This window comes from Sturnira hondurensis, unplaced genomic scaffold, assembly GCF_014824575.4.
Source record: "Sturnira hondurensis isolate 20B ecotype Veracruz unplaced genomic scaffold, ASM1482457v3 Scaffold0004786, whole genome shotgun sequence".
Taxonomy (NCBI): Eukaryota; Metazoa; Chordata; class Mammalia; order Chiroptera; family Phyllostomidae; genus Sturnira; species Sturnira hondurensis.
Genome location: NW_028077417.1, coordinates 2,572,126 through 2,644,214, shown reverse-complemented (window position 1 = coordinate 2,644,214; position 72,089 = coordinate 2,572,126). Strand labels below are relative to the sequence as shown.

Sequence of the window (72,089 nt, the reverse complement as noted above, 5' to 3'; positions counted from 1 at the left end):
TGACATCGATTGATGAACCATGCATGTATGCTGTGTACACCTACACATACCATTCCCAATAAAAGCCATTTGGAAGAAGGGCTCAGGGAGTTCTCCACTAGCGGGAATTGCCACCCCTCTTCCCGTTGGAACAGCAAGATTGTGTCTGGGATGACTTATGTCTCATCCATGGCAGACGGAAGGATTCTGCAGGCTAGAGTTCCTCCCACAGGGGGCTGGTGGTAAAATGCTCTAGTTTCCTGTTCTTCACTGGCCAATTTTATGTGGCCTCTGAATGATTCTAAGGAGGACCAGGTTTCCCACAGGAGTAACCTCAATAATACAATTTTATATTGGCTCTTTTCCCTTGTGTCACTCTCAGCCCCCTCACTCCAAATTCCCAGGATCTAGTCCCAAATAAACTACTGGCTCTCAAGTCCTTTTCTCAGTTTCTACAGTTGAGGGAACCAAAATTAAGATATTCTCCATGAGGGGAGACCATAATGAAATGTCTGTGTCCTGTGCCAATCATTCTAGATTGAGCAGTGCACAGGCCCCACCCATGCCACAGAGCTTCCAGTTGCATTTTTAAAACACTTTTTAAAGATTTTATTTATTTATCTTTAGAGGGGAAGGGAAAGAGAGAGGGAGAAAAACACCAATGCATGGTTGCCTCTGGTGCATCCCCCACCGGGGAGTGGCCTGCAACCCAGGCATGTGCCCTGACTGGGAATCGAACCGCGATTGTCTGGTCCGCAGGCCCACACTCAGTCCACTGAGCCACACCAGCCAGGGCCCAGTTGCATTTTATTGTCTCAGCCCTAAATATGGATCAATATTCAGAACTAGGACTAGAGTGAGGCAAATGTAGAGTGCCCTACATTAGGGCACTAGGACTATCATGAGGTGGTCAGGGAGCAAAATTCAAGGACACACTCACTCTCAGGTGCTGAACCTGTACCTGCATCAGCCTGAAAACTGAGTGCCGCCTTGGGGGTCCTGTTTGCCTCACCCTAGCATTGGCTTTGGCCAAGACATTAGTAAAAAGCCTTTAAGGATAAAGCAGACAAAAAAGAAACTCAAATGAAAAGGAAGTAATGCACACAGAAGAAAACAACTTTAAAAGACCAACAGTACTCTCAAAGACTGAAGATACTTTATGTATTCATCAAGAAGGGGAAAAGGGGAACATTTAGCCCTCCCTGGCTGGTGTAGAACAGTGCCATATCTGAATCCCCATCAACGTGGCTATCACTATTCACCCTGCCCTGGTGAATCCCTCAGACCCAGCCCCACAAAATTTTGGTCCCACCCAAGCTGTTTCCAGTGGTTTTTACATGTGAATGACCTTCGTGGTACACCCTTCTGCCTTTCCTAAAATTTCTCAAACAATCAGCATCTGGTCTCAGTGTGCCCTGTAACTACTTTTAAATGGCCCCAGGCTCAGCACTAGAGGCAGCTGGCCTTGGTTTGCAGCTTGGCCTCTCCTGGGTACTTCCTAGCCCAGCACAAGTAATAGGCAGCTGCAGATTGTTTTGTAGCTCATGCTTGCTGGCCCCCTGGCAGAACACAGGTGGTAGCTGACCTTGGTGTGCACCTTCTGAGAGGCCCCAGAGCCACTTCACCCAGTAGACAGGTTCACACCATGTTGAAGCACCACCACCCAACCACCTCCACAAGCAAGAAACTCAAGGGGCAGATTCAGCAGACACGAGAGTCCTGCTGAAATAAGCGATGCTCCACAAGGCGGGCCCCTGCACAGCTAATCATCCACAGTGGTCACAGCCAGTCCTTGGAGCTAATTGTCCTGGGGGCCAATACCTCCCATTGACATACCAACAGCAATCAAGGCTCAACTGCAACAGGAGGGTGTAAAGAGCCAATGTAGTGCGGTATGGTAGGGCATACCTGGAGTTCCCAGCTTAGATGAATGGGGAGACTATGCCACTGGACCCTGAAGGACACCTGCTACATTAGGGCACCCTACCAAACCCGGGATATATAGCAGCTCTACTTCACACATAGAAACAAACACAGGGAAGCAGCGAAAATGAAAAGATAAAAAAACTCCCAAATGAAAGAAGAGATTAAAACTCCATTAAAAGAACTAAACAAAATGGAGGCAAGCCATCCACTAGATACAGAGTTCAAAACACTGGTTATAAAGGTGTTCAATAACCTTAGGGGAAGAGTTGATGAACTTACTGAGAACTTCAGCAAAAAGATGAGAGACATAAAAATAGCCCTGGCTGGTGTAGCTCAGTAGATTGAGCATGGGCCTGGGAACCAAAGGGTAGCCAGTTCGGTTCCCCGTCAGGGCACATGGCCTGCCCTGTGGGCCAGGTCCCCAGAAGGGGGCTTGTGAGAGGCAACCACACATTGATGTTTCTCTCCCTCTCTTTCTCCTTCCCTTCCCCTCTCTCTGAAACAAACAAACAAACAAACAAATAAATAAATAAAACCTTAAGGAAAGATCTTGTGCTGGCGGTTTGGTAAAGGAGGTGGCTGGAACAAGAACAACCACTACGGTCAGGGGAGGAGAAGGCAGCTTAGGCAGCAGTGATCTCAGCAGCCCAGACAGCGGGGAGGAGGAAAAGAAGGAGAGCAGTGGCCAAGCTTAGCTTCAGCTCCTAGAAGAGTTGGCGGTGGCATGACCCAGGGAACCAGCATTGTTCATGTTATCCATATCATACAGAGTCTGTCATATGATTGTAGCTCTAATATTATTGTAAATAATAGCTGTTCTATACAACTGTAAATACTTCACAACACATCTCCCGGATCTTAGCGCACTTTACAGTTTCCTGAACTCTATTACCGTAGTGGTTAACTCTATTCTCTCTCACACTACACTTTTGTACTATCCCTTATTCTCACCTTACCTCAGAATCTGACTGCCCGCTACCCCACTGCCTTCTAGATCCAACTCACAAGACTTCCCTCCCCAACAAGAGACTTATTTTTGTCCATCCTTTCTTAAAAGTTGGGTTGAAGATTATGGTTAACACTATATATAGCATAAAGATCTTCTATCTCTTCTCTACTGGCTGTGACTGTAAATAGCATAAAATGCTCTCCTGCTGTCATAAACCACTTTGCCTCCCCCTCCAACTGATCACACACACACACACACACACACACAAAGGAGTAGGTGGAAGCGGAGAACATCAGGATACCTGAAGGAAATTGCACCACTGAATTTCACAGGTATTCTACCACAGAAGTTCACACCATAAACCCAGGGAATCAGAATAGATCAATTTAAGAAGCTGAGGCTAACAAGAAGACTCTCATAAACAATGGGAGGACAAAGAAACAATGCCCAAATGAAAGAAAAGGTGGAAGCCTCAGAAAGAATGTTAGATGAAATAGAGGCAAGTCAACTATCACATATTGAATTCAAAGCACTGGTTATCAGGAAACTCAAAGAGCTTACAATGAGCTACTAGAAACAATAGGGGAGCTACAATGAACTCACCACAAACAATGTCAACATGAAAACAGAAATAGAAACTATCAGCAAAGACCAAGAGAAAATTAAGAATACAATTTCGGAACTGAAGAACACAGTAGAAGGAATGAAAAGCAGGATCAATGAGGCAGAAGATCGGATCAGCAAGTTGGAGGACACAGTAGACAAAAAAAACTCCCAGAAAGAGCAAGAAAAGAAAAAGAGGCTCAGAAAGAATGATGAGGGATTATGAGAACTGCAAGAAAATATGAAACATAATAATATCTGTACAATAGGGATACCAGAAGGAGAAGAAGGGCAAGGGGTAAAAAACCTATCTGAAAAAGTAATGAGGGAAAACTTCCTGAATTTGATGAGACAAAAAGTCACACAAACCCAGGAATCACACAGTCCCAATCAAGAGGAACTCAAAGAGGCCCACTTCAAGACACATCACCATTAAAATGGCAAAATTCCAGGATAAAGGGAGAATCTTCAAGGCAACAAGGGAGAAACAGGAAGTAACATACAAGGGAGCCCCAATAAGGTTAGCTACTGACTTCTCAATGTAAACATTCCAAGCAAGAAGAGAATGGCAAGAAATATTCCAAGTAATGAGAACCAGAGGCCTGCAACTAAGGCTACTTTAACCAGCAAGGCTCTCAATCAAGATAGAAGGCCAAATAAAGAGATTCCAAGACAAAAGAAGTCTAAAAGAATATGCCTCCACAAAACCAGCTCTGCAAGAGATGCTAAAAGGACTGCTTTCAGGAAGGTAAAGATAGACAGAGAGGAACACAGGTACAAAAAAGGCAATGAATAAGTACCTATCAATAATAACATGAAACGTAAATGGATTAAATATTCCAATCAGAACACACAGAATAGCTGAATGGATAAGAAAGCATGACCCACACATATGCTGCCTACAGGAGACACACCTCAGGACAAAAGACCATCACAGACTAAAAGTGAAGGGCTGGAAACAAATTTTCCAAGCAAAGGAACAAGAACAAAAAGCTGGGATAGCAATACTCATATCAGACAAAATAGACTTCAAAAAAATGACCATAAAAAGAGACCCAGACTTCTCCAAGATGGAGGCATAGGTGGAAACACTGTGCCTTCTCCCACAGACAAGTTTGAATACAACAAACGTTTGGAGAACAAAGACACAGCCAAAGACCAGAAAACTGAATTATACGGAAGTCTGACAACTACGAACCGTTCAATGAGGATGGTAAGAGGGACGGAGCCAGCAGCGGAGCTGGGTCGGACAGGACAGATCCCCCAACCTAGGCGCACGGGCAGCCCGGAACCAGTCGGGGTGTGGGGCAGACTGACTGCGGTCGCACATTCACGCACAGAGAGACGGACCGCGCAGGCCCCAGGGGGCGAACCCAGTGGTGGAGGGCTGACGGCGGTGGCACACTCGCGTGCAGTGGAAAGAAACGCCTGGGCCTGGTGACGGTGGCGGCTGCCGCGGCAGGCGGCAGACAGGACACAATTGTTCCTCTTTGACCCCGCCCCCACATACAGCGTCACAACCCAGCAACTTAGTTGACCTGCTCTAGTGAACACTTTAGGGCTCCGATCCTGCTACTTAACAGGCACGAACAGCCCAAAAGAGGGCGCAAGAAGAACTCAAAGTCCCAGAGCAGATAACTCTCAGCAAGCGAGAAATTGCCAGCCTCTCAGAAGCACAATTCAAGACAGTATTTATCAGGATGCTCACGGAAATGGTAGATTATAGGCACAAATTAGAGGAACATATGAAGGCTAAACTAATTGAAATGAAGGGAGATGTCCAAGAAACCAATAGTGATGGAAAGGAAATGGGGACTCAAATCAATGGAATGGACCAGAAGGAAGAACAAAACATCCAACCAGAAAGGAATGAAGAAATGAGAATTCAAAAAAATGAGGAGAGGCTTAGGAACCTCCAGGACATCTTTAAACGTTCCATCATCCGGATTATAGGGGTACCAGAAAGGGGAAAGAAACAGCCACGACTGGAAAACGTATTTGAACAAATAATAAAGGAGAACTTCCCCAGTCTGGCAAAGGAAATAGACTTCCAGGAAATCCAGGAAGCTCAGAGAGTGCCAAAGAAGTTGGACCAGAGAAGGAACACACCAAGGCACATCATAATTACATTAGCCAAGACTAAAATGAAGGAGAGAATCCTAGAAGCAGCAAGAGATAAGGGGACAGTCACCTACAAAGGAGTACCCATCAGACTGTCAGCGGATTTCTCAAAAGAGACCTTACAGGCAAGAAGGGGCTGCAAAGAAGTATTCCAAGTCATGAAATCCAAAGACCTACAGCCAAGATTGCTTTACCCAGCAAAACTTTCATTTAGAATGGAAGGACAGATAAAGTGCTTCTCAGATAAGGTCAAGTTCAAGGAGTTCATCAGTACCAAGCCCTTATTATATGAAATGCTAAAGGGACTTATCTAAGAAAAAGAAGATGAAAAATATGAACAGTGAAAGGACAGGAAACACACAGTTATTAACAACCACACCTAAAACAAAAGCAAACCAAGAGGACAGCTAGATTAGGAGTGGAACCATAGAAATGAAGAACACATGGAGGGTTAGCAACAGGGGAGTAGGAGGAGGAGAAGAGGGGAGAAGGCACAGACAATAGCATAGAGGGTAGGTAGAAAATAGATAGGGGAGAGGGCCAGAATAGTGGGGGAAATATAGAATCTAAAGAACTTGAGACACGTGGTTATAAACTAAGGGGGGGAGAATGGTGGGGGAGGGAGTGTGCGGGTGGAGGGGAATGAAGGGGGGGAATAGAACAACTGTAATGGTATAATCAATAAAATATATTTTTTAAAAAAGAGAGAGACCCAGAAGGTCACGTCATAATACTCAAGGGAGGAATCCACCAAGAAGACATTAACATCGTAAATATATATGCGCCCAACATAGGAGCACCCAAATATATAAAGAAAATCTTAGAGGACTTCTAGAAAGATATTGAAGCAACACAATTATAGTACAGAATTTTAACACCCAACGGTCAAATGGACAGATCTTCTTAACAAAATACCAACAAAGATATTGTGGCATTGAACAACACCCTATATGAAATGGACTTAACTGATATATATATATAGAGCCCTCCATCCCAAAGAAGCTAAATACACATTCTTTTCAAATGCACATGGAACATTTTCAAAGATAGACCACATGATAGGACACAAAACGAGGCTTAACAGATTCAAGAAAATTGAAATCATACCAAGCATTTTCTCCGACCACAAAAGACTGAAACTGAAAACCAACGCCAAAAGAAAAAACCCCGAACACCCAAAATCATGGAGATTGAGTGGCATGCTATTAAACAATGAATGGGTCAAGAATGAAATTAGGGAAGAAATCAGAAAGTTTCGGGAAACAAATGAAAATGAACTCACAACAACCCAAAACTTATGGGACACAGGGAAAGGCAGTCCTGAGAGGGAAGTTCATAGCAATACAGGCCTACCTAAAGAAGATAGAAATATTTCAAACAAACAACCTAACCCGATGCCTGCAAGAACTCGAGGAACAACAACAAAGATAGCCCAGAGCAAGTAGAAGGAAGGAAATAAGCCAAGATCAGAGCAGAATTAAATGACATCGGGACTAAAAGCACAATTCTAAGGATCCATGAATCCAGGAGTTGGTTTTTTGAAAAGATAAACAAAATAGACAAGCCTTTAAGTAGGCTCATCAAGAAAAGAAGAGAGAGGACACAAATAAACACAATCAGAAAGGAAAGAGGAGAGATTACAACTGATACCACAGAAATAGAAGAGATTGTAAGAAATTACTATGAAGAACTGTATGCCAAGAAATTTGAAAACCTACCTGAAATGGACAAATTTCTAGAAAAATATAATCTTCCAAAACTCAACGAGGAAGAAGCAGAAAGCCTGAACAGACGAATAACAGCAGATGAAATTGAAGCAGTAATCAAAAAACTCCCAATACACAAAAGTCCTGGAACAGATGGTTTCACAGGATAATTCTACAAAGCATTTAAGGAAGAGCTAACCCCTATCCTTCACAGATTATTCAAAAAAATCCAAAATGGTGGAAGACAACCAAACTCTTTTTATGAAGCCAACATCATCCTAGTCCCAAAACCAAATAAAGACACAACAAAGAAAAAAAATTCAGGCCAATATCACTGATGAACCTAGATGCTAAAATCCTCAACAAAATATTGGCAAACCGCATGCAACAATACATTACAAAGATCGTACACCATGAACAAGTGGGATTCATCCCAGGGATGCAAGGATGGTTCAATATTGATAAATCAGTAAATGTAATACACCACATAAACAAAACCAAAGACAAAAATCACATGATCAATCAATAGATGCCAAAAAAGCACTTCATAAGGCACAGCACCCATTTATGATAAAAAACACTCAGCTAAGTGGGAATAAAGAAAGCATTCCTCAACATAATAAAGGCCATATATGAGAGACCTACAGCCAACATCATACTCAATGGACAAAAACTAAAAGCTTTTCCACTAAGATCAGGAACAAGACAAGGTTGTCCACTTTCACCACTTCCATTCAATATAGTATTGGAAGTTTTAGCCACAGAGATCAGACAAGAAAAGGAAATAAAAGGTATCCAAATCGGAAAGGAGGAAACAAAACTGTGCAGATGATATGATAGCGTACATGGAAAATCCTATAGACTCTAGCCAAAAACTGCTCAACCTAATAAATGAATTTGGCAAAACAGTGGAATGCAAAGTCAATATCCAGAAATCAAAGGCATTTTTGTATACTAACAATGAAACAGCAGAAGCAGAAATCAAGAAAAAACTCCCATTTGATATAGCAAAAACAAAAATAAAATATCTGGGAATAAACTTTACCAAGGAGGTAAAAGACCTGCATGCAGAAAACTACACAACATTGAAGAAAGAAACCAAGGAAGACACAAACAAATGGAAACGTATACCATGCTCATGGATTGGAAGAATTAACATCATCAAAATGTCCATACTACCCAAAGCAATTTACAGATTCAATGCAATACCTATTAAAGTACCAGTGGCCTATTTCACAGACATAAAACAAGCACTTCAAAAATTTATATGGAACTACAAACAACCCTGAATAGCAGCTGCAATTTTGAGAAATAAGAACAAAGTAGGAGGGATCACAATACCTGATATCAAACTATATTACAAGGTCACTGTCATCAAAACAGCCTGGTACTGGCATAAAAACAGGCACATAGACCAATGGAACAGAACAGAGAGCCCAGAAATAAACCCAAGTCTCTATGGGCAACTAATATTCGACAAAGGGAGCAGTACCTAAAATGGAGTAAAAAATAGCCTCTTCAACAAACGGTGTTGGGAGAACTGGACAGCTACATGCAAAAAAATGAAACTTGAGCACCAACTTACACCATACACCAAAATAAACTCAAGGTGGATAAAAGACTTAAATATAAGCTGTGAAACCATTAAAGCCCTAGAGGAGAGCATTGGCAGAAAAATCTCAGATATTTCATGCAGCAACATTTTTACTGATATGTCCCCTAGAGTAAGGGACATAAAGGAAAGAATAAACAAATGGGATCTCATCAAAATTAAAAGCTTCTGCATGGCTAAGGAAAACAATATCAAGATAAAAAAGAAGCAACTGTATGGGAAAATATATTTGCCAATGACACCTCAGACAAAGGTTTAATCTCCAAAATATACAAAGAACTTACATGACTCCACTCTAAGAAGACAAGCAACCCAACTAAAAAATGGGCAAAGGACTTGGACAGACACTTCTCCAAGGAGGACATACAGAGGATCCAGAGACACATGAAAAGATGCTCAATATTGCTAGCTATCAGAGAGATGCAAATTAAAACCACAATGAGGTAACACTTTATATGGGTGAGAATAGCCATCATAAACAAAGCAACAAACAACAAATGTTGGAGAGGTTGTGGGGAAAAGGGGACCCTAGTTCACTGTTGGTGGGATTGCAGACTGGTACAACCATTATGAAAAACATTATGGAATTTTCTCAGAAAACTAAAAATGAATATGCCTTTTGACCCAGCAATTCCACTGTTAGGAGTATATCCTAAGAACCCTGAAACACCAACCCAAAAGAATCTATGCACCCCGATGTTCATAGCAGCACAATTTATGATAGCCAAGAGTTGGAAGCAACCTAGTTGCCCATCAGTAAACGAATGGATCCAAAACTATGGTACATTTACACAATGGAATTCTATGCAGCAGAAAGAAAGAAGGCACTCCTACCCTTTGCAACAGCATGGATGGAACTGGAAAGCATTTTGTTGAGTGAAATAAGCCAGGCGATGAAAGACAAATACCATATGATATCACGGTTAACAGGAATCTAAACAACAAAACAAACAAGCAAGAAAAATATAACCAAAGACACTGAAATAGAGAACAGGCTGACAGGGACCAGAGGGGAGAGGGGAGAAAATTTCAGGGGAAAGAAGGAAGGATTCACAGGGACAAGTATAAGGGACAAATGGACAAAAACTAAGGTGGCGGGGAATGGGAGGGAGGTGGGGAGCACTGGGGGCAGGTGGGCTGGGATGGGAGTAAAAGACAGAAAACTGTACTTGAACAATAATTTTTAAAAAATAGTAAAAAAATTTTTAAAATTATTTACCTGAAAAACATAAAAACCAACCATCTTTTAAAAAAGACAGCATAAGCCCTCGCTGGTGTAGCTCAGTGGATTGAATGCGGGCCTGCGAACCATACAATCGCAGTTCAATTCCCAGTCAGGGCACATGCCTGGGTTGCAGGCCAGTTCCTGGTTCCTGGCAGGGGACCCGCGAGAGGCAACCATATATTGATATTTCTCTCCCTCTCTCCTTCCCTTCCCCTCTAAAGATAAATAAATAAAATGTTTTAAAAAAATAAAATAAAAGTTAAAAAATTAAAAAGACAACATAAAAACAAACCACTTAGACATGAAGAATACAATAAATGAAATAAGAACACATTAAAGGGGAGTGGGAAGAAAATACAGACAACTTTAACTGAACAACAATAAAATAATTTAAATAAAAAATAATTTTAAAAAAGAACACATCACAGGGAATGAACAGTAGATTACATGAATTAGAGAAGCAAATCAACAATTTGGAAGACAAGGTACCGGAAAACATCCAAGTGGAAAAGCAAAAAGAAAATGTAACTTTAAAATATGAGAATAGCTTAAGGGACCTCTGAGATAAGATCACGTTTAACAACATCTGCATCATAGGAATACCAGAAGGAAAAGAGAGAGAGCAAGTGATTGAAAACCTATATCAAGAAATACTGACTCAAGCCCTGGCTGGTGTGGCTCAGTGGATTGAGCACGGGCCTGTGAACCAGAGTATCATGGTTCGGTTCCCAGTCAGGGCACATGCCTGGGTTGCAGGCCAGTTCCCAGCAGGGGACACATGAGAGCAACCAACCATACATTGATATTTTTCTCCCTCTCTCCTTCCCTTCCCCTCTAAAGATAAATTTAAAAAAAAGAAATACTGACTCAAAACTTCCCTGTCCTGGTAAAGAAAATAGACATAGAAGTCCAGGAAGTGCAGAAAGTCCCAAAAAAGATGAACCCAAAGAGGCCCACACCAAGAGCCATGATAATTAAATGCAAAAGGTTAAGGACAAAGAGAGATTCTTAAAAGCAGCAAGAAAAAAATCAGTTAATTACCTACAGGGGATTTCCCAAAAGACTGTCAGCTGATTTCTCAAAAGAAAGTTTGCACACTAGAAGGTACTGGCAAGAAATATTCAAAGTGATGAAAAGCAAGGACCTACAACCTAGGTTACTCTACCCAGCAAAGCTATCATTTAGACTGGAAGGGCACATAAAAAGAATCCCAGAGAAGAAAAGGCCAAAGGGGGTCATCACCACCAAACTAGTAATACATTAAATATTAAAGGGTCTTCTTGAAGAAGAAGAACGGAGGAGGAGGAGAAATAAAAAATATTAACAATAGCCCTGGCTGGTGTGGCTCCGTGGATTGAGCACTGGCCTGCAAACCAAAGGGTCGCAGGTTTGATTCCCAAATCGAGGCACATGCCTGGGTTGCAGGCCAGGTTCCCAAGAGAGGGTACATGAAAGGCAACCACACATTGATGTTTCCCTCTCTCTTTCTCCCTCCTTTCCCCTTTGTCTAAAAATAAATAAAATATTTTTTTAAAATATGAACAATAAAGTGGCAATAAATATATATTTATCAACAACTGAATCTAAAAAACAAAATAAATGAACAAGCAGAACAGAAACAGACACATAGATACAGAGATCATTTTGATGGTTGCCAGCTGGGAGGGAGGTTGGAGAAATGGGTAAAAAAGTGAAGGGATTAAGAAGTACCAATTGGTAGTAACAGAACACTGATAGGGATGTAAAGTGCAGCATAGGGAATATAGTCAACAACATTGTAATTATGTATGACATCAGATGGGTATGAGATTTATCAGGATGATTACTTAGTAATGTTATATAATGTCTATTCACTGGGGTGCACACCTGAAACTAATATTATATTGTATGTCAATTGTAATAGAAAAATTTAAAAAATAATTTCAAAAAAAGAACAGGAAAAATCTACTGGAAATAAAAAGATTAGGACATCTCTCACAGAGGAAAACAAAAAGGCAAAATGAAGGAAAATAGGGTAAAAAAGGAAAAAGGATCTTGGTAAAATTGCTAAGATAATATTAGAGGATTGTTCCAGGAGAAAAATAATAGGTGCTCTAGAAAGAAAATAAATGTGGAGAGAATATTATCAAAGAAATAATACTTGAAAATGTCCAAAGCTAATGGACATGAATTTCCAGTTTAGAAGAATAAACTGAGTGCCCAGCATAGTGAATGAAAAAAGCCCACAAAAAGGTACCTCATAATGAAAAATTCACACACCAGCATAAAGAGAATAAAGAGAAGATTCTATGAGCTTCCAGGACAAAAAAAAATCTGATTACATACACAGAAATCAGAATGGATTTTTTATGAGAAATACTGACAGCTAGATGACAAGAAAAAAATCCCTTCAATATTCTGAAAGAAATTAATATTCAAACTCAAATTCTATTGCATATCCAGTCAAAACAACAATAAAGTGTGAGGATAGAATGTAAACATTTCAGACATACAAGGTCTCAAAAAAATCACTTACTATGAACACTTTCTCAGGAAGCTACTAGAGAATGTGCGCCACCAAAATAAGAAAGAGATTTTAGCTTCTGTAAATGGCAGACTAGGTCATTTTGTTTTGTTTGGTTTGGTTTTAAGATTTTATTTATCTATTTTTACAGAGAGGGGAAGGGAAGGAGAAAGAGAGGGAGAGAAACATTAGTGTATGGTTGCCTCTCACACGCCCCCTACTGGTACCAGGCACACAACCCAGGCAAGTGCCCTGATGGGTAGTCCAACCATCAACCCTTTGGTTTGCAGGCCCACACTCAATCCACTGAGCTACACCAGCCAGGGCAAACTAGGTCATTTTGATCAACACCCCTGCTGAAGACATCAAAGAAGGTGGGCAGAATGATTTTAAAATATCGTTCAAAGCATAAAATACTTAAGAAGACAATGAGAAAATAGTGGGCCAAGATCCAGGAGAGGACAAAAACCCAGAGAGATGTGTCCAGGTATTCAGGTCTCGTTAGCTCAGTAAGATTTTTCCAATCAGGGAGCAGAAGTAGAGAGATCCAATGCTTCTACTGGCCTCCCAGTGACAAAGGGCAAAAGTCAGAGTCCAGAGTCAGCTCAAAACAAAGACTCTGGTAAACCATTGCTTTTCTTGGGCTGTTATCCCGAAAGGCTGTACCCTAGAAGAAACGATGACTAGGAAATAATCCAGCTCTCACACACATTGCAGCCTGCTTTCCATTCATCTGAGTAACTTAGAAAATGTCATACCCTAAAATTGTATTAAGTTTCTTTCAGATAGCTAATAGGCACAGGCATCTGGGGAAAATAAACCAAAATCTTGTTTGGAAGAATATAACAATATCCCAGCCTTCAATTATTTATTTAAATTAAAATCTACTATGCAATACATAATCAAAGATAATCAAATGCATAAAGATTTAAGACATAATGAGCAAGAAAGACTAGAAACAACAGCCCATAGAAATAAGTACAGGGCTCCAAATATCAGAATTTTCCAGCATGGCTGTGAAACAGTATTGTTTATTTTTTTCAAGTAGAAAAACGTCAAGTTTTACAATTGTGACAGGAAGCAGAAAACTATAAAATAAGACACAAGATTTGGGGGTGGAAAGAAACCAAAATGTTACAGTAAACCAATTAAGAGAAAGATATGGGATCCATCAAATAGGGAGTACAACACAGGAAATATACAAAGGGAATTCCCAAGATGATAGTGAAAGGAAGATGCCAGGATGAAACTAGTGCCCTAGACCTCGAGAGCTACCAGGACAGATTAGAGCAGGGGATGGAAGGCCTCAAAAAGGCTGTTTTCCAGAAGGGGAAAAAAGTGAAACTGATAAACTAATGTGTTGCCCATATGAAAAGTTGGGTTAACCCTGGCTGGTGTGGCTCAGCAGATTGAGCACCGGCCTGCAAATCAAAGGGTCACCAGTTCAATTCCCAGTCAGGGCACATGCCTGGGTTGTGAGCCAGGTCCCCTGTAGGGGATGCACGAGAGGCAACCGCACATTAATGTTTCTCTCCCTCTCTTTCTTCCTCCCTACCCTTCTCTGAAAATAAATTTAAAATCTTTAAAAAATGGGTGAAAAGTTGTGTTACAAAGTTATTAGACATTGTGAATAAACTTAGGCAAGGATTTCAAGAAACTCAAGAAGGGGGAAAGGCAGGGGGAAACAAAGTATTTTGCATAACAGATATGTAATCACTCAGTAGTAAACAATATTTACATAGTCATAATAATTAAAACAACAAATATGAATTAATCAAAATTTGTCCACAGGTCACTGACAGGATAGAGGGAGCTTAAATGTAATCCGCATCTTTAACAGTAGTCGATGGAAAATATTTAAAATTGTAAAATCAGGAAAGAACAGCATAAGCACAGCATTTTATTATTTACAAATCTAATTTCCCACATAATGTCTCCTTTGATACATGGTTTATTTAAAAGTGTGTTAATTTATTAACATTTGGGAATGTCCTCCCTTCTTTAAGGTTAATACGATATTTTTAGTGAGACATGTTATTTCTTCTATTGTCTTCTTAGTTATACCTTTTTATTATTTTTTTTAGCAGTTGCTCTAGGGTTAACAATGTGCATCCTAAACTATTATAGAGTCTATTTAGAGTCCACATTGTATCTCTCACACTTCGTGCCTGAAGCATCAAACTTCCATTTATTGACTACCTGCCCCATGTAGGAAATGGACTCACAGCAGAAACTGGGTTCAGAGAGGTTAAGAGCCTTCCTCAATCTCCATGGGCAGGAAGGAAGTGAAGGTGAGTACAGGAATCCATTTCTGTCAGTAGATACATGTTGGCTTCTTGGGCAACAGCCTGGAAATGTGGGTAACATACAAAGCTAAGCAGAAAAAAATTTGCAATCATACATAAATAATGACTACAATTAGGGTAAGAAACACTGTACTTATGATTGTGTTTGGGTAACTTATTTCCTAGCTTTCTGTATTTTCCAGACTTTTAGAAATCAGAGAGCATTAAAAATCATAGGAGCACGAATTGGGAATTTCTTCTTGGTGCAGTCAGAATGATTGAAAAAGAATTAATTAAAAAGAGAAAAGAGTCGGAGAGTATTAGCTTCATTTTAAAATTACTTTCTTCTTGCCCTGGCTGGCATAGCTCAGTGGATTGAGCGCGGGCCTGCGAACCACACGATCGCGGTTCGATTCCCAGTCAGGGCACATGCCTGGGTTGCAGGCCAGTTCCCAGCAGGGGACTCATGAGAGGCAACCATACATTGATATTTCTCTCCCTCTCTCCTTCCCTTCCCCTCTAAAGATAAATAAATAAAATCTTTAAAATAAATAAATAAATAGATAAATAAAATTACTTTCTTCTTTCTCTGTTTTCACTATAATAAAGTTTCATTTTTTTCTGAATATGTGTGTGTTTGTTCAAGAACCAATCAACCTTATTTACAAATGGACTAATGACTTGAATAGACATTTCTCTAGAGAAGATATACAAATAGCCACTAATCACATGGAAAGTTGCTCAACATCGCTAATCATTAAGGAAATATGAATTAAAGCCACAGTGAGATACCAAGAAAACAGACAATAACAAGTGTTGGTGGGGATGTAGAAATATTGGAACCCTTGTGCACTGCTACTGGGAACATAAAATGGTGCGTTCAGGGTGGAAAACAGTATGACAATACCTCAAAATATTAAACTTAGAATTATCATATGTGTCAGCATTTTCACCGATGAATATATACCCAAAAGAATCAAAAGCAGGGATTCGAATAGATATTTGTATATCTACGTCCATAGAAGCATCATTCACAATAGCCAAATGTGGAAGGAAGTAAACCAAGTGTTGTATGATTCAAGGTGCCCTAACAAAATACTGCACACTAGGTGGCTTAAATAACAAAATTTTTTCTCACAGTTCTGGAGGCTAGAAGTCCAAGGTCAAGGTGTCAGCATGGTTGGTTTCTCCTGAGACCTCTCTTGGCTTGTAGATGGCCGCTTTTCTTGCTGTGTCCTGATTAGGCCTTTTCATACATCCTTGGTGTGTCCTCCTTTTCTTATAAGGATACCAGTCCTGTTGGAGTAGGGCCCCATCCTTATGACTTCATTTAAACTGAATTAACTCTTCAAAGGTCCTGTCTCCAAATATAGTCCCATTGGGGGTTAGGGTTTCACATATGAATTTGGGGGAGGACACGGTTCACTCCATAACACCAAATATCCATCGATGGATAAATGACTAAACAAAATGTGGCATATCCATAGAATGGAATATTATTCAGTCTGAAAAAGGACAGAGATTCTGACACATGCTATATAAGGATGACTCTTGGAGACATTATGCTAAGTGAAAGAAGCCAGTCACAGAAGGACAAATTTTGTATGATTCAACTTATATGAGGTGACTGGGGTAGTGAGATTTATAGAGACAGAAAGTAGACTGGTGATTGCCAGGGGATGGAGTGAAGGGTTACTGGGAAATTAGTTTTAATGGCTTCGGAGTTTCAGTTTTGGAAGATGAAAAAGTTCTAGAGACCGATAGTGCCAATGGTTGTACAACAGGGTGAATGTAATTAATGCACTTGAATTGTATATTGGAAAATGGTTAAATAGTAACTTTTATATATGTTACTACAATAAAAAAGTACAAGCACCTCCCTGAAATAATAATCATTAAAATTTTAAGGACTCATCTCATTTGTCTACATTTAGGTATACACATTTTATGTTTTTCCTTTTTGTCCTAGTAGAAGTCCAGTTCATTATTTTTAAAATATTTTTATTATATGATACTTCAAACAAAATACAGAGAGTCACAATGCAGGTGCCTGTGTAATCAGCATGCACCTCTAACAAAATTTTAACATTTTGCTATGCTTGCTTGAGCTCTTCTATAAAAGTTGCTTTTATTTATCTTTTTGTTTTTTTTTAAAGATTTTATTTATTTATCTTTAGAGGGGAAGGGAAGGAGAGAAGGAAAGAAATATCAATGTACGGTTGCCTCTCGCGAGTCCCCTGCTGGGAACTGGCCTGCAACCCAGGCATGTGCCCTGACTGGGAATCGAACCGCGATTATGTGGTTCGCAGGCCCGCACTCAATCCACTGAGCTACACCAGCCAGGGAAATTTTCTTATTTATTTACCTTTAGAGGGGAAGGGAAGGAGAGAGGGAGAGAAATATCAATGTATGGTTGCCTCTTGTGTGTCCCCTGCTGGGAACTGGCCTGCAACCCAGGCATGTGCCCTGACTGGGAATCAAACTGCAAACCTCTGGTTCGCAGGCCTGTGCTCAATTCACTGAGCTACACCAGCCAGGGAAAAGTTGCTTTTATTATATAATATTCAGCTCCTATAATAGAGTATAATGAATGTGGATTTTTAATTTTAATAAAATATAATGCATACTTGAATTATATACTTCAATGTTATATAATATTCAGCTCCTATAATAGTATATCATGAATGTGGAATGCTTAATTTTTTAAAATATATTTTATGTATTTATTTTTAGAGAGAGGGGAAAGGACGGAGAAAGAGTGGGAGAGAAACATCACTGCGCCTACTGGAGACCTGGCCCACAACCCAGGCATGTGCCCCGACTGGGAATCGAACCAGCAACCCTTTGCTTCACAGGCCCATGCTCAATCTACTGAGCTACACCAGCCAGGGCTGGAATGCTTAATTTTAAAAAATTAAAATGCATACTTGAAAACCTACCACAATACCCAAGATCCGAACTAGGTCATTATGGATACCTTTGACTCTACCTGTTTCTTTCCCATCTCATTCCCCTACCTGTACCTCCCTCTCCCCCCAAACACTATCCTGACTTTTGTGTTTGCTTAAAACAACAAGTTCTCACATATGTATGTATACCTCTGTTCTTGCTGGCTGAAACACTACCTCAAAAGTTAGTGACTTAAAGCATCAACCATTAATTATGTCCCGTGATTCTGTGGGTCAGGGAGTTCAGGCAGGATTCAGCTGGGTGATTCTCCTATTTGTCTGGCAGAGGGGGCCAGTCTGGAAGGTCCACATAAGCCCCACTCAAGTCAAGAGCCTTGGTGGTAATGAGTAGAACACTGAGTTAACTGGGACTGTTTACTGCAGCATAGCCACCAAAATGATGGACTCTGGGTAGTCAAACTTCTCACATGGTAGCTTAGGACTTCCAGTGTGTTCCAAAAGAGCCAACAAAACTCTAAGCCTTCCTATGACTTAGCCTCAGAAGTCCTGGAATATCACTTCTGCTGCAGCCTATTGGTCAAGCAAGTCTCTAAGGCCAGACTGCATTCAAGAGGAGTGAGATTTGCCCTGGCTGGTGTAGCTCAGTGGATTGAGCACGGGCCTGGGAACCAGAGGACTGCAGTTCAATTTCCAGTCAGGGCACAAGCCTGGGTTGCAGGCCAGTTCCCAGCAGTTCCCAGCAGGGGGCGCACAAGAGGCAACCATACATTGATATTTCTCTCCCTCTCGCCTTCCCTTCCCCCTCTAAAGATAAATAAAAATCAAAAAAAAAAGAGGAGTGAGATTTGTCCTACTTCTTAATGGGAGGATTGGAAAAGACTTTTTTGCTATTGTGTTTAATTTTATTGATTTTTAGAGAGAGGGGATGGGAAGGAGAAAGAGTGGGAGAGAAACATCACTGTGTGCTTGCCTCTCATGTGTCCCCTACTGGGGACCTGGCCCGCAACCCAGGCATGTGCCCCGACTGGGAATCGAACCGGCAACCCTTTCCTTCACAGGTCTGTGCTCAGTCCACTGAGCTACACCAGCCAGGGCTATTTTTTGCTATCTTTAATGGAATTTTTGACCATCACAGCCCCTATAAAATATGGTTCTTAGTTTTTTTAATGCTACATGGTGGCAGGGGTCATGTACATGCTGAGCATTCCACAGCAAATGTCACCTTCTCAATAAGGCTTATCCTAATATCTTGTTTTTCATCCTTTCTTTAAAAAAAAACTTGTTATTGGGGGTGGGCTGGGATGGGAGTAAAAGACAGAAAACTGTACTTGAACAATAATTAAATTTAAAAAAACTTGTTATGGGAAATTTCAAACATATATAAAAGCAGAATATACCACCCAGCATCAATAGTTATCAGCTCATGTCCAACTCTGTAGCCATATCCCCAACCTATTCCCCCCCATTCCTGTATTATTTTCAAACAAATCAAGACATCAGCCCTGGCTGGTGTAGCTCAGTGGATTGAGCACGGGCCTGCGAACCAGAGGATCGCAGTTCGATTCCCAGTCAGGGCACATGCCTGGGTTGCAGGCCAGTTCCTGGCAGGGGACACATGGTACATTGTGTGTTTCCGGCAGAGGCAACCATACACTGAGATTTCTCTCCCTCTCTCCTTCCCTTCCCCTCTAAAAATAAATAAATAAAAATTAAAAAAATAAGACATCAGCCATTTTCATCTGCAAATAATTTAGTATATATATTTTTAAAGATATGACTTTAGAAAACATAACCACTATATTACACCACATTTTAAAAGCCACAATAATTCCTTGATATCAATGTATATTCAAGTCAGTCTTCATATTTCCATGTCTCATAAGCATCAAAAAAGTGTGTGTGTTTTAGTTTGTTTATTTGAATTGGGATGCAAATGAGGTCCGTACATCACTACAGGTTGATATTTCTTGAAGTCTCTTTTAATCTATATGTTCCGCCGCCATGTCTCTTTTCCTTGTAATTTTTAAATTGACTTGAGAGAGAGACATCGATTTGTTGTCTCACTTATTTATGCATTCACTGCTTGATTCTTGTATGTGTTGTGTCTGGGATCCAACCACAACCTGGGCATATCGGGATGACAATCTAATCAATTCAGCTACCCGGCCAGGGCCTTTTTCCCTTGTAATTTACTTGTTGAAGAAACCAGGCTGTTTGTCTTGTAGAAAAACAATTGAAAGTATCTTAGATGCAATTAAACAGGAATATCTTGGGTTTCTTAAACCTAAAAGTTTTTCATGTTCCCCCATGTTTCCCTTAACTAGCACAATACTGCACTTTCCTGGCACTTGAGGCCACAGAGATCACTGTTGGTGCCTCCACTGCACCAATTCCCTGCTTCTTCTTTCTTCATTGAATCCATATTTTTGTTCATTGTGTCTCAAGGGAAATTAACTCTAATCTGAGCTCCCACTGTGGGTCTGACTGGGTGAAGGGCAATCCCACCCCCAGTTGCCAGTTACTGGTTAAGATTTGGACATTTCAGCCCATTCGGGCTAATGATATTTAAAGAGATTTTTTAGCACTTCTACAAGAGAATTTACACAGAAAGCCTTTCCTGAGGAAGCCGGGTGACTGTTGGCAGCCCTCACCTGACCACAAGAAGGACCAGCCTTGGGATGGAGCTGGCACTGCAGGCAGCACAGTAGTGGGATGGAAACCACGTGGCAGAGATAATGGAGCAGAGGATCAAACTGGTCAGGCCTGAGCTACCTCTGGACTTTCCAATTATGTAGTTAATAAACCCTATTGTTTAACCCAGCTTGAGCTGGGCAAACTGACTGGAAGCCTGAAACATCTTAACTGATACAGAGGCCCTTAAGATGACTCCAATCTACCTGTTTGGCTTTTCTCTTATCTGTCCCCTCTACACCCTCACTGCCACTCCCGAAATAGACTGCTCATTATTTCCCACAATGCCTTATGATTATTTTCTTTACCTATGCCTCTGCCTAAGCGGACCTTTTGGCTGAAACATTTTTTCCCCAGCCTTCCCTCCTCTATTTCTACCTGTGCAAACCTTTCCTATTCTCCAAGTCCCATTTTAAATGCTGTTTGTCTCTGAAACTTCTCCCCAAATGCCCCCTACCTTTCCCCTCCCCACCCCCCACCTTCTGAGTTTCCTCTCTGAATTCCCATTGCATTAGTTGTGCCCCCCTTTTAGCACTTGCCTTGCATTGTAATGACTTGTATACTTGACTACTCTCCCCCACTAGACCTTAAGATCCTGGAGAACAGGGACAATTTTCATTCATCTTATCCTCCAAGCACCTAGCAGGCAGAGCCTGCGACGCAGAAAGGCCTTATAGTTCCTAATTGAACAGCAACAATGATGAATGCAGTTGCTCCTTTAATTTATGTGACCCCAATTGTTTTCTTGAAGGCTCTGGGACCTTTCAAAGAGACTATGTCTCCAAATTACAAGTAACACATGTACACAGTTTTGTAATAGAGAGGGCAGAATCTACTGAAGGTGACAGTTGTCCCCAGGTTCCAACCAAAGGCCAGGTGGCCTCTTGTGAATCCTGTTAAATCACATCTGAATAACTAGAACAAGGATCCCAACAGCTATGTATTCAGAAAAGTGACTTGGGAGGGCTGGGCTTCACGAAGAGCCAGACTGAGGCAGAACCAGACAATTTTAAGAAAAGGTGGTTCAAACACAGGCCCTGGCATAAGATCCTGGTTTGCGTATGGTTATGTTCCAGATATGTCATATTGGACAAGTTCCTTAGGCTCTCTGGGGTCAGCTCCCTCATCAAATGTAATGAGGGCAATAATAGTACCTACCTCAAGGGATTGTTGTGAACATTAAATGAAGTAATGTGTGCAAAGTGCGTATCTGTAGTATGCACTCGGTAAAGATGTAACTGCCATTAAAAACAAGAAAGATGGCCCTGGCTGGTGTGGCTCAGTGGTTGAGTGCTGGCCTGTGAATCAAGGGGTCCCTGGTTCGATTCCCAGTGGGGCGCACTTGGGAGGCAACCATACATTGATGTTTCTCTCCCTTTCTCTCCTCCTGCCCCTCTCTAAAAAATAAAATGAATGAAATCTTTAAAAAATAAGAAGGTGATCACAGGGTAATTGGGAAAAGACTTGAAAGTAGGAGTGGTGGAAACAGGATAGTGGGAATGGGGAGGGAACAAAATATCTCAGAGCAGACCTTTTTATATAGCTCTCTTAATGTGTTTCACAGTAATAACTAATTAATTACAACTAGGGACTGGAAGCCAGGGTCTAAATGGAATACAAATACTAACAAATAAATCAAACTGCACTACAGATGAATAACACAGCCACACTAAAGGGGATGGAGAAGAAAATAACTAATATAGCTTATGACAAAAAAGACCTGTCCACAAACACTAGACTCTGGCTGGTAAATCTGTTATAAGCATATGTAACTACTTTATGATACTAGGGTAAACAAATAAGTGAATGAAGCCACATTCTTGCTGTTAAAGAAAAAAAGTTTAAAAACAAGGAAAAGGGCCCCTGACTGGTGTGGCTCAGGGGACTGAGCACCAGACTGCAAACCACAGGGTCACCAGTTGGATTCCCAGTCAGGGCACATGCCTAGGTTGCAGGCCACATCTCCAGTAGGGTGCTCTCAGGTTGCAACCACACATTGATATTTCTCTCCCTCTTTTTCTCTCTCCTTCCCCTAAAAAATAAGTAAATAAAATCTTTAAAATATTTTATTTATTTATTTTTAGAAGGAAAGGGAAGAAGAAAGGGAGAGAAATATCAACGTATGGTTGCTTCTCATACGTTCCCTGCTGGGAACTGGCCTGCCACCCAGGCATGTGCCCTGACTGGGAATCGAACCACGATCATATGGTTCGCAGGCCCGCGCTCAATCCACTGTTCTACACCAGCCAGAACTAAAATCTTTAAGAAAAAACAAGGAAAAGGGGTCCTATCTGGTGTGGCTCAATTAGTTGGGCATCTTCCTGCAAACCAAAAGGTCTGGGCACATGCCTCGGTTGTTAGTTGTCTCCAGTTGGGGCACACAAGAGGCAACAGACCAATGTTTCTCTATCACATTGATGTTTCTCTCTCTCTTTTTCTCCTTCCCCTCCCCTCTCTTTAGAATCAATAAAAGAAAAGAAAAATTAAGGAAACAGGGAAGGCTAATGAGGATCTTGTGGTGTGGATTAAAGTGGAAAATCATCATGTTTATTTTTATATGTATACAGACAGACAGAAATAGGGGTGTGTGTGTGTGTGTGTGTGTGTGTGTGTGTGAGAATGGGTTAGTATGCTTGATTATATTGCATAGAGCTGTCCACTGGGAGGCCTAGCAGCAAATACCCCAATAATAAGCACACTTAGCTCCCAGATCCTGGTTTCTTTTTTTTTTTTAAAGAATGGATTTTATATTCTTTTTTTCTAATTATTTTATTTATTTATCTTTAGAGAGGAAGGGAAGGAGAGAGGAAGAGAAACATCAATGTATGGTTGCTTCTCATGCCTCCCCTGCTGGAAACTGGCCCCTGCTGGGAACTGGCCTGCAACCCAGGCATGTGCCCTGACTGGGAATCGAACCGTGATCATCTGGTTCGCAGACCCGCGCTCAACCCACTGAGCTACACCAGCCAGGGCCAGATCCTGGTTTCTAATACCATTCTTCAATATAGGAACCAGGGCTCCTTGGAGTCACAGCTGTTTATGGACCAGACCAGGGCAAATACAAAGTGAACCTGTAATATTTTGTAGTGCCAGGAAATTGGGAAGTGCTTGAAAAAGGGTGGAGCCATGACAAGAGGACACGGGAGCTACGGGAAGACGTGGGGGAAGTGCTCCAGAGGAAGCCATGTGCAATATAACTGAACCTTTGATCTATGTTCAGAGCCCTCAAAATATTGTCAAAATGAAAGGAATAGAAAAAAAAAGGTTGGGAAAGGAAGTTCTACTGAAAAACTACCAAGTTTGAAAGTCACTTCAGTCATAAATCTTAATGAGGAAGCTCATTATGAAGCACACCCATATTGTTTAAAGAGAAAACTTGAAACTTAATTTGGCCGTTTTTATCAGTTAGTGCTTGAAGTTACAAATAATAATGAAAAACCATTAGAAAATCATTACTCTTTCAAGTGGTCTGAAGTATCTATAAAATTCACATTTAAAAATGGCAAAGAGCACATACAATCCTTCATGCCAGAAAGATATTTTGTCTAAAGCTGCCCACAGGATCATAAAAATAAGCCAGCAGAAAAATTTAAAGATCACACTGGAGGAACTTTGTAATTATCTTTGAAAATGTTTCCTAATGCCAGAGGAAGACAGTTTACATTCTTAAAAATTATCTGTGACCTCAAAAAGCTTGTTTTATGTACAAGTCACTTGGAAGTATTACCTTCAAAGAGCTTATTATTTTCCTCTATGCTGTCAGTGTATTCGTTTCCACACAAGAGCTGGGAACTAAAGGTTAAGTGGCAATGAAATAAGAGGGCAGGTTCTAGAATAAGATCGCCTGGTTCAAGCACACCTACCACTTTCCAGCTATGTGATCTGGGCACATAATGCAACTTCTCTTGGCTAGAATTTCCTCGTGTATAATATTGGAATTTAAAAAAAAAAACCACCTCACTGGAGTTATCATAAAAATTTGGAAGTGCATAGTACAGCTCCACTGCATATGGTAATAATTCAGCAAATGTTAGCTATTATTAATAAATAGGGGTTTCTTTGCTCAACCTGAAAAATATAAGCTTTGCTTGTAATCGTAGGTAATTCAGATATAATTTCAAAATCTTATTTGGGTTTAAACTATCATTTACCCAACAAATATGTATTGAGCACTATAATTTGCAGGCACTCTTGTAGGTGCTGAGAATACGGCAGTGAACAAGACTGGCAAGGTCCTGCCCTCATGGAGCTGAGTCTACGAGGGGAGACAGACAAAAAGTAGAGAAATAAAGGGAAAGGTCAATTTGGCAGGTGCTTTTAAGGAAACAACTCCCCCATGGATGTCTCTATGTAAGGCCACGCACAAAGGTCAACTGTAGTCTGACCCAGATCTCAGAGGAATACCCCGTGACCCTCCCAGGAACATGGCAATGTAAGCAGCCTTGTGAGGAGCTGTCGCAAAGCCACTTGTCACCCACCTCCCAATCTTGTAGGAGCCACCATAAGGCAATTTCTCACCTGTCTCCCTGGTGCTGGTGAGGCCTGAGACTTTCAAACTTGCCTCCCCACTTAGGGTAGAGCTGCAGGCTGTAAAATCATTTAGCTGGAATATGGAGCCAGCTCCTTCACAATAGGGCAATCCACCACTTGCGTCATCTATCCTTTCTGGTTTGGTGTCATCCTGTGGGACTGGGGATGAGGGAAGCTAACATTATGATCTTGCTCATACTAAGTGATAAACTGTGTATTCACTTGGGCTCTTTCCTCCCCTGCAGAATCTATGGCAGAGTAGCAAGTCCCACCTAGCCACTGTAGTAGTTGCCATTTAAGGCCTGCTTGATCACCTACAGTGCTAAGGACCACGAGGAAACTAAAACAGAGGTAATGTAATGACGAGTAACTTTGAGGCAGTTAAGAGAGGCAGATCAGAGAAAGGTTCATTGAGGTAATACGTGAGCCAGCCAGGTTGATCTGGGGGAATCGAGTGACAGGCAGAAGGAGCAGCAGTTACGAAGGCTCTAAGGCAAGGGGGAGATGAAGGGCAGGCTTAAGGAAGTGAAGCAACAGCAGTGTGGTTGAAGTGAGCAAGGTGGGGGGTACATTTAGTCATGGGGGCAGTGGCCAGTTTACAGACGGGCCAAACGATAAGAGTTTTTGAGTGCTAAGCAGGCCTGTGATATAATCTGAAATATATTTTTCAAATAGCATCATCCAAAAAAAAGAGGAGAGGAGAGAAAAAGAACAATTTTTTAAAACCCTAACTGCGGGGTGGGGGCAAAAGCGGAGGGAGGGAGAGCAGCTGGGAGGCTCTGGCAGCAGTCTGAGCGCTCTCAGAAACAGTCAAGGTGGTGGCACACACAGCAGGGGAGTGACTCTGGAGCTTGCTCAGCGTGCTTGTGGTACAGTGGCGGCCAGGGTGCTTGAAGCACTGAGGTGGGGAAGAGTAGATTATCCACCATTGGAAGGACTTTGGCTTTCACTCCGAAATGGGGAGCCAAAGAGTGACTCATTCTGACTAATGTTTTAGTTAGGATCACTTTGGCTGCTGTGTTAAGACTGTGTGTGTGTGTGCGTGTGTGTGTGTGTGTGTGTGTGTGTGTGTGTGTGTGTGTGAGGCAGGGGAAGGGGGGCAAGGATGGAACTGGAGATCTGGTGGGAGGCTACTGCAATAATCCAGAAAAGAAATGCTGGCCAATTTGTCCATGGCAGCCTTCCCTCCACTAATTTGGGCATTGAACCTCTAAAGTGGTCTCTTCTGTGAAATGTGCTGTGAATCAATAAAAATAATGTACCTAAATAAAACAATGTATATAAAGCACTTAGCACAACATTCGACACACATTTTAAGAAGTATTAAATAGTGGCTATTATTGGCATTGCCAGTTTTATTCCTGAAGCCCCTGCACCTACTTGTAGAACAGTTTAGAGATTCTTGTGCCTTTAAAAATGTAAATAAAATCTTTTCATTCCCCAGTTTATTTATTTCAATTTTAGTAAATTTATTTCCGTAAATTCTGTTTTTCTTTTAATTGAGTATTTTTAATTTCTTATTAAATTTATGGGAGTGACATGAGTTAATAAAAGTGTATATTTCCAGTATATGATTCTATAATACATCACCTATATATTGCATTGTGTGTTCACGACTCACAGTCAAATCTCCCTCTGTCACCAATTATTTGACCCCCTTTACTATGCCTCCAACCCCCTTTCCCTCTGGTAAGTACCATACGGTTGTCTGTGTCTATGAGGGTTTCTTTTGTCTTGTTTATTCATTTGTTGCTTTCAGTTTTATATTCCACATGAGGGAAATCATATGGTTCTTGACTTTTTCCATCTGACTTATTTCATTTAGCGTACCACCCTGAACGTGCCCTATCTTCTCACTCCCTACACTAAAAGTATCAGTGCCTTCCCATAGCAGAATGCAGAAAATCCCAAGGCCTTGCCATAGCCTGCCAGGTTGTCCATGGTTTGGCCCCAGCCTTCCTCCTCAATCTCAGGTCCTACCACTCTCCTTAATTGCATACACTGGCCTTCCTTCTTTTCTTCCAACACCTCAGATATTTTGCCATGTCAAAAAAATAACAAAAAAGCCCTGGCTGGTGTGGCTCAGTGGATTGAGTGCCACCCTGTGAACCAAAGGGTCACCGGTTCAATTCCCAGTCAGGGCACATGCCTGGGTTGTAGGCCAGGTTGGGCCCCCCGTAGGCAACCACGCATTGATATTTCTCTCCCTTTCTCCTTCCCTCCCCCTCTCTCTAAAAATAAATACGATATTTTAAAATAGTAATAATAATAATAATATCATTGAAATGGAGCTGGGGCTGCCGTTGCAGAAGAACTTCCTTGCATATCTCATTCTCAAATCTTTGGAATGTTGAAACAGGGCAAAATGACCTTAAAACTTGGCCTAAAGCAAGCTTGTATCTCAAAGATAGAAGAACTGTTTGCAAAGATGAACAGAAAGCAGGTATGACTACAGGACCAATGACTACTGGACTGAAAATTAGAAACACTGTTTAGAATTAACATCACCATGTTCATGTCTCTATCTATGGAAATGCCTTCCTTCTATTGATATAATTGTTCCTCTTCATGAATATCCATTGCCTTTGTCTCCTAACTGGAACATTATTTGGGCTTCTCCCTGAATCGGTGCTTCCCAAATGGCTGTTATTTGATCTCAATTAAATGCTTGTTGCTTCTCACTTTGAACTGTCTTTTTATTTTTAGTTTAACAGTCACCACCTCAGGACCTTTTGGATTTGCTATTTCTACTTCAAGAACTGTCTATACGTAGCCCTTCATGTGGCTGGTTTCTTTTCTATTCATTCAAAGCTCAACCAAGACCTTCCCTAACCACTTTATCTAACATATGGTGCCTAAAACTCACCCAGCCCCAGCACATTGCTGTTCCAGGTTCTTCACAGCCTACCCCTCTCCCCCAGCACACCTCTGTGTTAGGTTCTTCACAGCCTGCCACTATTTGAATTATCTTGTTCTCTGTCCCTCTTTGCCCAGAAATGTCTAGAATGAAATTTTCAAGAAATCAGGAATCTTGCCCTGTCTTCCCCAGTACCCGGTCCACAGAGGGTGCTCAGTGGACCAGTTTCCAAAATCTGAAATATAGGGAAGGACACTGATTAACTTTCCAAGCTAATAAATTAGAGCAGTAGCCAAATTATCTATAGCCAAATTATCTATAGATCTCTTATACATTGAATTAAAATGGAGACCTATCTATATTTATAGGTATGATACACATATAATATTCTAAGCATTCACAATGCAGGAAAACATGATGGGTTCAACACATGAATTTTCTGGGTCAATACCTCTTCTTTAAGTAAGCACTGACTTCCCTTGGATGGTAATACTTGTATTCCTAAAACAGATCCCGTGCTTCCCTATCTCCTATAAACAAGCAAATAAAGTTTCATTTTCTTTTCCTTATGAAGGTCCCTTATTATACAGAGTTGTAATAAAAGTGCAGCCCTTAGGGATTACTGAGGTATGACATTTATGACCATTTGCTCCTATACTGAATGACTAAATGACCCAAAGAGGCTATGCCTATATCTAGTACTTTTTTTTTTTACCTTTGACAGATTGTTATCCTAAGAATTACTGCTGCTCCCATCAGCATCACCCTTTCCCCATATTATCAATGGACTATGTTTAATCTGTTGAAAATTGATTAAATAAGTCATTAGAATTATATGCCCAAAAAGAAGATTAAAGAAGGTCTGAGGAATATTCTTATTAGAAAAGTACATGAGCTTTAGGAGGTTCCTTCCTAGGTGTTACCTGGGTTTCTTGTTGGGTTTGCCAACCAGCTAAAACATTCCTTAATCACAAACTAAAGACTTTTGGTGAATCAGAAGGAGAAAGAGTTCAGCTTCTTCATGATATTGTAGCAAGAATCAGTCAGATTTGGGGTTCAAGCTTTGCCTCTTACTAGCCGTGCACCTAACTTCTCTAAACATTCATTGTTTGAGGTAGCAACTAACGTTTAAGAAGCACTCAGTATGTCCAGGCCACTGTCCTATTCTGCCTGTGCTATGTATGGCATGTACTTATTTCTTACAATAAGCCTATGAAGGAGACAGCACTGTCCCCATTAGTCAGCTGGGTAAACTAGTTCCAAAGTTAAGTAACTCAATGTCATATAGCTATATAAGCCAAGGTCAGGACAGTCTAACCCTGAGCTCTTAGCTATTTATTCATTCATTTAACAACAATCTGAGCTCCTATTATCTTTGAGGCACTAAAACATACATCAGTGAACAAGACAGATGAAAATTCTTGCCTTCCTTATGGAGCTTACATTTTAAGATGTGGAAGGGAGAGATAGTGAGCAATAGATATAAATGTAAATTATGCCCTGGCTAGCCTACGTAGCTCAGTGGATTGAGCCCGGGCCTGCGAACCAAAGGACCAAGGCTCGATTCCCAGTCAGGGCACATGCCTGGGTTGCAGGCCAGTTCCCAGCAGGGGATGCACGAGAGGCAACCATACATTGAGATTTCTCTCCCTCTCTCCTTCCCTTCCCCTCTAAAGAGAAATAAATAAATAAATTTTTAAATGTAAATTAGGCCACCTATTAGGTTACACCACTCAAAATTGCCAATAGCCAACTACTTTCACCTACAAAAATGGTAGTTTCGCAGGGGAGAGTGGTGGGGGAGGGAACAGGGACGACTGTAATTGAACAACAATAAAAACCAGCAAAAAATGGTAATTTCATATTGTTCAACCTAATAAAATGGTTAAGTGCAATGGAAGAAAGATGAGTAAGGAGGATCAGCAGTGGCAGAAAGGTTGCAGTTATGAATTACATCAGTGAAATGACATATTGGGGTGGGGGTGGGGAGGAATCAGGAGTTATCTTAGATACTATACTCCTATGTGGTAACACCAACCTCAATCTCACAGGGTTATGAAGATAACAAAAACGAAAATTTTTATAAACTAGAAAGTTCTAATACTGTAACAAATTATTATTAAAGTTCCCTACTTTGCTGCTGGGAATTGTGACAAACATTTAAGGCATAAATATAACTGGATGGCTCACAAGATTGCTAGTTCACATCTCAGTTGGAACAAGGAAACAATTAACAGGGGAGTTTTTTTGGTTTAAAACTTTTCTTCCTGCTCCCAGAAAACAAAAGGTTTTGTTGTTGTTGTTCTTTAGTCAATAAAGTATTATCTACACAAAGAAGGTGACAGTACACGTCTGGAAACAAATTGTTGCAATGCAAATGAGACTGCAATCCAAACAATTTCCAACAGAATTCCAAGAGAAAGTCACGTTATTTTAGCATAGTAAGATGTAATAAAGTATACCATGTGTCTGAAATTTAACATCTCCGAAGAGGGTAAGAATTTCACTAACTTCACCAATCCATTCTACCAGATAATCATTATTCTCCATGCTTGGGAATGATTACAGTTAAACTAGCTACTAAAACTTAACAGACAAGGAAAAAGTAACCAAAAGAAAACTATACTAGGTTAATCTGTAGAGAAGTGATAGGTATGCATAGTTTCTTTTAAAGAGACAGTCTTTATTTTAAGGATTTTTTACACTGAAGAATTCAAAAGGTGGTAAAGTTTTTTTTTAATTTATTGATTTGTATTTAAAAGGAACTGTTGACAAAGAGTCACTGAAAATAATCTGAACAAGCAGGAAAATACAGTTAGTAATACTGAAACACTACTAAAATAATTCCAGAACATATGGTTTATCTGTTGTAACAATATGTCTTAGATGCTCTCATTAATACAAAATCTGACTGCTTTTTACTTTTCTCAACACACAGTGGTATAATGAACAATATTCAATCGCTTCTGTACTTTCCTGAATATATAAAAATTAAAATACCTATTAAAAACTAATATATCTTCTCTTTAAATTTTTCTTACAGATACAATTACAATATTTCCATTCAATAGTGGTGTGTAGTTTAAGAGATTTTTCATTCACAAGTCAAATAACAATCCACCCAAAGGGAACTGATAGTCTTTAGGCTCATAGTGCAAATAAAGAGCTCAAGAATGCAGCAACTGACATTTCTAAAATACAAAACAGAGAAAATTCTTAGAAGAAACATGCAACAATCTCTACTAAGCAGCTGGCCACAGAACTAGAACATTTGATAACTTTACTGGTGATTTCAATAGGATTCCAGATGTTTCCAAACTCAACTGGAACTCTCATCTTAGGCTTTGTATTTTGCTTTTCCAGTTTCACTAATAACACAAACATGCTAAAAAATAAAAATCCAGAAATTCACATTAGAAAAGTGTATTCTGAAATGGAAGGCAAGAACAGAACTTTGCATATCTTATGTGAATAGTATTATGCTGCAGGGTTTGTTTGTTTTTTTTTTTTTAACTAAACAAGCTGAAGTTTGTACAGTCTTCTGAATCTTCTTCACTTATGTTTAGAAAGGCATTCTCAAGACTCCTGCCTCCAGGGAAGGAGGCAGGCATTTGAAGGACAGTGAAATAAAAGACTTAAACTAGTTCATTTATTTCTTACTTACAACCACATCTATCATCTGAAATAATAATGGGACAGTTAGTGTATATGAAAGCTGCTCAACTATTTAAGCCAGCAAGAAGTGTCACCGTAGCCTGGCCAAGTTCCAGATCTAAGGACGTCTTTACTTGACTACAGCTTTATGTGACTAATGGGAACCACCAGTCTGCTCAAATTATGAGGTGCTGGAAAGAGAAAACAATTCTCTTTCATAAATTTTTATATGGGCTCTGAAAAGTGAGAGTGAGAAAAATAAGTTTTACTTACATTCAAATCCCTGAAGTATTCATTATAGTCAAGGGCATATCCTACAACAAACTTGTCTGGAATTTCAAATCCAACAACTAAAAAGAATCATAATTCATCATTTAGATATGGAAAACATCACTTTCAAATCACATGTACCTTCTCTAAAGTAATTCTAGACCATTTCATTTATAAAACTTGCTTGGGTTAAGGATGATGGTTAAATGATTGACAAGAAGTAATTCACTTACAGTCTGGTCTATATCCAACACTCCGAGGGGTCCTTTTTACCAGCAAGCTGTTAATTTAAAAAATGTGATATGTGACATATTTAAACGCTATAGGGCATTACAAAGGAGAACATAAATGTTCTGAAACCTGGTTTCATCTGCATTTAGCATACCATGGTCAGTTTTAACATACTCAAAGAAAGACCATGAAACCGTGTCTAAATAAATCACAGGGATCACTGAGCAGGGCAGCAATGAGTTCACACTACAGATGAAGCCCTTGATTGATCTCCACCTGGAACATGATGGACTGTTCTGAGAACCGCGACTACCCACGCACCCACTGAAGGTCAGCTAATCAGAAGGATACATAGCGGGGGAGTGCAATGAGCAAAGAAAAGAGCTCCCAGTCCAGAGTCCCTGGAAATACAATTCCTCAGCCACGAAGGGTGTGAGAGAGGTGAGCATCGCCTTTCAAGAGTTTTAATACTTTGCTTACGAAGAGGAACTTTAGGTTAAAAAGTAACTACCATGCTAAAGGAGCTAGTATTTATGTTTGAGAGCAAAAACTGCAGGCAGGATGAGTGAACTGTAACAAAAGCTAATTTCATAACTCAAATGCTGACTGCTAAAATTCTTTAGCCATTAAAAGAAGTTGTAGAGTGACGGTGCTTTGAAAGCCTTGCTATGTGTTAAAGGCAGTCCCAGTAAAACTTATGATTTCACACCTTCCTAGATAAATATATTCGAATAACTGGAAACGACCTAAAAGTGATTCTCAGCCTTAACTGCACATGAGAATGAATCATCTGAGAACTTTAAAATAAACAAAACAAAACCACACTCAGATACCCAAGCCACACCCCTAACCAATGACATCAGAATCACTAGGGATGGGACACAGATTTTTTTTAAACTCTCAGGTAATTCCAAAGTGCAGCTGAAGATGAGAACCACTGGCCGAAGTCCTAGCCTCCAAGGGAACATCTAATCAAGTTCTTCATGATTGTCTTCCAGTAATTAAATAAATGATACACTTGGAGTGAATTTCCACTTAGAAAGAAAAACAATGAACTACTCACAGAAAAACCCATCATTCTACCTTCACTCACTGAGGAACACTGCAGATAAGATATCATCAAACTCAGTGCAAGTTTTACTAAGGGTTCAAGGGAACTCAGCACTTCATATGCCTATAGATCTGAATGTTTAATAAAGCCCCATCTGTAAGGCATGATGGTAACTCATTTTTTAAGCAATTTCAATACTGTAAGTGTATAACCACTCCAGAGAACATATACAAATGGTCCATAAACATATTAAAAGAATCTCAAGATCACTGTGCATCAGAGAAATGCACAATCGTTACAAAGGATACTACTAAGTTTTATTTGAGATCACATTGCTTTTTGAAGATAAAACAACCATTGAGAACATTTACCCTTACAAAGGAGTAATTAATTACTTAATCCCCTTGCAAATGAAGAAAATATCCTATGACAAAATGTTACATATATATATATATATATATATATACCTTGCAACCTTCACCATCTTCGGATTATACTGCTTGACCAAGGCAAGCAAGGTTTGCATTGTTTTCCCGGTGTCAATTATATCCTTTAAAAAAAGACATTTAAATGGTAAATAAAACCATCAAAACTTTAAATTCAGAGACATATGAGCACAAAATGTATAACTGGAATAATGCCATTTTTTCTCAGTATAGTAATCCTAACCATAATTCATACACTAGATATTCTAGAATCTGGAAATCATCTGGCTCTCAGCAAGCAGTAGGAATGCCGGCCCTCCAAACTGGATTTCAATAGGCACCAAGAGGTCAATGACAACTAATTTAAATATATGTTTATTTAAACATATAACTTATATTGCTTGTGTCTATTCATTATATACTATTTGTTAATATATTTACTATATATAATTATTAAATATATACTATTTAAATGTATTTATTCAAAACAAACCCATGTCTCATTGGGAAAATATTTCTTAAACCATAACCCTAACACTCTTCAATGAAAATACTCTCTACAAACGGTATAAGGCAGTGCTTCACAAAGTGGGGTCTATGAGTCATCAGAAATAGCAGGGCTGAAGACTTGTGAAAAATGTAGATTTCTGGGCTGTGGCAGATAGAATTCTGATGGCTTCCAAGACACTCCTGCCCTCTGGTGTACACAGCAGGAAAAACTCCCTCCTGCTGAGGATGAAGATGGAACCAGGAAAAAGATGGGATGGTCACTCCTGTGACAATTAGGTTAATTGTGCAAGATAGTTGTAACAGACCAGAGAGGATTCTCCAGCTGGTTTTGAAGAAGTCAGCTGCCACGTGCGACAGCCATGCACTATGACTTGAGGAAAGCCTTTAGGAGCTGAGAGCAACTCCTGGCTCTCAGTCCTGTACCCAGAAAAACTAAATTCTGCCAACAATGTGAATGAACTCAGAAGGGCCCATAGGCCACAGGTGAGAATGGAGCCCCAGTTTTGAGCCAATATGATGAGACTCAGAGCAGAGGACCCAGCTAACCTGTACTTGGGCTTCTGACCCATGGAAACTAAGATAACAAATGTGTGTTGTTTTAAGTTGCTAATTTAGGCATTACTCCAGAAAAATGAACCAATCTGAAGTGGAATTGATGAAGCTACATTTTAAGAAAGCAACACATTCCCAGAGATAGTCATATACATAAAACCTTTGAAAAGAGTATTATTTGTTTATTTTTTAAATCTACAAGCTAAAGTTTCTAAAAACAACAAGAAATTAATTCAAGGTTACTGTTTCTCTTAAGCCTTAAACCATTTTACAGAAGAGAATAAGAATTTATTCCATTGGTCGGAGTATAAAGTATACACCACTTTGGTAAGTCATTTGGCAATAACAGTAAAATTGAAAATGCACAAATTCTACAACCCAGTCATTCTACTTCTAAGTGCCTATACTTAGAAGGAGTTCATATAAATGCACATCAGGACATGAAAGGAAGGCTCTTAGCAGCCCTGCTGTAGTAGGAAAAATTGTAAGCAAACTCCCTATTTGTAGGGTATAAACTGGTTGATTTATATACTGCAATGCTATACAGCATTTTCAGGCCAACTGACTCTATATGTGTCAACACGAATAACTTCAAAACCAATTTTGAGTGACAATAACAAGTTGCAAGAGAGAATATATAGAGTGTGGCACTATATCCATTTTTAAATCAAAATGTATTTTATATATGGATACATATATGCAATTGAAGCAATAAAAACATATATGTGAATAATAAACATTAACTTTAAAAGAAGGAAAGAATTTCAAGCCAAAAAGAGGGGTAAGAAATATTCCAAAATGTTTTCCATTATCCAGTACAAATAAATTAAAGTATTTTTGACAACCTCACTCTCTTATAACACAAGCTCACCATTAAAATTGAATAAATTTTCCTAGCTTACCTCTATGACTATGCATACTAAGTTAGAAAATCACAAACACTATATCAAAAGTATGGAGCACTTACTTCAACAATCAAGACATTCTAGAAGAAAAAGAGAAATGAAAATCAGTACAATGAATCAGACAGTGTTTCTAATTATAACTCAAATCATAACATAACAAATTCCATCTGTTGGGATTTGGAACTCTTTAATATAAAATTTTCACTGCAATGGAATTTTTAAAAATAAAATTTGACCCATATGTTCATTTTTAAAAGTTTGTATTACTTAAACAGAGGTCTAATCTTGGACAAGTCATAAAATTTCTCTGGGCCTCAGTTTCCCACGAGTAAAATGAGGGACTTGAATGAATATGTGTCTTCAACTCTAAAAGTCAATAACTGTAATTTAGAAAATAATTCCAAAATCATGCATTTAACTTACCATATGGAATTTAATTCAAAACCCATTTACTCATTAGACTGAAATTATTCTGTATTTTCTGCATGTGTTCATATCCTTAGACTAAACTAAAGTAAGATACCAATCTTTGCTTCCTCCCACCATAAACCCTCACCCCAATTTCTACCTCTTGGAATTTTATAGCTGGAAGAACCCTTAGAGAAAATACCATTGAACTACCTCCAGGGTAGAGAAAAATCCTACTTATTCTTATATTAGTTATAGAAATAAAGCAGCATTTCACATACTGGTTATAATCACTAGCATAAGATTCATACTACATTGTTTATTTTAGATCTCATTTCTCTGTCACATACATATAACATCAAAATTTTAATGTTCTATACACTCTTCTAAGTCAGTGGTTACCAATGGAGGGTACACAAGATCCACTTAGTTGTAAAAAAGGAGTTAAAACTTTCTAAAAACCGCCCTAGCTGGTGTAGCTCAGTGGATTGAGCGCGGGCCTGCGAACCAGATGATCGCGGTTCGATTCCCAGTCAGGGCACATGCTTGGGTTGCAGGCCAGTTTCCGGCAGGGGTCAGTTCCCTGCAGGGGATGCACCAGAAGCAACCATACATTGATGTTTCCTTCCTCTCTCCTTCCCTTCCCCTCTAAAGATAAATAAATAAAATATTTTTAAAAAAAACTTTCTAAAAACCTCAATGTGCATAACCTATAATGTTGCCTATACTTTATAATACACATAATATTACTACCACAGTTCATATACAATTCACTCTCCTCTTCATATCACAACTAATTTGTCTTTCAAAAGATACTGCAATCTAGATCTTTAGTAAAACTGAATATAGTAATTAACACTCCAATCATTTTTTCACCACTTACTGTGTAGTTCTTTCTCAACACTCTCTACCCTAACTAGCACATCTGAAGGATAACATTTTGTTGTCAGTACTGTGGCTCATTGCTGCAGCGATGATGTTATAGTTTCAAAATACTGAATTGGGAGAAAGAAAAACTGGATTCTAGTCTTGGCTCTAATACTAAGTACCTGCATAACCTTGATTACCAGGAAGTCATAATCATAGACTTTTGGTGGTATGAGACAGTTTATACAAATCAAAGTCCAGAGACATTAATACTATTTTAAAACATAAAAGAATGAGAATTGCTACCATTGTTGAGAGCTTATTTTACGTCAAATAGCTACATCATTACTTAATAAATGAAAAAATTGAAGCTCAGAGGTCCATGACTTGCCTAAAGTCACAAAAATAGCCAAGCAATAAACAGAGATTTGAAGAGGTATTTTCACATATTCTTATCCATTAACTTCAAAAAGAGTGGAGGGGATATTTATATACATATGTATCTGCATATACAGTATCCCAAAAAGATTAATATAAACTGTAAATAACCCATAATCTAACCAGCAAGAAATAACTTCATCCAATTTATGTCTTGATTTTGTTCCACAATAAATTGTGCTTTACTATGACTAACATGAAAAGAAAGTTATTTTAGAAACAGAGATCTTTTAAGATCACAGGGCTACATAGTAGAACAGAGCCATTAGATGGGAAAGGCGAGGTCAAATTTTTATTTGACCTGTGATTTTTCACAGGAGGTAAAGTCTAGGCCCCCTCAAGCACTAAAAACTGACTGTAAGAGTAAGGTTTTCAAATGACTTCAAAATCTGGGCAAAGCATGCTGAAAGGGACGGAGGACAGGCCTGGCAGTGGTGTATAGGATGGACAGGGAGGGAAAAGAATCCATAGATTATAATTCCTCCTTTAAAAATTTTCCAGAGATGTTGAGGAGGACAGCACAGTTTAGCATGACTCTGATATGGGATCACAGATGCTGACAGAGGTGCTGTATGCTAAAGTTTCCTTACAGATACTAAGTCAAATAAGCTATAAATATTAACATGTAAAAAACCAGGTCTGGAGCCTGACAGACCAAGATTCACAAACAAGCTCTACCACTTACTGGCAGTAAGACTTAGAATTAGTCCTTCAACCTGGCTGAGCCTTACTTTACTAATCTGTAAAATGGGAATAGTATCCATCTCACAGAATTCTTCTGAAAATGTAAAATTATGCCTTTATATCTGGAAAGTCTGTAAGTAAAAAAATAGTGGGCCACTTAAAAATGTAGCATTCTATCATTTATTATTGGTTACTAAAAAAAAAAAACCACATTTCATTGTATCAGAAGAAAAATATTCAAACATCTCAATATCTCTATTAGTTCAGCCAATTGTCTATATTGGAAGACTTTTGATATTTTTTAAACTCTTTTTGAGTTCTCTTAAAATAATCATATGTTTGAATTTACTGGGTGTTCTAACTATCAGAAACTGTTGTAAGAACTCTATGTGCAGCCCTGGCTGCTGTGGCTCAGTAGATTTGAGTGCCAGCCTGCAAAGCACAGGGTCACCGGTTCAATTCCCAATCTAGGGCACATGCCTGGGTTGTGGGCCAGGTCCCCCTAGGAGGGGCGTCAGAGGCAACCACACTTTGATGTTTCTCTCCCTTTCTTTCTCCCTCCCTTCTCCTTTCTCTAAAAAATAAATAAATAAAATATTTTTAAAAGAACTCTACACGCATTGTTTCACTTAATCTTCTTAACTGTATGAGGGGAATGCCATTATCACTGCCACCTTACATATGGGAGACAGAGAGGTTAAATAAACCGACCATGGTCACATGTTAGGAAGTAATGAGCCAGGCTTTGAATCAAAGCTGTCCAGCTGCAGAACCCACACTTTCAGCCACTTTATTATACTGTTTCTCTATTTTCTAAGAAATATGTGTGAGTGTATCTTTAAAAAGAAGACTGTCTTTCTCCCCATACACATCCTTTCAAAGGATCTGAAATTAGATCCCCAAAGAGGCAGAGAGCAGTACTTGGCAACATGGACTTTTAACTTTAATGTTGGATTCTGCTGCCTTGTGGCTATCTGGCCTAAAGAAAGATACCTAACCTAGATTGCTTCCAAGGGTTAAATAACCCTGATTTATGTGCATAAGTAACTGTGCAAACTGCCTCTTAGTGACTGATTGACCACACAGTGTTACTAATTGACTCTTGGTAGAAAGGGCTATTTTCTTCCCCTTCGAGATACATACCTTTCCAGTTAAAGTTGAGAGATCATCTCCACCAATTACTTTTATGTCCCCTGTGGACTGGTCATTCTAGTAAAAAAAAAGATATAAATATATATGCACATCCTTGTGTGTACACACACATTCACATTTCATATTATCAAATGGGAACTAGAAAATTTAAGAAGTTAGCTATCTAATGTCATAGCATTACGAACACACTGTAAGAATCATGTTTCTAGAAATGAATGACTAGGTAACTTTCAACTAGAGATTAGTAAAAATTAAAAAGTCCTAATTAGCTATCAGTGACTTGATGCTTTAGGAGTCCTAAAATTAGGGTGCACCCATTTTTAAGTGGGCAGTATTATAGCACCCACCCATTTTCAGTCACAGTAATTTCTGAATCACAAGGGAAGTTATTAGCATGGCAGGTGTCTGGTTCTAGCCCTAAGACCATTCCCATGAGTCAAACAAGTTGAAGGGTCTGGTCTACAACACACTCAACCCCAAAGATATTTCCCTGAAAAGTCTAGCCCAGGTCCAGTTCATCTTCAGCAGGGTCTGGGAAATGAGGTCTCGTCAGTAGTCCTTTAAGGCACACCTCTTAGGTTCCCAGTTTTCCAGTATCACAGAATCCAGTAAAAACTCTGATAGGAGTTTTGAAGGAGAATACTCCACACCCACTGTAGTGGGTGATGATAGTGACCATAATTTGGCTGCACTGGATTCAAGACAGAAAACTGGGGTGAAAGTACAAGTTAACAAAAGAGCTTGGACTTGCCCTACCAGAGAACAAACCATATGAAAGCTACAGCAATTACAACAGTGTTATACCAGCAGAGTAATAGACAAAGAAATTAAGGAACAAAATAGAGCCCAGAAACAGACACAGGAAATATATGAGGATTTAGTATATGATAAAGATGGTATTTCAAGTCAGTAAATAGAAGATTAATTATTTAATAAATGATACTTGGTCCACCAGTTATCCACTTTGGAAAAAAAGTAAAGCATGATCCCTACCTCACAGCATACACAAAAACAAATTCCAGATGGATTAAAATCTAAATGTAAAAAATAAAGCCATAAGCAGAATGGAAGACAATAGAGTATTTTTACATTCTTAGAAAAGGTAAAAACCTAGGCATGATATGAACCCAAACTGAAAGAAAAGATCTATAACAAATATTCCCACTGGGTTCCAACAACAACAACCCAATAGGAAAATGGAGAACAAACACAAACAGGCAACTCACAGAAGAGAAGGCCATAACATATAAAGTTAGATCTATCTGAGAAACAAATGCTAACACAATGTGATTCTACTGTTCGCCCATTCACACTGGCAAAACTTAAGCCTCATGATACATGTGGGCAAAAGTGAGAGAAAAAAAGAACTCTTGTTGCTGGGAGTACCAATTTATATTGGTGCAACTTCTTTTGAAAACAATATAGTAATACCTATTAAAATTGTAAACACACATGCCATTTGCCCCAGCAATCCACTTTCAGGAATCGATGCTACAAAAACACTCATGAGTATGCAAATGTATATACAAGGAAGTTCACAGTATCAATTGTTTATAAAAAAGAAATACTGGAGACGACCATGTCTTTTAATAGATAACTGTTTAAATTAAGTCCCCATAAAGTAAATACCATGCACATACTGCAAAGAATCTGACAATCTATCCAAACTGACATGGAACAATGATCATTAAAAACATCTACTAGTAGAGCAATATGTTGCCCATGAAACCACTTTTGTTCAGCATTTTTAAAAAGTCTGTAACAGCAATTACATCTAAATAGTAAGGATGAGGATAATGATACTTTTTACTTTTACTTATTTCTATTTCTGTCATATGCTTCTATATATATGTTCAAATTTTATGGAGTTGTGTTGTTTTTTTTTTGGAAAAACACAAATGGGCCAATACTGTTAAGTGTTACAAACTAAACAGAAGATGTAAGTATGACTTCTGATATAAAAAACAGCTCATATTACTTCTAATTTTAAGGAAATTAAGGCCTTGGCTGGTGTAGCTCAGTGCATTGAGCATGGGCCTATAAAAGTGTTGCCGGTTTGATTCCCAGTCAGCGCACATGCCTGGGTTGCAGGCCAGGTCCCCAGTAGGGGGTACGTGAGAGGCAACCACACACTGATGTTTCTCTCCCTCTCTTTCTCCCTCCCTTCCCTCTCTGTAAAAATACATAAATAAAACCTTTTTTAAAAAAGGAAATCATGCACATTCTTTATGCTAACCAACTTAGAGCCCATATTTTCAAATACAGAGAATTGATAAACAGAAAAAAAAATTGTACAAAACCTGAAGCTTTCAATGAGAGTGACTCTTGACTAAATGATTTACACTGTAAATCAAGTTAAACAGTGACATCTTCTGTAGAAACTTGGTATTACAGTCCAACTTCACTTGACCCTCTTTCACAGAGAAAAGGAGTAAAGATCTGAGAACTAAAAAGTGCGGAGACATAGAAAACCCCCCGTGATCCAAAGGCTAAGGCAATAGGGTAAGAGACAAAGGAACTCGAAGCATTCAAGACACTGCTGATCCCCTAGCCTCGCAAATCTCCATATTCCTGCTGGCCCTAAGGTTTTTAGCTTAAACCAATTCTCTTCTGAGGCTTTTTTCATGGAAACAATGCCATCTTTTAAATGCGGGCTAATAAAGAGGACTCATTTAAGAAAAATGTTGCAGCCCAATGTGCTAGAATACAGGTAGTAAGTGCCCAGATTATATATAAATGGCATCCATGGATCAATTACCCCACCAGAAGAATTTCCCTCTCTTCTTCCCTTCCTGTCTGGAACAAGCTTCCCACTGTACCCCTACTTCATTACATTATTGAGTGGTCCTGTTGTGCCTAATCTTGAGATAATGGGACTGGCACAGTAGAGGGGAGAGATTCCCCTCTCCTACCCTCCCCTGCCCCAAGTTGCTCTTCCTTCTCTATCATCCCACCTTCTTTTTCCTCCCAGCCAGAGAGCCCAATCTGTCAACTGCATAACATTCCCACAGAAGCAATTTGGGTCTATAAAATCATACCCTTAGCACTTGTGTTCCTATTTTCTCTAGTTTTCTGGAATCCAGGTGAAAAAAAATGAGAAAGAAAATCGAAAGGAACTATGCTTCTTTCTATTTGTCTATGTCTAGACATTCTGAAAACCTCTAAGTACCAACAAGAACTGCAGCTTGGTATAGGAAAAGAGCAAAGCTGTGTAAAAACACATAATGAATAGGCTGGCAAAAGAATTACTGGAACAAACAGGTTGAGACTATAAGCAGAAGATGCAGAGAGGCCAGTCACCAAGGCTGGGGTCCCAAGAGAGCAAGGCTAGGTAGTAGTAATAAGGTAGAAGTGTGGCCTTAACATTTAGTGGCTTTGCACTCTGCAGAGCTTGCTTTCTGCTGTGAACTTCCGATCAGTTTTTCAGGAGCCTACAACGGAGTCACTGGGGGGAAAGTCATTCCCTGAACATCCAGCAAGGCTTCAAGTCCACCACACCATCACATTTTCCCTTCACATAATAATCTCAACTATCCTCCCTCCTTTAACTCTTTTCCTACTCCCTTATTAAACATCAACAAAAGTGAGAATATTAGAATCATATACTTTTAGAGGTAGACTGCACTTCAAATGAAAAAGGGCAGATATCTGATTTTCTAAAATAATATGCAGAATAAAGCAAATCTGGAAGGATATATGTCAAGATAAAAAGTTAGTTTAACTTCAAAATGTATATGGAACCATAAAAGACCCCTAATAGCAGCTGCAATTTTGAGAAAGAAGAACAAAGTAGGAGGGATCACAATACCTGATATCAAACTGTATTACAAGGCCACTGTCATCAAAACAGCCTGGTACTGGCATAAAAACAGGCACATAGACCAATGGAATAGAACAGAGAGCCCAGAAATAAACCCAAATCTCTACAGTCAATTAATCTTTGACAAAGGGGGCAATCACATAAAATGGAGTAAAGACAGCCTCTTCAACAAATGATGTTGGGAGAACTGAACAGCTACATGCAAAAAAATGAAACTTGAGCACCAACTTACACCACACACCAAAATTAATTCAAAGTGGATAAAAGACTTAAATATCAGCTGTGAAACCATTAAAGCCCTAGAGGAGAGCATTGGCAGAAAAATCTCAGATATTCCACGCAGCAATCTTTTTACTGATATGTCCCCTAGAACAAGGGACATAAAGGAAAGAATAAACAAATGGGATCTCATCAAACTTATACCATAGGATATCACTTATACCATATGATATCACTTAAAAGCTTCTGCATGGCTAAGGAAAACAGTATCAAGATAAAAAGAGAAGCAACAGCTTGGGAAAACATATTTGCCAATGATACCTCAGACAAAGGTTTAATCTCCAAAATATAAAAAGAACTCACTCAACTCCACTCAAAAAAGACAAGCAACCCAATTAAAAAATGGGGAAAGGCCTTGAACAGACACTTCACCAAGGAGGACATACAGAGGACCCAGAGACACGTTGAAAAGATGCTCGATATCCCTAGCTATCAGAGAGATGCAAATTAAAACCACAATGAGATACCACTTTACACCAGTCAGAATGGCTATCATAAACAAAGAAACAAACAAGTGCTGGAGAGGTTGTGGGGAAAAGGAGACCCTAGTTCACTGTTGGTGGGATTGCAGACTGATACAACCACTATGGGAAACAGTATGGAATTTTCTAAGAAAACTAAAAATGAACGTGCCTTTTGACCCAACAATTCCACTGTTAGGAGTATATCCTAAGAACCCTGAAGCACCAATCCAAAAGAACCTATGCACCCCAATGTTCATAGCAGCACAATTTACAATAGCCAAGAGTTGGAAGCAACCTAGATGCCCATCGGTAAATGACTGGATGAAAAAGCTATGGTACATTTACACAATGGAATTCTATGCTGCAGAAAGGAAGAAGGAGCTCCTACCCTTTGCAACATCATGGATGAAACAGGAAAGCATTATGCTGAGTGAAATAAGCCAGGTGGTGAAAGACAAATACCATATGATATCACCGTTAATAGGAATCTAAACAACAAAACAAACAAGCAAGCAAAATATGACCAATGACACTCAAATACGGAACAGGCTGACAGGGTCCAGAGGGGAGAGGGGAGAGAATCACAGGGGAAAGGGGGATGGACTCACATGAACAAGTATAAAGGACACATGGACAATATCTAAGGTGGGGGGCGGAAATGGGAGGGAGGTGGGAAGCACTGAGGGGAGCAGGGCTGGGAATATAAGACAGAAAACTGTACTTGAACAAGAATTAAGTTTTTAAAAAGTTAGTTTATTTACTGTATTTTATGAGGTCTTTTAAAAGAACAGATTCCTTTAAAAAAGCTATTACAAGTTTAAAAATATGCTGATGTAGCTGGGCCCTTATAGATCATCCAATCCTGCACTACTCAATACAGTAGCCACTAAGCACATGCAACGATTACTTAAAGTTAAATAAAATTAAAAATTCAGTCCCTTTGTTGTACAAGACATATTTCAAGTGCTCAACAGCCACATGTGGCTAGTGGCTCTGTATTAGACAGCACATATAGAATATCTGTATCATTATAGAAAGTTCTATTTGCCAGCACTACTCTCTAATCAAATCAAAGATACCACTTATAATAACAGAACACCTGAAAACTTGAAGAGTTAGTATTAATATTTAACACCTAGCATTTCAAGTATACTGTTTTCAAACTTTCAGAAATTATTGCATCCTATCTTTATGCTTTTCATTCCATGCCTGATTTTGGACTAGTACCCAATATAATGAATATTTTCAATAGAACCACTTTTCAGGGCCTAAGATAGTACTTTGTATATAACACATGATCAATACATGTTTTCTAAGTGGATCAATCTACTTCCTTAATTTATCACAACAGCTGGAGTTTCATGGGCCCAAATTTTAACTCTGCTCTTTATGTTCTAAGAATTGGAGTGCTTCCATAAACCCTCACTTGTCCAACAAGGACCACGTCAAAATGAAAACACCCAGGAAGGGCTAGAAAGTGCACTCTGACCCTAGCTCTGTTAAAGTTTCCTTATACCACGGAGAGTGTCTATCCCTATTCCTGCCAATTTAAACTGAATAAAAAGTAGGACAAAGGTATACATCACTTCACAGGCTTTATATACATATCGACAGACATGAATTTATAGAAAATTTACATTATCCAGTGTGAAATTTTAAAAGATACACATATGTAATTTCAACTGTTCTGAAGAAAGCACACCTCAAAAGCAATTTACTAAATACAGAGGAAAAGATCAGAATGAAAATACTGATCTCTTCTAAGAGACACATTAAGAAACTACTGCAATAGTCCCGACTGATGTGGCTCAGTTGGTTGGGTGTCATCCCACAAAGCAAAACGTCATTTGTTTGATTCCTGGTCAGGACACAATGTTTGGTCCCCAGTTGGGCCACTTGAGAAGCAACCGATGGAACCGATGGATGTCTCTCTCTCACATCGGTATTTCTCTCCCTCTCTTTCCTCCTCTCTCCCCCTCCCTCCCCCCTCTAAAAATAAATAAATAAAACCTTTTTAAAAAGAAACTGCTGCAATATTTTCTACATTTTCTTTAACAAGCTTACTCAAAGAACCACCTTCTTACAAATTACAATAAAGTAATTTGCATCTTCGATATATTAAACAGCCCAATTAACCTATTAATCAAGCAACTTCTAAGATCAAGACTGAAAGTTACAGCTTTATATACCTTGACTGCAACTGAGGGGAAAACTCCATAACTGGTGAAATGAATTTTTTTAAAAGATTTTATTTATTTATTTATCTTTAGAGGGGAGGGAGAGAGGGAGAGAAACATCAATGTATGGTTGCCTTTTGTGCGTCCCCTGCTGGGAGTTGGCCTGCAGGGAACCCGCCTGCAACCCAGGCATGTGCCCTGACTGGGAATCGAACCACGATCCTCTGGTTCGCAGGCCCGCGCTCAATCCACTGAGCTACACCAGCCAGGCTTTTGGTGAAATGAATTTTGGTTGCATGTAAGACTTCTGACTAGTACAGAATGAAAATAACAGGAAGCCCATATTAGAGGATCCAATTCAGTTAAAAGTTTTCCGAAATAAAACTTTGAGTTCTTCTTGGGTTCAAATCAAGGATCTGTATGGTCTTGGGCAAGGTATTAATTCCTCTTTACATCACTGTTCTCAAATGTACACAGAAATTTTTAAACAGTGTAACAAAAAAGTGTAACAGGCTGATTTTCCCTTTTCATAAGGCCCACACAAAAATATTCCCACAAAAAAATTTTCTTGTATGACAACTTTTCCTCCCGAAGTGTCATCATTTCTTACTAAACTATTTTAGTAAAAACATTACTAAAAAATTGAACTGACAATAAAGAAAATACATTTCCATACTTATCAATTGCTTAATTTTTCTGAAGATCACAGAGCTTTAGAGATAGAAAAGGGCACTGACTATACAGTACTAACAATGCATTGTTCTAAGATGCACATTCACATTTTAATACCTCTGAAATCAACATACTGCGACTGATCACAACTTACCACTATAACTGACAGTGTGTTTTTTCTTAGCAGTAAAAAAGCACTCAGCCTTAAAATCAGTGGTATCTTAACGTTAATGAAAATCGTATTTGGAATCCCCAACTTCCCATCTAGGCACTAAGCAAATAAAATCCTACCTAGCTTCTTTGATATACAGCAGGGAAACTATAATACACATGTGTGTGTATTCAAAGAAAAAAATCATTAAAATATTAGAAATAAAAGAGCTGGTGAAATTTAGAGTGACTTACCTCCTTTATAATTTTGGTGGTTGTATGTTTTTATAATAAATGTGTTTTTAATCAGAAAAATACAGGGGGAAAGGGGATGGACTCACATGAGTAAGTATGAAGGACACATGGACAATAACTAAGGTGGGGGGAGGAGATGGGAGGGAGGTGGGGAGCACTGGGGGGGGCAGGGCTGGGAATACAAGAAAGAAAACTGTACTTGAACAAAAGTTAAATAAAAAAAAGAAAAAATGCAATTTTTATTTTGAAGAAAAACACAATGGGGTGTGTTGACATTGCTAGGGCTCTTTAAATAATGCAGTAATATTTAACAGGTCATGGAACACTTCTTTAGAATTAGTACAGACTTGTCAATGTTAAATTCACTATTTCAAACTGGTGAAGATCAGCATGTAAACCTATACTAACATTAATGTTACTGATACTGCAAACAATTTAAAATTTCCATTTTACAACTTTATCAAATTAAGTTGCTTAGATTTTTATATGTACATGTGAATATCTTCCACAGCAAACTGAAACATTAAAGCACATGGATGGTTTTCTTAATTTCTGTTGCTTAGCAGCAAATCCACACAGAATTTCACATAAAACAGAAGATATTATATTCATCTATGTGAAAATTTAGCTAAAAATCTACTTTGCTTATGTTTAAGATTTCACGTTTTTTATCAGTTGACAAGTTCAGTTTAATAATCCTCTAAGATCTAAAACTAATAATAGAAGAAACAAGTAGAAAATGGAATTCAAATGTCCAAGTGTTCCTTTCCTTCAAATTGCTCTTACAGCTATAAAATACTTTTAAAAAACTTGTTTTTATGAGTTTTCTTTTCAAAGAAAGAACATTCTGCCCAATGTCCCAGAGGAACCAAGTATGGGTCATAAAGTAACAAGATTTGATTTTTACGTGTGTGTGGGTGAGGTGCTTAAGAAGCTCAAAGAAAAGTCATACCATGGACTTTAAGTACATGTTTTGACTCTAAGGAACAATATATTAAAAACTGGGCAGCTATACTGTCTAAAATTAAACCTTAGTTTAAACCAGCAAAATAAGTAACTTATGTTGAGTAAAAATCCAATTTTTGCCCTGGCTGGTGTGGCTCAGTGGATTGAGTGCTGGCCTATAAAGCACAGGATCATCAGTTCAATTCCTAGTGAGGGCACAGGCCTGGGTTGCTGGCCAGGTCCCCAGCACGGGGCATGGGAGAGGCAGGCACACATTGCTATCTCTCTCCCTCTCTCTCTCCTTCCCCTCTAAAATAAATAAATATGCTATTTTTTATTTAAATCCACATTTTGTATTTAAGTAAGTCTTTAATTCAAAGAAGACTGACAAGTTAAAAGGAGCTTATAAATATGAACTAATGCCAGGTTATATAAGCATAATTGGTTTTAATGGGATAGGGAAAATGTCTATAATACTTGAGTGGTTATCCAATCACCCACTGGACCGATGAAAACGTGAAAAAAATCAAAGACTGGGTCAAATGAATGATTAATAAAGAGAATGAAGGTTGAAAATGAAATGTAGATAAGTGGTCTTATTCTCGATAAAAATGTAAACATAAGGTGCTTTTCTACAAACATGTACTAGAATACTGATTCATGAAAACTGAGCATTTATGTTAACCTTTGAAGAAGCTAGGAGAAATCCCATTTTTAAGGAAAACTAGTACCTCACAGACACTATACTGCTAACTTATAACCAGAAACAAAGCAACGGTATGAAGTAATACAAATTAAACATGCACATGATTAAAGAAATTGTAGATGATGAAACGTCATCCGCATGTGGATGTTCGTGTGTAAACATCACACCAATATTTGTTCAGCCCAGTGTCAATATTCTGAAGCATCTGAGTTCATGTAACACAGGTAAAGTATCTATGAATCAAAAGTGGTTTCTTCAACGTGCCAATGCTCTCGCTCCATGTTTTCGAGGAAATAATTGTTGATCCACCTTATTTATCAGAACTAAGACAACTTCCCCACAAAGCAATCTAGTTCCAGAGAAGATATTTGCCACCGGTAAGTATAGTTAAAAAAAAAAAAACTCTCCCCAACTCCCAACAGCAACTCTTAAAAGGGGTTATAAAAACTACAAAAAACAGCCCTGGCTGGTGTAGCTCAGTGGATTGAGTATGGGCCTACAAACCAAAGGGTTGCTGGTTCAATTCCCAGTCAGGGCACATGCCTGGGTTGTGGGTAAGTCCCCAGTTGGGGGCACATGAGGGGCAACCACACACTGATGGTTCTCTCCCTCTCTCCTTCCCTTTCCTCTAAAAAATAAATAAAGTCTTTAAAAGAAAATCCAGAAAACAAAGCAAGAAAAAACAAAGCCTTTAAAATAAGTATATAACCTCTAATCTGACTAGTTTGAAAAAGACAATATTCACTTGGATGTAAAGATATTAGAAAATCTCACTCTAACCAATTGAAATGGACATTTAAGTATAGTTTGCAAAGCTTCAAAAACACACAGGAAACCCTACAGTTGCCATGTTTTTAAAAATTTTTCATTGAGTAAACATATATTAGATAAACTTACACAGTAGCTTTTCAGTCTGATAAAATCTACAGTCATAGGAATGGATCTATCACTATTTCTGTTCAGTGCTTTGATATAATCCAGCAGGTCAGCAAAGAATTTATAGCCCCCCTTGAGCACACAGAGGGCTACAATGTGATGGCCTCCCATTTCCTTCATCACATCTCGAGCAAGACGTTCGGTCCTATGAAAACAAAATTAGGAATTTAATAGAAATTTATTTATAATAAAAATGCATGCACTTAACTTTTATAACAAACATCCCTTAAACATTAAACTTCCACAAAATACGTCCGTGGTCCACCTAAAGTATATCCTTGCTTCATAATGCAAAAATTTCAAAAACTTTCAAAAGCCAGGTAACCTATAATATCTACAATAAATTTTTAAAATGCGATTTAAAATAAGATACGATTTTCACTTATCAGATTGAAAAATTCTGATTCAATGAAATGTCCATGGTAATATACAATATTAGAAGAGATTATGATGAAAACAGGACCCTCATATACCAGTGGGAATATAAATTAACATAACTTTCCGGAGGATGATTTGGTAGTATCAGAACATTCAACAAATACCTTTCCCTTGACTCAGAATTCCATGTGGATAAAGTTAAGCAAGTGCCTGAAGGTGTATAAAAATATGCTCCCTTCAAGTATGGCCTATAAAAGCAAAAGAATGAAGAGATCTTGCATGTTTGTCAATAGGGAACTAGTTTAATTAATTATGGTACAGCCAGATAATAGAGTGCTATGCTATCTTTAAAATACATGGGTACATGGAATACCTCTGGATATACTAATATGAAAAAATGTCCAATAAATTTTAGGCCTATATGATAGTACATACAGATGAGTTAAAATAGATGTGAATATTTGCATATAGCATATACACACAGCCAGTAGGTAGAGAGGAATATGCACAGCAGGCTGAAGGTAGAGAACTTCACTCTTACTTATAGCCTCTACTGTTAGAATATTTCACAACACAAATGTATTATTATAATTTTAAAATCAAAACCACACTGACCTGACACACAAGGCAAGTATTTAAATAGCTAGTAAACTTTTTCTCTGTGGTTCATGTAAGAGGAAAATTTCAAGCTAAATGTGCATAACAATCAACATCTGACCTTGCCCTCTTGTGATTCAACCCCAGCCAATTACCCTATTCAGAGATGAGAAAGCAAAGTCTGTGACTAGAGTTCATTCTTCCAATCTCCTTTCAATGTTTACTTTATTCCACTCCCTACAGATTCCTAGTACACCATGACTGATGTTGGGTAATTAGTAAGCCCTCCCTGCCCTATTGTAAAGAGGGCTTTTAAAATAGAAAACAAAACATCTATTATTTGATAAGCTGGTCTAGTTTATGATCAAATAACAATTACTTAAAACATTTGCTGACACCTAAAATTAATATAAGACAAAAACTTTAATTTAAGATCTTACTAACCTGTCCATAATTAGTCCATGAGGAATAAACACCTTTTCCAAAACCTCGGTGTAATGCTTAGGTATACAGAATAAATCTAGGTCATAACCTGGTTCATCATCACCAATCTGAAAAAGAAATATCACTGTTTCAATGACAGCATTACAGGACACAAACACTTGATTGAATGTAGATGTTAAAAACTTTAGCCTCCCAAGCGAAATTTAGGTACCAGATATCAAGTACTTTCATTAACTTTGTAGATATAATGAATTATAGTTATACGAGAAATCAACCAAACTTCTGGTCAAGATGGTGGTATAGGGAAACATGGCTTACCTCTTCCCACAGCCACATCAATATTGCAACTAAAATATAGAACAACCATCACTCAGAATCATCAGAAACTGAGTTGAATGTAAGTCTGACAACTATGAATTATAGAAATCACATCCATCCAGACACATAGGAGGGGCACAGAGGTGGAACAGGCTGGTCTCACTTCCATGTGCAGTAGATAAAAATTTGGGAGGGATATCTCAGGAGCGAGGAGTCCCAGCCCCACACCAGGCCCCTGAGCCCACGGTTCCAGTGCCAGAAAAGTAAGTCCCTACAATTTCTGGCTGCAAAAACCAAGCAGGGATTGAGTCTATACAAGAAATTTTTGGAGCCCCAGGCAGTTCTTCTTAATGGACCCACACAGAGACTCACTTACTCACACTCACTCTGAGCTCCAGCACCCAGGTAGCGGCTTGAAAGGCACCAGTGGCATGCAAGGAGGAACTGAAGTGTCTGGCATCAAGGCAAGCAGAGGCCATTGTCCCCTTTCTAAACCCTCCCCCCTCAGGGTCAGCAAGCTGCTGCCATATCTGAGACTCCAGCAACCTGGCTAACACTGTTTGACCTGCTTTGGAGATCCCCAGAGACTCTGCCCCACCCAATTTTCGGGTCCACCCAAGCTGCTTTTCCAAATGAATGGCTGGTCTTGGCTCATGCTACACAGCTTACTAAATCCTATCAAAGAAGCAACAGCTGGCCTCTCTAAGCCCCATGCGCTGCACTAGCAACACCCAGCATAGATTCAGAGCTAGGCTTCTCCCGGGAATCTCCCAGCCCAGCACAAGTGGCAGCCATCTCAGATTGCTTCAAAGTACACTGAGGGTGGCCCTGGGCAAAACACAGGTGGGGACTGACCTTGGCCTGTACCACCCAGGAAACCCCAAGGCTAGAACACCCAGTGGACAGCTACAAACCATGTTGGAGGGCCATTACCCTGCCCCCTGCACAGATGACCCTCCACAGAGGGCAGAGGTTGGTGGTAAGTGGTCACAGCCAGTCCTTGCAGCTGGCTGGCCTGGATATGTCCCTCCCATTGATCTGCCAACAGCAACTGAGGCTCAACTACAAGAAGAGGATGTGCTCAGCTTACACAAAGTACACACCTCAAGTACCCATCTTGGGTGGTAGGGGAAGCTATGCCACTGGACCATGCAGGACACCTACTGTACTAGGCCACATTACCAAGACAGGGTCAAAGCAGCTCTTCCTACTACATAGGAACAAACGGGGGGGGGGGGGCCCGCCAAAACAAGGAGACAAAGAAACATGGCCCAAATGAAAAAACAGATCAAACCTCCAGAAAAAGAGGTAAACGAAAGAGATAAGCAATCTATCAGACGCAGGTTCAAAACACTGGTTCTGAGGATGCTCAAGGAACTTAGTGAGGACCTCAGCAGCATAAAAAAGATCCAGTCAGAAACAAAGGCTACACTAAGTGAAATAAAGAACAATTTACAGCCCTGGCTAGTGTAGCTCAGTGGATTGAGCACAGGCCTGCAAAACAAAGGGTTGTGGTTTGATTCCCAGTCAGGGCACATGCCTAGGTTGCTGGCCACATCACCAGTAGGGGGCACGCAAGATGCAACCATACACTGATGTTTGTCTTCCTCTCTTTCTCCTTCCCTTCCTTTCTCTCTATAAATAAATGAAATCTTTTTAAAAAAAGAACAATTACAGGGAAACAATAGTAGAGTGGATGAAGCCGAGAATCAGATCAAGGATTTGGAACATAAGGAAGCAAAAAACAACCAATAAAAACCACAAATCAAAAAAAAAAAAAAAAGAGGAGTCTCGGGGACAACTTCAAGAGGTCCAACATTCATAGCACAGGGGTAAGAGAAGAAGAAAAGAAAGAGCAAGAAATTGGAAATCTATTCAAAAAAAAGCAGTGAAAGAAAACTTCCCTAATTTGGTGAAGGAACTAGACTTGCAACTCCAGGAAGCACAGAGAATCTCAAATTAGATGAATACAAAGAGGCCCACTCCAAGAAACGTCATACTTAAAATGCCAAAGGTTAAAGATAAGAGAGAATCTTAAAAATGGCAAGAGAAAAGAAGTTAGTTACCTACATAGGAGTTCCCATTAGACTGTCAGCTGATTTCTCAAAAGAAACTTTGCAGGCTTGAAGGGACTGGCAAGACATATTCAAAGTCATGACAATCAGAGACCTACAGCCAAGATTGCTCTACCCAGCAAAGATATCATTTAGAATGGAAGGGCAGATAAAGTGCTTCTCAGATGAGAAAAAAACTAAAGGAGTTTCTCATCACCAAACCATTATATGTGAAATGTTATAGGGACTTATTTAAGAAAAAGTAGATCAAAACTATTAACAATAAAATGGCAAAAAAATACATATCTTTCAACAACTAAATCTAAAAACCAAACTAAGTAAACAAGAACAGAGACAGAATCACGGATACTGAGGGTGTTTTGATGGTTGCCAGATGAGAGGGGGTGTGGGGGAACGGATGAAGAAGCGAGGGGATTAAGAAGTACAAATAAGCAGTTACAGAACAGCCATGGGTTGTAAAGTACAGTGTAGGAAATGGAGTAGCCAAAGAACTTGCATGCATGACCCTTGGACATGAACAATGCTGTGGGGATCGCCTGAGGGAGTGTGGGGCACTGGGTGGAGGAGGGCAAAGGGGCAAAATCAGGACAACTCTAATAGCATAACCAATAAAATATAATTAAAAAAGAAATCAACCATATGTTTTACAGATGAATAGTTAAGACTGTAGAAGTAAAATAACATGGTATGAAATTTCCTTTAGCTCAGCAAAGAGAAAAATTTTCAAGAGCTAAGACAAATGTAACAAATCTTGATATTTTAAACATGGGTGATGAGTCTATGGGGACACAATATTCTCTCCACTTTGAGTTGGATATTTAGTTTAAAAAAATCTTAATATATACTGTAGTCCATCAGATCAAAATATCACTCTGAACAAGAAAATCTGCTGTTCCCAACTTCAAATCCAAATACCCTCTCACCTCACAATGGGGAAAAAATTTTTAAAGCTGATTTCTTAAAAACCCAAACTCCTAGAGGTCTGAGATTATTCTAGTCCACTCATATGGTGCCTTCACTGTAGAAACTCCAAGACAGTTTCAGAAAAAAACATATACTGGTTGTCTTGGTATGCCCAGTTCCCTGGCATACAAACTACTTAATAACATTAATGATATGGCACCTGCTGTGGTAAAATGTACAATGATTACAGTTTAATAAATATTATATATGCATCTATACACACAGAAATTATATAACAAAATCTTAAAAATTATCATCTTGCAGAGGGGAGTTACAGAGATTTTACTTAGTCCCTTATACCATATATTCCGAGTTTTCTTCAGTGAGTATATATTGCCTTTTTAAAGATTCAACAGTCTTTCTTATAATTAATTTTTGGCACTATGTGCTTTTACACATACATGTAAAGAGTATGGGTAATTTAAAAATATATATACTAAAACAAAACCTACAAACAAAAAACTGTAATTCAAAAGGAAGAGAAGGAGGGAGGGAGGGAGGGAGGGAGAGTGGTGAGGAAGGCAGGGAGGGTGGGTATGGGGAAATATACCAAGCAATGGTCAAACAGAAGTAGGAACTTGCCACTTCCTACACGTCAATAATGATGGTTTTTTCTTCACTGTTGATTTCACTTATAAATTATAGTGGATTTATAATTCTCACTCACCATTATATTTAAAGCTTATTCAAAGAAATAAATCAGAATTATAATACTCTATCTCACATGTTATGCAAGGCTAAATATCTCCCAAATAATATCCAGAAGCTGATATGATGAGCTCTGCCAGTTTTCAAGAAATATTGGTAAACCAATAATTAAATTCAGTGTGTCTGTTAATATCTATTGAGCACCTCCTCTTTCAGTCAGCATTGTATAAGGTAGCTGCTTAAGGACAAGCAGCGTGGCTTTTATATTTAAGATTTATAACGTTATTCACAGAATTCATAATATTCATTATATTCTGAGAAATTCGAGGTTCGCGTTTTCTCACTTTCAGTCCCAAAAGCTGTTTTGAGATCTCCAGACTTTGGGGGAATTGGAGGTACAGTGATGTTAGGCTGGTAGTACCTGCACACCGCCCCAGTCTGCCCATAAGGCCAGGAGGCTGGCTGTGCCTCAGACAGACCAGGACAAGCCCACGGGCATGGTCGGGCGGCAGCACACAGTGCACACGTGCTCTCTCGGAAGCTGATCTGAGGGCGGTTGAAAGTCTGTATTGATTTCTTTTCAGACAAACATATACCACTTTCACTGGGGGGCGGGGATCATGTCAGATCCTCTAGGGCAAAGTGATAACATATGCTTCTTTCAAAACGTTCATGGGGAGTGGGGGGTATGAGTGATAAATGGTAATGGAATGGTAACGTATAAAATGTAAAATAAAACAATAAGGACCCCCCTCAATTTTCACTACAAAAATAATGGAAATGAGACATTTCTGTCACCTACAGGAACATTTCAAGAGTACTTTATAACAAGCCCAAGTGCTACTTTCATTAATTTTATAAACTTCAATTTAGTTCAAGTTTTGGAAAAAGATGAAAGGAGTATTCTAGACCCTACTTGCTGGTCCTTGCTAGATCCTACAGATGAAAGGATAAGCATTCATTCCAGCCTCATCAGAATATATCTGCTACTCCCTGACATGAATGAAACCACCATTGCGTAGAGCTTTAAAGTCAGAAACATCCAGAGGCCACGAATGGCCTTGCTGACGCTTACTCGCCCTTTGTTCTCAGTGACTCACTGCTTCTGCCCCGGGCATAAACCAGTACCTCCTCGAGACTCTTTGAAATATGCCATTCCTGTAAAGCCCACTGCTTCTGGAAAACGACTCAGTGCCTAGATACAGGTTTTGTAAACAGCCTAAGAACTTCCAGAGTCTTATTCATCTCAATCAAAGCCAATGTGATTCTGCCCAGAGTTTACCCCAGATGTGAGTCTAATACAGACAAACCAGCAGGGATATACGTGAAAATAGGAATTTTATCTTTGTCAACACACCAAAGTAATTTCTTATTCAAATTTTTAAAATTTTCCAATCAATACTATTAGATTTACACATCACATTTAATGCCCAAGGGTTGATTTGTTAGATCAAGCATTTAAAAAATGTTATTATAACTCTTCCCCAAAAGCCAAAAACAAGAATTTATAAAACTTGCGTTACTTGAAGTACTTCAGGCATGAATTCACAAGTTCATTATAATTCACTATAAATAAATGGGTTATATTTATGGGGGTCCTAATTTAAGAAACATATGATTGTCCATGGATATATAGTTGTCCAAACTGGGCAATGGGTACATGAGCATTCATTATAAATATAGTCTACTCGTAGATGTTTCAAATATAAAGTTTAAAAAGGACCAACTTATTTCAATGATGACAAGGCACCAATTTCACATTTAATGAAGAATCCACGTCTTTTACATTCATAGTTAATGATCAAATATTAGAACACTAATTTTCATGTGATGAGAACCTTATTCAGAACTTGTATTATAACTAATACTGAAATATTTGAATACCTACAATATTGTACATACTAGAGAGAATTAGGTAAACAATGGCACGGCTACCCTCAAAGAAGGTAGTAAAACACATGACACATATTACATGAATAACCCTAAAATAGAGGGTTAAACTGCTAAGAAAAAGATACAGCTGAAGTATTATGGGAATTTTTCAAACTCACTCAGAAGCCTCATTTGCACCTGGACCAAAGAGAAGACGTAAAATACAATCCAATAAACAGGATGTGTTTTAATCATCCCAAAGACCAAAGCTTCATATTAAATAGGCCCAATAACCTCAATCTCTACAAGAGTTAAGAGAGAAATATACTTGGTGGCCTTAAATCTTATTAGCCTTTATTTGTCCCATCTGATGTTGGTTAATATCTGATATTAATTAACCACATCTAATATGGATTAGTCAACAATGCAGAGGCTGCTTTGATAGGAATGGATCGCCGCAACATATTCAATTACATCAAAATGTATTCACTATCCATCTTGATTAAGGCACCGTGCAATATTTTATAAAAGGAATACAAACATTATGAATTTATAGTACTCAAAGAGCTTGCAACATACCGGAAAAGGCATGAGTGTATGCATACATATATACATACACTAACTACATGGTACAATAAAGCTTGTAAGTTGTACCTAAATCTAATTTGACAAGCCCACAAACTGTTGCTTATCAAAAGCAGTTACATACACACAACACCGGTGACTCCTTCCCAAAGCAATACCAAGCTCAAAGGAGTCATAGTCCATTGCATGGATTGTAAATTGAGTAAAATAGATTGGCATATCTCTGATACTCAGTTAATATATCCTTCTAAGTCACGTAGGCAACAGCAGGTTTCACTTTCTATATGAATGTAAGTCTCATCTGTTGCATTATTTGTGACTTGGTATTACATGTCTAACCACATGATTATTCCTGACACCTTCTAAAAGAACTTACATTAGTCTGCTTGGACTAATTATAGACTGGGGTTGCTTAAACAACAGTAATTCACTTCTCACAGTTTTGGAGGCTGTGAAGTCCAAGATCAAGGTGCCAGAAAAATAGGTTTCATTTTGAAGCCTCTTTTCTCAATTGTAAGTGGATACCTTTCACCTTGGAAGCTACTTGCTCCTAGTGAAGTGGAGGTTAGGGATAGGGGAGGGAGAGCTTTCTTTTCTTAAACGATAGGGCCCCGACCTCACAAATTTAGCTAATCCTAATTACCTACCAATGGCTCCATCACCATCACATTGGGGATGTTAGGGCTTCAAGATATTTGGGGGTGGGGAAAACAAACATTCAGTCCATAACAAGGACTTAACATAAAATGACTAGAAGTCACAAAAAGGGTCCTGGATGGCTTTGGAGAAGATTCAACCCCAAAATATTTCAGGGGAGAGTTCTGAAGGTGCCACAAGTGGTAACAAAGGAAAGTGCATTTTCTCTCCAGATCTACCTTTCCCATTATCACCATTTCTGGCTGAACTGGAAATCAAAGGATAAGTTATTCATAGTTCTGACTTACCATTTACCCAGCTCTCAAATTTTAACCTACCTGTAATATACTTGCTAATGATAAAATCCAGACAAGTAATGTTATTAACATGAAAGACTGAAAAATATAACATTAATATCTACCTTTTCTCTAGATTCAAACTCAATACTTTTGTTATCATAAATTACCAGAATCATTTCGCTTTCCAGTAAAACTGACATCCCACATTCTTCATAGTTACGTGTGCCACATCTAAATGGTTTTTGAGCCCTGGATGGGGTGGCTCAGTGGATTGAGTGCCAAGCTGCGAACCAAAGTGTTGCCAGTTCAATTGCCAGATAGGGCACGCACATACCTGGGTTGCGGGCCAGGTCCCCAAGAGGGGGCATGGAGAGGCAACCACACATGGATGTTTCTATCCCTCTCTTTCTTCCTCCCTTCCTCTCTCTAAAAATGCATAAATAAAATCTTTTAAAAAAATAAAATAAAATTACAGTAAGCAAGGAATTTAACTTGAGCTAAAACAATACCTGCAACATCAACTTATCATCTGTGACTAGCATTGCTTAAGTTTCTCCGTGGTCAAAAAATGACAATGTTTGTAGGTCCAAACAAGACTAAATAGAATTGAGGAAATGAGTCTTAAAATGAGCTATGTGAATTAAAAGATGTACAATAACAGATAAAACAGATTTTATTTTATTCCTAGTAACCAACCATTCCAAGCTGCTAGAATGGGCAGAAATTGCTAAGTGGCACATTTTTATATTTTTACCTTTTATATTTGGATACTTTAAAATTCTCAAAAAGCACCAAAGCAGATATGCCATCCCTTCAATCTATGATAACGCAGGGTATCATAAAACCAACATTATGAATTACTGATACACATATTCCTAAAAGTGAAAAGCCAGCAGTATATTCATCTTACAATTTTATTTATTTTTTTAGAATAATGTATTTTTATTCATTAGTAGCCTGACAGTACTCTATGTTACTTCTCCCCATACAATTTTTTGGCTTTGAAGTCACCTCTTCTTGTGACACTGTTTCCTATTGTCCATACCGAAGAGTAATTTAGTAATTCATCTATCATGGTTATTTTTCTTATTCATTTATCCATTATAGTTCTCTTTTTCCACTTCACAATTCATTATTAGTGATGCTATAAACATTTTTAGAATTCTTGTCAAATTTAGAAAAATGTAAATCAACGTCATTCACAGATGAGCTCTGAGAGTTTTGAGTATTTTAAGTTTTCTTCCAGTAAATAAATACTCTTAGGTGACATCTTCCAAGATTATATCAGTCTTACAAATAAATTACATATATAATTTGCTTTCCTTCCCTTCTAAGGTTTAAGAATTAAAAGGTTCAAACCCTGGCTGGTGTGGCTCAGTGGACTGAGTGCCAGCCTGGAAACCAGGGATTGCCAATTGGGTCCTCAGTCAGGGTACATGCCTGGGTTGCCAGCCAGGTCCCCAGTAGGGGGAACAGGACAGGCAACCACACTTTGGTGTTTCCTTCTCTTTCTCCCTCCCTTCCCCTCTCTAAAACTGAATAAATAATTTTTTTTAAAAAATAATTAAAAGGTTCACAACACTGTAAGGATTCTAAGAATTAAAATCAGCATTCTTGCCTATTCAATCCAGGGGTAAATTATTAGCTGCTCCTAGGTAAGTGGCCTCATTACTATATGTGCAAGGATACAAATTTATTCAACAATATGATCTTCCCTTTTATTAGTGTGCACAGTGGAATAATAAGTATGTTTGTTCTGGACAAAATATATATACATACCTATCAATTATGAAAAGCACAGTGATGAAGATAGTAGTTTCATAACAATTTGAAGTATCTGTTTGAATTCTTATTAGTGGCAAATTATTCTAGATGTTAGAAATTTTATTACCACTGCCAGAAAAATATCAATATTAATCATGGTGGTTGATGTTTTCAAAACATATAAATTTTGCTGAATACACATAACATAAACTTACAGGAAAGAAAAAGAGTACCTAGTTCATCTTTAGCATCTCTTGACACAGGGAAAATGAAATGGCTCAGTTACTACCTAATAAACTACAGAAAACTCCAAGGCCCCTCTTCACTGCTGATGTGGTTGATCCTTGTGTCTTTTTCCTCACCTCCTTACTATGGACTTTCTGCAATACCTAGATACAAACAATGGAAAACAATTAAGAAGGATCTAGACTGTATGTCACATTACTCAATTTGCAGAATGAAACCCTCAGAGTGATCTCCTCCATTTCTTGGTGGACACAAAGAATAATTTTGGTCTATACTGACCACTGTCAGTCTCAACCCTGTTGGTCATTGTGCCATGGCTGGTGTGGCTCAATGGATTAAGCAGCGGCCTGTGAACTGCAGGGTCACCATCCAGGCACCTGCCTGAGTTGCAGGCCAGGTCCCCAGTCAGGGGGGTGTGAGAGGCCTCGGATTGATGTGTCTCTCACACATTGATTTTTCTCTCCCTATCTCCCCGCTTCTTCTTTCAAAATGTAGATAAATGAAATCCTTAAAAAATAATAAATAAATAAAATGGCAGGGTTGTAGACCAATAAAATGAACTATTTGATCAATCCTGTGAAAATTATGGGCAGGGTAAGGTTTAAACCTAGTTATTACAGGATTACATTTCTAGCACTACCATCCTGAAATTTAGAAGATATAATATCCAAATAATGTATATTTGATGTTTCAAATTAATTTACAAAAATCCAAAAGGTTGTGCTTAGTTCAAGTATGTCCAAATTTATACTGGCAGTTCAATGATAGTTATAAGCAGCAAGGATTATATCAAGCATATCTGGGGGGCAATTTCATGTAAATGATGCTGGACAAGTTACTTCACCCATATGTGCCTCCAAATATGTGCCTCACATTAGTGTTTATCTACATCATAAGGTACCTATTATGCAACTTTCAGACAGTTATATTCAGTAATGTCTGCAAAATATTTACCTCAATGCCTAAGACACAGTAAGTACTAAATAACTATCCACAACTGTCACTAACCTAAAAGTGGAGATGTTAAGAGCAGACTCTCAGGGGCTGGATAACTTAGATTCAAATCCTAGCATTGCTGGGTGATCTTGGGCAAGTTACTCAACCTCTCTGGGCCCCCAAAATTATTTCCTAAATATCAAACTGGTTAATATACATAAAGGGCTTAGAACACTAACCAGCACATAGTAAGCACTATTTAAGTATTTGTTATTGCTAACATGCAGACAATTTTCTGGGAAGGAAATTTAAAAAGGAACAGGAATTTGCAAACCAGAAACACAAAATTAACACCAGCTAGTTCTAGCAATAATAATTCACCCTATGCTGGTGCAGGCATCATACCCCAAGGCTAAAAGCATCTAACTTCCTTGGCAACTGAAGAAAAACAGTTCCCACCATTTTTTGAGTACCTACTACCAGCATAACATTTAAATGCATGCGCTCTTAACATTCCTAGGTTTCAGCCTGAGTTCTTCTAAATGTAAGTGTGACGTGGGTATGCTATGCTGACGTTAAATTACTTAAACTTTCTGAGGCTTCAAAGATTCCTCTTCTGTAAAATGGTAATAATCATACTACGGTTACAGCGTTGTTTTGAGGCCTAAATAACTATTACATAGTTATTATTACTATTTCCATACAAAGGTTGTTGATTCACATAAACCATCTTATAATCCTTTCAGTAACACCATGAAGTAGCTAATACTTCAGTTATACCTAAGGACATCAAAGGGAAGTAGAGTTTGCTAGCCAAAATATGCCTTTTGGGATATTATTTTAAACTGGTTATTTTCAAGGAACAATCAAGCCTCAGGGGAAAAAACTTTGACCTTTCCCCAAAGTGCCTAAAAGAATTTAGGCAGAGGGGAGCTATTATCATAGATAACTATAGTTTAATATGAACTAAGTGTGACAGACAGGGAGAAACCTAACAAGGCCCCTTTGGTCAGTCTTCTGGGTCCCATTGTTAAAGATGGCTAGGCAAACATCTACCAAACATTTCCTTTTCCATCTCCCTGCAAACTGCCTTCCTACTCTGAAGTCCCAAACCACAACGTCCCCCTTCTCCTCAAGATGACATAAAAGCCTCAAGTATTATGGAACCTCTGCCTGTTCATACATCATAAGCGTGATCACTTTCTCCTATAACTGTCTCATGTTAATTTGATTAATCAAGCCAGGAGAACTTAGAGGGGTGGAAGGAAAATTATTTTCCTCCCTATAACACTTAAGCCCCAAAAGGAAAAGTAAGTTGTCCAAGGCCACACAAGAGAACTCCAGGCCAAATTCCATTTTAAGAACAGTGCTCTTTTACCTTAAGTCACAACAGCTAAAAAGAAATAGAATCCTTTCTCTTTTAGGGCTCAAGTGATTATTTAATTTATTAATTAAACAAACCATTACTGAGAATTTCTTACATGTTGGATACTATACTATGAGCTGGGGTTACAGTGGTGATTCCTACCCTTAGAAAGTTTATGTTTTATAAGGAAACAATCAACAGGTTATCAGGAAACTCCTTAAATAATGAAAATGATGATTCAGGCTAAGGCATTTAAGTGTTAAGAGACTGGCTATTTTAGCAAGCATGATCAGAAAGGTGAGCGGGGGAAGGGAGCAGCTTGGCTTGTTCTGGAAACAAGGAAAAGAACCAATGAGGTTGGAGGCAATAAGAGAGGCTGGTTATGGTGTGAATGTCCTTGAACATAAGGACCAGACTGGCATTTTTTGCACCATCAAAGAGCATGCCACACAGTTTCAAGCGTATCTGAATTCGAAGTCTGCCACCTCTGCGCCGTAAAATCACCTAATATCGTTTCACTATTTCCTCCATGTGTAAAAAAGGTAGGCATGGTTACCGCTACTAAGGCTGAGGTGCGGAATCAGTGAGGCACAAATATTCATTATAATATTTGCAGAATTAGATGAAAGCACTGGTCCCCACGTGTCCTCCCACGTACTCGTTTCCGTGCCTGGGCCCTCTATACAGGTACCTGGAGGCCCTTACTTCCAACCCCCCCCCCAAACGTACAGAGAAGGGCCTCTCCCCCACCCCACCAATCATTCCTGAATTGGCCCACAGCACCCCCCCCCCCCCGCCGCGCGCTCTAGCAAGCGGCACAGGTCGGCCCACACGCCATCCACCCCCCTCCCGCACACACCCCGTTCTTCCCACACGCTTTTCCAGGACTATCCATAAGAAGCACCCACTCCTGTCTCGCCATTCCGTCCCCAGCCTCCCGCGTGTGACAAAAAGCTGAACCCAGGGAACTGACGCCGTCCGCCGCCAACCGCCCCCCCCCCCCCCCCCCCGCGCCGTCCCCGTGTCACCTCTGCCCAGGCCCGCACTGCGGGCCCCGCGCCTCCCCTGGGTCTGGGGGAACAAGCTGCTCACCACGACACTGGGGCTGCAAGTCGCCATAACTGAACCAGCAGGCACGCCAACTAAAGGCTGTCGGAGGAAGAAGCGGCAGCCGCCGGGCCGAAAAGTGGGCGGAGGCGCAGCAGGAGGAAGGGCCTGGCCGGAAAACGTAACGGTTTGCCGAGAGCTCTCCTCTGCCGAAGTCCCCACAGCTCTGAGCTGGGAGCAAGTCCCGCCCACTTTGCCCCGCCCCTCCCCGCCCCTGAGGCTTCGGCCCCACGCCAGCCCCGCGCTCACTGCGCGCTTCCGCCGGCGAGTTTCCGTGTTCTCAAGGTGGCCGTGGGAATTTTCTGGGGGAAGAAGCGTAGAGGGCTCCCGCGCAACCTCTGTCCGTCTTTCCTTCAGCGACCCATTTAGATGGCTCCAAAATTTCCAAACCTATCGCGCCATTTTCTTGCTATAGACCCTAATGGCTCCACCTCTTCAAGGTTCACTCACCACGTGGTTCTACTTTCCTGGCGTTTGTATTCTAACCCTTGAGCTGCAGTGTAGACTCCATTTTCCTGACTTGTGGCCCAATTTTCACAAAAATCTTTAACTGGTTATCAGAGTTGAAGCCTAGAGCCCTATAGTCAACCAGATCAGGGTACAAATGTAAGGGGAAGGTTTAACTGCTCTGTAACCTTGTGCAAATCAGATTCTAAGCCTGTATTTTCTCCCAGTAAAAATGGGTATGTTAATAGGATTCTTGTGAGGAGTAATGTACATGATACACATGTGTGCATATATGTATATATGTGCTGTATATGTGTATATATGATCTATATGAGGTCTGTCCGGAAAAAGTCCAGCCATTGTTAATATAACAAGAATGGTTTGTGTAACATCCATATAACTGGGCTGCCAAGGAGAGTGGACTGGAATGCAATGCATGAACAATGATGACTTCACTATACTAGTCCATGGGAGCAGTAGACGCTGGTGAGTGACCATCTGTACTGTGTGGTTGTCACATTCAAAATGAGTGAGCAGAGCCATGAATCTGCATCAGAGTTTGCATTAAACTTGAACATTCCTCCATGGAAACTGGATGATTCAGAAGGCCACAGCTATGGGCAACTACTGATTGGCAGTTTCATCAGGACAACACAACTGCTCATGCAGTATGACCTGTAGAGTGTTTTGGCAAAACATCAAATTGCCTGGGTGACTCAGCCCCCACCCCTCCCCGCCCAAAGCCGAGATTTGGCACCCTGCGACTTCTGGCTTTTCCCAAAATTAAAATCACCTTTGAAAGGGAAGTGATTTCAGACCATTGATGAGATCAGGAAAATAAGACAGAGCCACTGATGACGATTGGGAGAACTGTATGAGGTCCTAAGGTGCCTACTTTGAAGGAGACTGAGATGTCATTATCCTATGTACGATGTTTCTTGTATCTTCTTTAATAAATATCTCTATTTTCATGTTATATACCTGGATACCTTCTGGATAGACCTTGTATATATGCATATGTGTGTGTGTGTGTGTGTGTGTGTGTGTGTAGTTTTTACAATTTTTTTAATTATTTATTTCTTTCTTTTTAGAGAGGAGAAGGGGGAAGGAAGAGAAACACCAATGTGTGATTACCTCTCGAGTGACCCCACACACACACACTGGGGACCTGGCCCTCAACCCAGGCTTGTGCCCTGATGGGAAATCAAACCAGTGGCTCTTTGGTTCACAGTCCAGTGCTTAGTCCACTGAGCCACATCAGCCAGGGCATATGGTTGAAGAATGATACTCAACTGAGCAAATTGGAAGATCTAATTTGATTTGTCAAGCGATTCATGAAATAGGCAGCATTCCACTAGCAGCTGGAAGGACACTCCAATGAGTTGTATAGAATGGAAGGTTTTTATAGGCAGAAAGAGAATTGGACTAAGAAATTAGGAACAGATTATTTCAGGCAAGGTTACCATCACTTAGGAGAGGGCAGGGGGTCTAATAAGGCAGTTTATCTCCCTAGTGACCGGAACTTTCTAGATTGACTGGTTTAAAATTTCACTTCTGAGAGAGGCTGAAACTGAAATCATGTTAGTTATTAAGTTTTCATTATGTGGTGTGGCTAGTGGCTTAGCAAAAATGACTCCATTTTGGCCTGTTGTTTACAATTTATATTGTACAGCACCGTTTTAAAACAATTTTTATATATGGTAGTGCACTTAGGACAGTGCACGGTTAATAAATGAAGAACTAAATGGGAACTATCACTACTACTGATCTTTAGTTTTGCCTCCACAATTCCCTACATGGAACTGGAAAAAAATATCTTCTTACACTCAAATACACTCAAATATGTCAGGTAAGGAAATAACTGTTGTTCCATTCCTAATATACTCATTTATATAGCTCCAACACCCACTACAGTGCTCAGCACATAGTTGGTGGCCTCCATTAAGGCTACTGAGGGATATGGGATGGCAGAGACACGTGAAACTGAGAAAGTCATTGAACTTCTCTGAGTCTCAGCCTTCTTCATCTAAAAAATGAGAATAATAAATCTTGCTGTCAAGGGTTATTATGAGAGTTATGAAACATCATGTATGTAAAGCACCTAGCATAGTACATGCCACATAGTAGGTGCTCCAGAAATAGTAGCAGTTATGAATTTTAGGATGTATGAATGTGTGAACTCCATACTTCCTTAGTCTCTCCACTTTCTCTATACATCACGGAGAAGCAACAGACTATAATGGAAAAGGTACATGTAGACTTTGAACTGAGATCTGAGTTCAAATTTTAAGTTCATCGCTAACTAGCATTATGACCTTGGGCAGGATCCACCTCTATGTGTGCCTCAGTTTCCTCATATGTCAAGTAAGGATAATATCTCCATCATAGATGAGGCTTAAATAAAAGAATGCAGCCCTGGCTGGTGTGGCTCAGTGGATTGAGCACGGGCCAGTGAAGCAGGGGGTCACTGGTTCGATTCCCGATCGGGGCACATGCCTGGGTTGAAGGCCAGGTCCCCAGTGGGGGACACACGAGAGGCAACCACACATTGATGTTTCTCTCCCACTCTTTCTCCTTCCCTTCCCCTCTCTCTAAAAATAAATAAATAAAATATTTTCTAAAAGAATGCAAAAGTGCCTACCACAGTGCTTGCTTTAATAAATGGTAATATCAATGTTATGTGTTCCATATTTTTGCCTTAAATAATTCTTCACTCTATTTATCCTTCTGGCCTCTAATATTTCTTATCCATTCCCCTGTTGATGGATATATGGGCAGTATCCAGGTTTGGGTTATTACAAATAGTGCTGCTATACACATATTTTACATATCTTTTGGTAAACAGAAAGTGCATTTTTCTGGGGTATAGACTTTGAAGTTTGTATCAGCTCATTTTCATTCTTATCTCTTTAAGAAACATGTATTCCACTGAGAAGTTAATTCAGAGTACTTCCGGGTATACATTCAGCATGTGACACATGCATTCTCAGCTACCCACACTTGTTACTAAATTAGGTATCCAACACTTCAGAACCTCTCCAGCTTCCTTCTGGCTTGCATTTTTTTCTCCAACCCCTGTGGTACCACATACTTCTGTACTTTAAAAAGAGATTTGAAACAAATATTGATAGCTCTGTGATTATAAAGACGGAGAAGAACACTTTTTTTTGTTTTTTGTGTTTTTTAAAGATTTTATTTATTTATTTACCTTTAGAGGGGAAGGGGAGAGGTAGGGAAACATCAATGTATGGTTGCCTTTTGTGCGTCCCCTGCTGGGAGTTGGCCTGCAGGGAACCAGCCTGCAACCCAGGTATGTGCCCTGACTGGGAATCGAACCGCGATCCTCTGGTTCGCAGGCCTGTGCTCAAGCCACTGAGCTACACCAGCCAGGGCAGAAGAACACTATTTTCTTCAATCCTGTCATACTGTGTGACAATTTGGGGCCTTAGTTTGTGTTTAAAATGTAAAACAGCAAAGATTGCAACCTGCAAGACATAATACTTTTGTTTGGCTAGTGAACATCTGGTTCACATATAAAATATTTTACTAAATATATTTATTTATTTTTAAAAATATTTTATATATTTCTTTTTAGAGAGAGGGGAAGGGAAGAAGAAAGAGTGGGAGAGAAACATCAATGTGTGTTTGCCTCTCATGTGTTCCCTACTGGGGACCTGGCTCGAACCCAGGCATGTGCTCTGACTGGGAATTGAACTGGCGACCTTTTGCCTCACAGGCCTGTGCTCAATCCACTGAGCTACACCAGCCTGGGCAAAACCTTTTACTAAATACATTTAAAACTGAAATGTATTTTTAAATTTTTATTTTAAAACTAAAGACAAAAATCAAGATAATGGTTATTACTAATTATTATAGAAAATTATCATATAGACAAAATAAATTTTTATCTTTTATTGTTGACACTATTACAGATGTCTCCCATTTCCTCCCTCCTTTCCCCCCTTCACCCAGCCCCCACCCCCCTTTGTCATTTTTTTGTTTAACAATGATCTACTTTGGCCCTGGCTGGTGTAGCTCAGTGGATTGAGCTCGGGCCTGTGAACCAAAGGATTGCTGGTTGGATACCCAGTCAGGGCACATGCCTGGGTTGCAGTCCAGTTCCCAGCAGGGGATGCATGAGAGGCAACCATACATTGATGTTTCTCCCCCTCTCTCCTTTTCTTACCCTCTAAAGATAAATAAATAAAATCTTTAAAAAATTATCTACTTTGGTTGTGAAATATGGTAGGTATGCCATTGTTCTGTCCTGGAATATGTGCATGCAGGAAGAAATAAGGAAAGCATTGAGTATAATCCAAAATTCCCCTTTCTCATTCCTGCCTTTCTACAAGCAACTTCATAGTTTACTTGTTTGGACTCAAGAGGAATTATTTGTGCACCATGAACAATTCCCAGTATGTTTCTCCTCCACATGTTTCTGCATTTAGTAAGAACCTTGTTTTTACCCTGGTCCTGTGCACCATCAAAATTTGTATTTCTATTAAATAATTATCACCACAAAATACTTATCCTAAATGTTAAATTTTAAAACTGAATTTACAGTAGCTTTCCGTATAATGCAGATGTTTCACCTCCATCAGAATGAATTTCCATAAACTTTTCTTTTATTTCTTGAATTGGGTTTAAAAAATTGAACCATTATTGGAATTGACTAATGTGATGGTTAATTTTATGTCAACTTGGCAGGGCCATGGTGCCCAAATATTTAATCAAACATTATTCTGGATATTTCTGTGAAAGTGTTTTCTTTTGATGAGATTAATATTTAAATCAGTGGAGTCTGAGCAAAACAGATTGCCTCCCATAAAGTGGGTGGGCCTTCTCCAGTCATTTGAAGGGCTGAGTGGAAGAAAGGCTGACCTCACCTGAAGAAAAAGGAACCCTGCCAGAACGCCACCTTTGGACTCCAACTGCAGCTTCCTGCTTCTCCAGCCTGCCAGCCTAACTCGTCAGATTTTGGACTTGCCAAGTGAGCCAATTCTTTAAAATAAGTCAAATTTTCATTCTCTCTCTCTCTCTCTCCCCTTCCCCGCCTTTTCCCTCTACACACACACACACACACACACACACACACACACACGCCTGTTTTGTTTCTCTGGAAAACCGTAATACAACTGATTTTCTATTTTAAGCATCTAATGTCAATATAAAAGTGGTATCATTTGCCTGTGTTTGTGAAGTTCTGCTAAAAGAGCTATGTATTAAAAGCTGTTGCTTCACTTTTTGTTGTGTACAAGGAAACTTGGTGTAAAAAGTGAGTAAATGAATTTTGAAGAAGTCTGTTGATGTAAACAGAAGGCACTCACAGAGCAATGTGCATATATACTCTCTGCAGCTGCACCTCGTTAACTCGCCATTGGACACAGATTAAAATAAATACAAACCTTTGAGGTAAATGCTGATTCGGTCTCCACAGATTTACGTCTTCTGGTTTTCCTGTGGTCAGTGACATCAATATGCCCATGCATGCAGATGATATATATCAACAGATGTTTTGTTTATGTTATACATTCATGATCAATTTCCTTGAGTGGTAAATTTGTTGTTTAAGTTTTTATTAATTATGCACTTCGGTTTTTGAACTCACATGTTGAAAGGATGGGTTGCAATTAAGAAAATAAAGTTGTACATTTGCAGCGTGTAATTAATGTAGTTAATGACATAACCACTGTATCAAGAGCATTCAGACTACTTGCTGGATACTCCTCCCCTTCACCCACCCCGGACAAGCATAAGTCTGTTGTCTCCAATTCCTAACATGTCAGTACACTTGCTTTACCAGTGAACGCCCAGCATGCTGTCCTTGAGAGCAGGGATGCTAAGTTATGTTGTAATGTAAAAGATTAGAAGAAGGGAGAAGCCTTATCATTGGTTGTATGTTCTGTGGCAGGACTCCTCAGCCTCTATTTCTTGAGTACATTTTACATACACATAAATTTATGTATTTCCTTACATCCGCTGGCCTAGCGACTGATGGTCTGGCATCTTGATGTATCTTGCAGGCTTTGGCATGGGCAAGCCCAGCTGGCAGACCCAATGTCCAGCAAGGGACACAATGGTGAATACTCCTCCCCTCCACCCACCCCAGACAAGAATGAGTCTGTTGTCTCCAATTCCTAGCATGTGACTACACTTGCTTTATCAGTGAATGCCCAGCATGCTGTCCTTGAGAGGGAGGTGTTAAGTTATGTTGTAATGCAAAAGGTTAGGAAAAGGGAGAAGCCTTATCACTGGTTGTTGCTTAGGTTTAACTCCGTGTTAAAGTGAGAACTTGATTCTCTGTATGTGCATCTCACAAGCTTGTGCAGGAGACCAAGGTAGAAGGCAGGAACTAAAAGGCGATGTCTTAACAGACCCATCCTGGCTTATTTCTATTCAATTATTAACATTTACACATCATGGGGAAAAGAAAAACCTAGGATAAATGCTAAATTGGACAAGATGCCGGGATAACAGACATAAATTGGGACTGACTTGGGCCAAGTGGAATGGAATGTATAGTCCCTCTGCAGTGGGATAGGGCTACAGTGGGGAATGCTTTCCAGTGCTGCTGATGGTAGCTCTTAAACTCCAGTATCCCAGTCTCTGACCAAAATTTTCTTACTCTCCAGTTCTCTTTGGCTACCCTGCCTAGCATAATTGTGCTTCAGACTCGGGGGAGACCTCCAACTCTCCAGTCTACCACCCTGCTCCTGGCTTCCTTTACATCCCAGTTGTTAGGATCCCACCTGAACTACTCTCTCACCAACGGCCGGAAGTTGGTAATTCCCTTGTAATTCTGCCCTGTCAAGAGGGCAAAACCACACCCTGAGTCACACCCACAGCCTGTTTTGTCTATCCCCACTAGGCTCCAGAGTGCTGCTGGAGAAAATCCCCACAGCCATGGGGAATGGTTCCTCTGTAGACTCTCACAGTCCAAACCTTAACTGGGCCCTAAATACCATTCTGTAATTCTTTATAAGTCCTTGGTAAAATTTCCCTCTTATTCCCCTCAAGAGTGTCCTGAACACTTGTCCCCACTCAACCCCATCATCCTCACTCTAGAAAGATAGACTCAACTTATTAACGTACGAAGAGGTGGAAGGAATCAGGCATGAACCACGTCAGTATCCTTCTATCTACATCTACACTGTTTCTTCCTCTCCAGGCTCAGAGGTGAGGAGTCCCTCCATACTTGCTGTCTATTTTATCACTCCAATTTTCTCCTCAACACACTCATTGCAGCCTGTCTTCTGTAGCCACCATTTTACCAAAACAGCTTTGACAAAGAATACCACTGACTGCTATGTCACCAAATCCAATGGACACTAGTTTTGGCCTCATATAACTGTCCTCTGTATTACATCTGATACTATTCACCACGTCGTTCTCAAATCTATTTCTTTGGCTTCTGGGATACCAGCCTCTTGAATTCTCCTACTTCCCTACTTCTTCTTGCTTTGTCTTTCGAAGTGTTCAGTATACTCTTCCCCGGTGTTTAAATTCAATATAACTGCACCCAGGATAATGATCGAAATTAGGAAATTAACACTGATGTAACAGTATTAAATACCATAGAACTCATTTAAATTTGATGAACTTTCTCATTAATATTCTTTTTTTGGACAAGGATCCGATCCGGGAATGCATGTTAAATTCCCATAAATCTCCTTCATTCTGGAACAGTTCCTCAGTCTTCGTTATGACCTTGACCTTCTTGAAGGGCACTGGCCATTTATTCTGTAGGATTTCCCCGAATTTTGGTTTGTCTCAAGTTATTAAATTTCAGGCATTCCATTTTGGCCCAGAAATACAACAATAGTGAGGATGTGTCCTTCATAATGCCTAATGTTAGGAGACACATGCTATTATTTGTCTCATTATTGATGCTAATTTGGATTCCAGTAGTTAGGTGGTATCTGCCAGGTTTCTTCACTATAAAGATGTGATTTCCCCTTTGT

At 39.4% G+C, this 72,089-nt stretch overlaps 1 protein-coding gene across 2 annotated transcripts; it reads right to left on the bottom strand.

Annotated features, from left to right (window-relative positions):
- Window positions 1-15,951: 15,951 nt before the first annotated feature.
- HPRT1 (hypoxanthine phosphoribosyltransferase 1) lies at window positions 15,952-63,857 on the bottom strand. Of its 2 annotated transcripts, none has more exons than XM_037046053.1 (9): window positions 63,603-63,691; window positions 50,867-50,973; window positions 49,409-49,592; window positions 39,035-39,100; window positions 35,557-35,574; window positions 33,570-33,652; window positions 32,054-32,100; window positions 31,824-31,900; window positions 15,952-16,205 (listed from the first exon to the last, which is right to left on the bottom strand). In XM_037046053.1, exons 2-9 carry the CDS (start codon window positions 50,872-50,874, stop codon window positions 16,059-16,061), a joined length of 630 nt encoding a protein of 209 aa, XP_036901948.1. In that variant the 5' UTR covers window positions 50,875-50,973; window positions 63,603-63,691; the 3' UTR covers window positions 15,952-16,058. The 2 variants fall into 2 exon arrangements, with proteins under 2 accessions (XP_036901948.1, XP_036901947.1); XM_037046052.1 differs by lacking the exon at window positions 15,952-16,205 and adding an exon at window positions 30,609-31,281 and having other exon boundaries at window positions 63,667-63,857.
- Between the last annotated feature and the right edge of the window lie 8,232 nt (window positions 63,858-72,089).

What these genes read in the sequence shown, in the direction of transcription:
- HPRT1 (XM_037046052.1), bottom strand. Translation starts at nt 63,693, where the DNA reads ATGGCGACTTGCAGCCCCAGTGTCGTG. An exon ending in CATGGACTAATTATGGACAG is followed by an intron (nt 49,593 to 50,866) that starts GTTAGTAAGATC and finishes TTGTTTTCATAG; the next exon opens with GACCGAACGTCTTGCTCGAG. An exon ending in TGTTGGATATAGACCAGACT is followed by an intron (nt 31,901 to 32,053) that starts GTAAGTGAATTA and finishes GATTCTTTTTAG; the next exon opens with TTGTTGGATTTGAAATTCCA.